Source organism: Apaloderma vittatum, unplaced genomic scaffold (assembly GCF_000703405.1).
Source record: "Apaloderma vittatum isolate BGI_N311 unplaced genomic scaffold, ASM70340v1 scaffold11525, whole genome shotgun sequence".
NCBI lineage: Eukaryota > Metazoa > Chordata > Aves > Trogoniformes > Trogonidae > Apaloderma > Apaloderma vittatum.
The window spans coordinates 47162-119250 of NW_009718858.1; the positions used below are offsets into that span (position 1 = coordinate 47162).

The 72089-nt window shown below is 42.8% G+C and overlaps 1 protein-coding gene across 1 annotated transcript; it reads right to left on the reverse strand.

Moving 5' to 3' along the window:
- Positions 1-14462: 14462 nt before the first annotated feature.
- On the reverse strand, positions 14463-49278 carry PGBD5 (piggyBac transposable element derived 5). The gene is made up of 6 exons (XM_009870411.1): positions 48856-49278; positions 40598-40732; positions 28328-28508; positions 22146-22343; positions 16466-16571; positions 14463-14967 (listed from the first exon to the last, which is right to left on the reverse strand). The coding sequence occupies exons 1-6, from the start codon at positions 49267-49269 to the stop codon at positions 14772-14774; spliced, it is 1230 nt and encodes a 409-aa protein (XP_009868713.1). The 5' UTR covers positions 49270-49278; the 3' UTR covers positions 14463-14771.
- Between the last annotated feature and the right edge of the window lie 22811 nt (positions 49279-72089).

Sequence of the window (72089 nt, forward strand, 5' to 3'; positions counted from 1 at the left end):
GGTTAAGCAACGCTGCATCACCAGGAAGGTGTGAGGCAGTGGTGCCAACTGACCACACCCCAAAGTAGCTACCAAACAGCTGATATTTAGTGTGTTAGGTGGAGTTATCCCATCTGTGGCTCTCATTTCAAATTACCTTTCTGTGCTGCAGCTTATTAACAAAGTGGTCTCTGTAACCTTTTACATAACACATGAAAAGGTTTTTGTTTGATTTTGATAATAAAGTGGCAAATGGCTACAGAAAGTTTTTAAATTTCAGGCTTTCACCTAGAAAGACGAAGTATGAAAAAAAATTAGCCTAGAAAATATCAAGAAATTAATTTTATATTTTATTTTGACTCGCAGAATCTCGTGCCTTCAGGGATCAAATTCCACATGACATTTTAAGAATTTCCTTCCTCTCCAGAAGTGTTACAGTTATAAACCCATAAGAATCAACATTCTCAATAGCCTCTTAGGTAGAAGATGGCATCTTTGATGTTCTGGTGTCTCTTTATTGCACAATTCTTAAGGACGTTCTCTGAGAGCTTCTGAAGAAAATGAGTTTTTACAGGCTTCTGAAAACATGCCATGGGATTTTCCATTACCCTGGATGTATTGATCTTTGTGCTGCATCTGAATTTAGACATCTGTTAGCAGTGATTGGACAAAGGCTTGTATGAGCTTCTGAATAGCCTCACCTGGGACAAAGGGGATCCTGGTTCAAGGTGAGGCGTCCTTGCTAGATGATGACAAAAAGGGGAAGTGGCTTCTGCAACCAGGGAACTCCTGCACTATGGGATTGGTGGGAACCAGCCCCACCTGAGCCTGGCAGGAGGGAGCATCGCCCGCAGAGCAGGGGCCATGTAGTGGCTTTCTGGAAGAATTAAAAAAAAGGGGGGGGCAGGGGGTGGGAAGAAAAGCATTTACTTTAACATTGGGAGGAAGAGGAATATCTTATTTAGACCTGGCCAAATAAAAAGTTATTTGATGGGGGACACAAAAGGTGGGCCCAAATCTATGCAGGTTAAATGCAACCTTTTAGCCTACTTGCTTCAGTCTGGCTTTGCCTGAATATTTTTGCTGGAGATTACATTTCCGTCAGCCTCGCTCCCTGCGTCTGTAAAGGCTGGAGCAAGAGTAGCATGAGGCATTTTGCTGAGCTTAGGCTGTGATGTGTGAAGAGCTCTGCTGGTGAGCTGATGCTTTCCTTTTTGCCAGGGGCTGCCTTTCAGTGCAGGGGAATTTACCTCCCTTTCCTCTCCCAGGAAAGATCTGGATGGATTGTATGTTTGAAAGAGGCTGTCTGAGCATAAGGCAATCACAAAGAAAATGCTCGTCTGCTGTTCTGTACAGTGCAGTTATTTCTCTGTGTGTTCACCCATACGTACCAGCCCACTGCGTTTTTATCTATGCGAAGTGGCCTTCCCTTTCCTGGCAGATAAGCTCCTGCTTGCCTGGCTTCCCTTGTGGGGAGGGCTCAAGCCGTATGTCCTGCTGGCAGCTGTTTTCTTTGACTGGGTGCCCTGGAGCACAAGTTTCCTTAGGAAAGCCGGAGATGGCAGCAAGACAAGTTTCCTGCAGGTTTCCTTGTTCCACTTTCCTCCTTTTGGCAGTGCAGAATTTTTTGTTTTTTTTTTCTCCTCGCGATTATGGGCTGCGAAGAACAGCTCTTAAATTTAGCCCTGAGGAGGTGGAAAGGTAGAGAAAGCTCGCTGCGGGGAGTTTGGTCTGACGCATATAGTAAGCACAAGCTCTGCCTTACTCGACTGATGAACACTGTCATATGCACAGCCTTCTCCTTACTTTGTTTTTGTTGTTTTAATTAACTTTTGGCAGCCACACCAAACACAAGTCCTGTGTATTTTTCCAGCCGCTGCCGCAAAGTTACAGCGAAGCTCTTTGGCCATAGCTTGACTCGGGAAGTTGGGGTCCATCCAGGAAACATCCCGTGAAACTCAAGGCCTGTGTGAAGGCACCAAAGGTCCAAAACATCCCATGATAGTGACCCTTCATCGCCCCTTCTTAAAACACTCCTGCTCCATCTTCTCCCTAGTGCTTTGAGCAGCTCAGAGACCTACACATCTGCTGGTTTTGACCCCTTCTCCTTGATGCTTGTGTGCTGTCTGGCCAGAGCTGATCTCGCTGGATGTGTGTTCACGCAGAGCAGAGCGCTGCTGGAGGGGCTGGGAAGGGCAGACTTGGACCCTTCAGCTGCGCTGTGCGGACGTGCACCCACATGGATCAGGGCCTGGCACGGGTTATGCTGGCTCCGTTACCAGTGCCTCTGAAGGCTGTCCTCTGTGGAGGGCTTGTGTTGCTCGAAACTGAGTTGTCCCTGCTGGGAGGGAAATCACACTGAAGCACTGAACTGATGGGAAGGGAGGGCAGCACACCAATCCCTTCAGCGTTGATGGGTGAAACAGGATTTAGGTCACCCACTTAGGGAGCGGCATGCTCTCTGCTGAATGCCTCAGTCGCACAGCCCTGAGGGGCTGACAGAAGGGAAAGGCAACTTTTGAACAAGGCTGTATTTCCCCTGGACTCCGGATAAGATGCTATGCCTTGGTTTCAATGAGGGAAGATGACTTTGCAACCACCCATTTTTAAGTAAATCAGTCTTAGAGCTGCTTGTACGTTCCTGGATGCTTCAGCGTTTTTGTAGTGTCATGAAGAACAGTAGCAACAGCAAATCTCATCTACTGCTGATTTGCATTAACCACATGAGAAATTGGGTTAAGCTACCTCAGGCAATAAAACCCTGCAGGCAGTTGTGAGGTTGTCATTGCTAGAGAAGCTCTGTCAGCTGAGAAAGGGCACTGCTGTCTCGCAACAACGAACATAACCATGTTATAAATAACTTCTCGTTGTTCAAAAAGAAACAGTAAGAGGAAATTTTTCCTGTTCTGGTTTTCTCCCTTTTGGATAACGTCAAAGATGTTTGGTGGTTTGCAGCAAGGAAACAGAGCCCATCGGGACCAGCAGCTTTAAAACCAAGACAACAGGTAGGGTGAGCACCTGGAGTGAAGAGCAAGGTCTGGCTGGTCTGGTATAGCTGGTGGGTAAACCTGATGCCCAGGCATGAGGTTGAGTCCCCACCTACAGAGCTGCAGGATGGGGTTTCCAGCACTGCTGAGGTTCAGGCTGGAGCAGGGAAGCTTCTCCAAAACCCAGTTCTGTCAGGTGCCTGGTTATCAGTCCTGGAGGCTGCTCCATTGGCAAGTACTCAGAGGAACTTTCATCCCAATGCCTTGCAAAGCTGTTCACGGTACATGATTTACACCCAGTCTGATGCCCCTATAGATGTTTCCATTGAAGTTCAGTGGCAGTGTTATTGGACAAATCCCGAGAAACAGATTGTTTGTGGTGGCCTATTGGACGAAAGTTTAGGAGTTGCTTTTGCATCCTGCATGAGCAATAGAAAGCTGTGCTGGCACCCTCTGAATCCACTCAAGCATCTGCGCTTGGTGTCTGTGTACTTGCCCCAGGCCAAAGGGAAGGCAGGAATATTTTATGCAATATAAAAGCAACTTCTCAAATCACTAGAGCACAATTCCTTGAAATTAGCTGCTGTCACCCCAGGTAAGAGAGTGCTGCTGAATATGGACGACTTGTTTAAACTATCTAATGTCTGTATTGTATTGGGCAAAACTCTGTAAGGAATGTGGATGTTTAGCAGCTGGTCTGATTCCTACCGAAGTACCTTTCAGATACATCAGAGCTTCTCTAGTCCAGGGCCACATGCACCAAGCTCCTGGCTGCAGTAACACATTTCCTTCATTAAAAGTGGTAGTATCTCTCCTATTTTAATAACTTTATCAAACCTGACATGCAGTATTTAATAACACTGATTGCTCAGCCTGGCTGTGGACTGTGGGTCATCGTGTGTGTTTGGTTTAGTGAATGATTAACATTATTTGGTGTCTGAGAAGACAGAAGCTGAAACTCTGCTGTGGCACTTCTGAAATTGCTTTTCTTTTACTTTTTCAGAGTAGTGCTCTGCCTCCTCTGTAATAATTATGCTATAGGAACAAAAAAAGGTGATTATTTGAAAACAGAAATGGTGTGCTAAGCTAGTTGTTAGGATGCCTCTCTTCTATCCAGTCTCAGAATCAGCTCTGCACCAGGACAGTGGTGGAGAGGAATGAAAAAAGATGAATCACAGAGACAAGAAGAGAACCAGCCTGTGCAGACTGGAGGAAAGCTGACAGGTACAGAATTACAATTTTTTTTCCCAAGTGTTGGATGGGGACTTCCTTCTGTGGCTGGGTAGAGATAGTTTCTTATGTTTCAATGTTGCAAATATTCAAAGGAGACATATGTGCATTAATTTGTGCATTTTTCTTATCTACAGCAGTTTCAATATTTAAAAGTTTTGAGATGCAGATAGACTAGTAGGAAATGAACTTTTCCAGTTCCTAAGAGTGATTTGCAATTTATTCCGGTGTGTTTGTCTTTAGATGCTAATCTCACCTCTGCTCTTCCTCACAACTTTCCATTTTTGTAGGTTATTATTTGGCATCGTTGAACCTGACTGGTTTTAAATCTTGTGTTTCTCCAGAAGAGACTGAAGCGGTTTGCTTTGCCATTTCCCAAAAGGGTACAAGACAATGCTGTGACCTCAAATCCTGCCTTGTTGGTTTTGGGGAATTTGGATCTAGCAGAAGGAGTATCTAATCCTTCTTTTGAGGTTGCAATCAGCTATGATAAAGAGCATATTTTGGCTTGTCGCACCTCAGCGTGTTGATGTCACAGTTGGTGCCAGCTGCCTACAGGCCAGTGCAGTGCGAGGGCTGCCCTGCAGTAGGTGAGCCTGTCTGCTCAGGGAAGGTTATTGGATAAAGAAATGCTCATGGCCCTGAGAACCTGCTTTGCTGCTGCTCTTGCTTCTTGGATGAAGAAAGCATTGCAGGTAAAATGCCTGAATCTCGTGCTGGTATCTCTGGTGTGGGTATTCCTGTCCAAGCCCTCACCTGGGAAAATGGGAGTAGCAGAAGAGGGAAAGAAGTCCCTGATTCCTCAGTTCTCATCACATTTTACCTTTTGTTTTCTTAAACTTTGCTTCCCAAAGATAAAACCGTGACTGGCTCTGAATCTGATCTGTGCAGTAATCTGATGAAACTGGAGCATGGAGGCAGTCTCTGAAGAGAGTTGAGATGGCTTTGCTTTGCAGGGGTCTGATGAGAAGCCATTTATTACCACGTGTAAAGTGCTTTTTCACGTCTCGGTTGACCGTGCTTTAAGAGTGCCTGTGCTCTGGCTCAGTGTGGCTGGGGGCATCCTCCTCTGCATGTCTGTGACTTGGCACTTTTTTCTCTCTGCTCCTCTCTGGGGATGGAGGGGCAAGTGGAACAGGATATTAGAAAACACTGCACAATGGAACATTGAATTTGGCTTAATTAAGAAAGACTACATTGCTGGAATTATTAACTGCAAATTCTCTTGAGAATAATTTCGTGGGAGATTGAGTTAGTGCAGGTCCTGGCCTGATCTGAATGGATGGTATTGTTGTAAGTGACAACACTGAGGTCGTGTATGTGCGTGTGTGTCTTGGTGTTAATCAGATCCTTGATTTCATAATCTCACAAATTCAATTCCTTGTTTTATTCAACTAGTGTGTTAAAGGTGATTCATGTTGCTTCTCGCATCTCTGATCAGGTAGCCTGACTACACATTGTGTTAGCTTTGGTCACAGCACACCCAGGGAGCAAAGCGATGTGCTGCTGGGAGTGGCTCCTCAACCACGACAGGGAACTTGGAGAAATTCTCATTTGATTTATGACACAGCAGAATGTCTTGACTGGTGTGTGGCTGGTCTCACTGCAGGGGCTTCTAATTACCTCCTCGGACCCCTCCTGCTTCTGTGTGCCTACAGCGCAGCGTACGGGGTCACCTGCGGGTGCTGTGCTGACCGTGGCTGCTCGCACCTCAGGGAGTCCTGACACCAGGGACTTGATGGTGGGAGTGTGTCCTTGTCAGCCCCTCGCCCTGGTGATCCACCAACACGTTTCCAGCCTCAAGGCTCATTTGGGATAAGCCAGCTTCCACTGTGTGCTGCAGGTAAACCCTGTGAGTTTTGATCACATTTTGATCTTGGATATGATGTCTCAGAGTAGAAATCTGTGGGTTCCCCCAAAAAATAGATGGGTAAGAGAAAAGGAACCCATTTCTTGGAGGAGCTGGATAGGTCCAGACTGCCTTTTAGATCACACTAAAATGTCTTTCAGATCGGCACATTAAGGGTCATCAGTTCAGATGCCTACATGTTGAAAAGAATTCTGAAGAGCTTGGCTGTGTTGAACACACCAGAATCTCCTGTCCTCCTCTCTTTTGATGGCAGCTGAGTGACTTAAACAGTCACCTCCTAGGAACTGGGTCCAAAGAGATATTATATATGTTAAGGGGCTTACTGCTGGTTGCTTCCCTTAGTGTTTTATTTTCCCTGAAAAATCTGTTTTTTTTAATTTGGACAGCTTAGACACAAACACTAGTTACCATGAAGAAATAACCCAAGCAAATAAGACATGGCAGGCACCTGAAAGATCTCAGCAAGAGGTCAGTGTTGGGCCACACTAGCACAAACCTGGAAGATGCTCTGCAGCCTGCTCCCTGACAGGTGGCTCTGTGACCACAGGGGAATGGGGGATGCAGGCCCAAGACCCTGGGGGGCATCTTTATTGAGGTTGTTGACAAAGACTCACCATAACTCCACTAGCACATTCTCTGGCAAGGTTTCTGCTCCCTTTGTGGATTAAGGTTTAAACCAGGTCGTAATAACTTGGAGCTGTGAAAAAATAAGTGGTCATCTGCAGATGACTTGTCTGGTTTTGCCTGTAAATGCCACATTTGGTGTGCAGGTCGTGGTTTCGGTGGGTACCGTTGGTGGTACAGACAAGTTTTTTTTAACCAAAATGCCTTTGTACTCAATGGCTGGATAAAGACATCAGGGTTTTGCCTCTAATGGTCTTAGTGTGAAAACCTGTAATTTATTTAGCAGTATTTTCTGTGTCTTTTCACCTGCACATGCAAAGGACTATCAAACACCTTCCCCACCTATTCCAGAAAAGAATGAGACAGAAAAGCAACCGGTAATATATCTGACTGTATTTCAAAGTTGTTGATTGTAAACAAACTTTGTTGAAGAAATAAATTCACATGACAAGATATCAGAGTGATACTATAAATCCATTTTGTTATTGTTGCCACACTTCACATTTTTGGAACTCAGAATTTAGCTCATGGTGTACAAAACTTGTAAAAATTTATTGCAAGCGTGCCTTTGTGTAGAACAAAACCAGTGTCACAAAAGTAGTTCCCTGTCCCACGCAGAAACGCAGTTGTGTATCTCTTGCCATGAAGAGGACACACACCTGCATTTCCTGAAAGACTTGGCTGTTACAAAATTGCTCTGAGAAGTTTTTCCAAAAAAAAAAAAGGAGGGGGGGAAGCAATTGCAGTGTACACTTTATCTCTGCAATTTACACTTTCAACAGAAATCTTCAGAATTATAAAGAACATGAAACTTTGCAACAGAACTGCAGTCACTGATGAGCACAGCCCAGTGGAGTCATTGCGAAAGCACTCGGCCAACTACGGGCCCGTCTTTGCGTTTGGAACCGTCACTGCATTTGATGGAACGTTAAGTTGCGCACATTGAAGATAAACGAAAATGAACGGTAGAGGGGAAAATTCCTTTTCCAAAATCCCCGTTGTTCCTGCTTCTGCTGTGGCGCCTCCTCAGACTGCCGCTTCCATGCTGTGCTGACATGGCAGCGCTGCTTTGACTCCAAGGCGGATGGCTGCTGCTGAACTTGTATAGTATACGGAAAGGAAAGGCATGGGGTGATGCTGGGGGGGCCTAAAGCAGGGTTTACATTGCTAAAGCAGCTGTGCAGGCTGGTTGTGGTAAACATCAGCCTTTTCTTTATAATTCAAAGGCAGCAGGGAAGCGCAGTACACATGCTGTGAAAGATGAGAGTAGGAAGGGCTCACCTGTCTCCTCTCCCTCTGCATGCCCAACCTCTGAACATTCCTTTGCCTCCTCAAACCCACTGTTCCCTTTAAACTCTTCCTTGTATCAGACTGTGCTGACCAATCCCACCTTTACAGGATAAGATTAATTGCTGGCATAAATCTGAGTTTTGCTATCTCTAACCTCAACTCAGATCACAGGGTCAAGTTATTTTTAATTTCTGTACTGAAATGCCCACCAAAAAGATTTGGCTTACAACTAGAAGAAAAATCCAGGTCACAAAAGTAAGTCCAAGAGACTTGCAATTTGGTTTCCATCAAATGAGTAACTCTGTTTCATAGAGAGGTAAATTGTTCAGCGGTCGTGTTTTGCATACACCTCAACACAGATTAACTGGAGAACAAGACCACAAAGTTACTTGGACACCGAGTGGGTCTGGGGTGCCGGACAGATGAACCTAATGTACTGGGCTTTGCTTTTCAGTTTCTAGGCTTTTTTTTTTTGGTAACTAGTGAAAAGAGGACCAAATGCTCCATTTGGAGACCAGAGCCCGCTGTAAATACCTGAAAAATAAAAGCACTTTCCAGTTTCTTTATTTTAGAAACAGTTGCCAGAGCTAGGAGTGAACTGTATGGGCCTGGCATCTTCCCTTCCCTCGTAAAACTTATGGCATTAGCTTGACTACAAAACCTGTTGGTTCAAGGGGCTTGGATCCCCAATTGCACTCATCTCTCCTCTCTTTGTTTATCTGATGAGGTCCCGCACATCGTGGCCCTACAGGACGGTGTTGCGGTCCTTTCCCACTAGGTTCTTCATCCATGTCCCCCACACATTTGAAGGTTGTTGCAGTTACATCAAACGAGCACTTTTGCAGAGTGATGTTTTCACGGGTAAGATTTTTGCACTACATATCGCGTGGACCACCCTGACACCTAGTACAAGCAATTATTACTTCAGAAGAGTGATACGAAAGGGATTTACCACTTAAGGCCTTTTTGTAATACCTAACAGCTGTTCACCAGATCCATCAGGGTGGAAGGTTTTTTAAAAAAAACCAACAAACAAAACACCAAAAAAACCCTCAGACCATGTCAAAGGGCCCCTCTTTGACATCAATGCAGAGCTGAGGAATGCTAGAGCCTTCCAGTGGGAGCCGTGGGTGTGGTGATGCTGATACCTGTTTTGGGTCCCTACAAACCTGAAGGGCAGCACTAATGGGGCAAAGCAGGCAACACCTCACAGTGATTGCAATTGGTATAGGCTTCAGAAACATACCCTGTTTCATCTGAGATTTGCAAAATAGCAGAAAGGATCAGCAAAGTAGTACTATAAAAGTAAACTGAAAGGCCAACTCTGTGTTTTGGCCTCTTCCAGACTGACCGAGAACCTGTGGGATGATTTGGAAGTGCTCTAAATCCATAGAATGAGGGAAGCAAAGGAAAGCATTCTCCAGCACTGGATTTCTGAAGACACAGAGCTGTCTCTCAAAAGAAGATGAGGAGGCCCTTTCTGTACAAAGCACAGATATTCTCAACTGTTTCCCGACAGTGAGATGATGATCATAAGGGGGCTTTTCCAGCTCCATAACGCCTCTGGACACAAAGGTAGGTTTGGGAAGAACTGTTACAAGAAGGATTTTATTTCAGGTGATAGGCTTGCATTTGAACAGATGATATGAGCTGTCTGCAAAAGATCCTAGATAATCACAGGCCAAATATACATGTTTTGAGCTTAGAGTTCCTGGCCTTTGTGAAAGGTTGCTAATAGTTGACACTTGAATCTTTTTCTCAACCAGATGGAGGTCAGCTCAAACAACCCATCTTACATCAGTCCTAGCAGCAGGAAGGTGCCATGGCAAACCCCATAACATGGATGGAAGACTTCATATTCCATCTAAGCCTCAGTGACTTTTCTCATGTCACTCTTAGAAATTGTCTGAATTTCACATTGGTTACCGGACTAGACCAGAGATTATCTCCTCTACACTTCTCTGGGCAGGCTGGGATGCTGTATTTTATTCAGTTTTCTCTTACCTTCAGTGCAACTTGGCTTTGACTCGTACCAGCATATATGGAGTAAGGAACCAGTGCTGACAAAATCCCACAGCCCTTGCTTCAGGGCGATGTTCAACATGCTTTCATTTCCAGATTGGAAAAGTGCATCTGAACAAGAACCAAGTCACTGAAAATGCAGAATATTGACTTCAAAAAAGTGTGAGCTCCTGCTTTACAGTTTCGTCACCCCCTTACCTGTGCCTCTGTGTCTGGTTAGGGAAGGGGAAGCTCCTATCTGAGGAGCTAATGATGTCTTGTGAGTGCCCAGCACATTGTTAAAGCATGTTGCAATCCTTGCATGGAAGGTAGCACAGAATTATCGGTGCAGCATAATCCCCACTCATCAGCTCTAGGACTAGGGGACTAACACTTGCAAGACTGAGACACTGGAGACTTCTTTCACTACTACCAGCTCAAGACAGACTGCTAAATAAATGTCAAAAGGGAAAAAAATCCCTTTTTGGCTGAAAAAAAAAAAGCCACAGAAGTGTAGCTGGAGGTAAAGAATGGTAATGCTGTTCTGAGTTGTCGTCCTTCATGTCAGTCTGGAAACATCTAAATTCATTTTTTCTCAAAGAATTGCCTGATGAAAACAAAGGTGTACCCGCTAGGGACACTGAGACTTTTATTAATTGAGATTCTCTGACTACCTTGTAGATCTAGAAGGGCTGGGGCTACAGAATAGAAATGGAAAACAGACAAACGGAGATGAGATTTCTTTAAATTATGTCCAAGTGTCAAGTGCACAAATAGGCTCAAGTAAAAAGTGGCAGAGTTTCTGCAAGCCCTTGAAGCATTTATCAGCTGAGACAACAGCAGTGGAAATGATTTCACAGTGGCTTCTAAGCTCTCTTGAGCATTATATTACACACTGGGAAAAGAAATGTTTTCCAAGAATGGATTGTGGCATGACCAGACATTTCTTGAAAGAAGTACTGTGCATAGAAGGTGGTCAGTATATCTTACTGGTCTGGGTTCTTTGAAACAAAGTTTGCATACCATAAATAATTTTCATTTTTCGCAAGTGTAAAAAAAAAAAAAGAATAAAAATTCAATTCAAATGAACCTTGCTGCTCCCTTGTCTATTTCAGCTTCAACCTTCCTCCCCTTGCTTTGAAAACATGTATCCTCTGTGACACAGTTTGCATTTCCCCTGCATTTGAGCTACTGCTGAGCTTTAAGTTCTCCTACCCGGATTGTCTCAAGGCTACAAAAAAACCCTAAAACCACACTAACCCAAACTTGCTATCACTTCACAAGCCATTGGATAATTAACACACACGTGCACACTAACTAGCATCCTCGCACTACTTTGAGACTAACTTCCTTTTTTTTTCCCCTTTAACTAGGGAGAAGCTTTAATGTTACAGTCAGGCAGGGAACTAAATCTGAGTAAGCCAGCTTGCAGTAAAGGAAATGCTACAGAAGCTGAGCTGCAGTTAACAAAAGTTTGCCTTTTAAAAATGATTCAATTTCTTTCTTAACTACTTTGCCTTGTTTGCAGTAACATAGAGAAAGTGCAAGATGCTTCTTCAACAAGGAGAAAGCTTAACTTTCACCAATCCTATCCACTCCCAGTCTATAAATGGAGAAGATGAGGTGGAATAGTCATCTGTGGATACAGACTATGCTTTGGTGGCTTCTGCTTGTTGGCTTTGAGAGCCAAAGTTCAGGCATTTTATACATATAAATATATATAAATATTTTTGCTTATTTATGGAATGTTTGTGCATGTTTAGGGCACCAGTTCAAAATGAGGGATGGTTAAGGCTAAGAAAATCAAACTCATTGCAAAGCTATAATTTTGTCGTCACTTCTCTCCTTTACAAAGGAGACTAAAGCATCTTCCCTGTAATAGTCAGCCACTGTGTAATCCCCTGTCAACACCAATTCTAGGGAAAACTACTCAGGACCCAGTCCCTGAGGCAAAAAGCTAGGACCTCATGATTTTAGCTCAAGTAATCCACATAATTAACAGCATACATCAGTGGGCCTACTGTCACATGAAAAAGAAAAGGCATTTTCTATACGAGATGGCCCAGATCCAAGCCTTTAAGCATCCAAAGTAAAGTAACAATTGGCCAAGGACTCCAGATTTATCTCGGGGTGCTATGACATAGCTGGAGAGTGCTGTGTTTGCTACTCATACATGCCAAGTGGCTCCGAGGAGGTCCTGCAAAACCTTCCCATCTCTGCTGGGGGCAAGGGCACCTTGCAAATGCTCCAGCATTGCAGGGGAGTGCAAGGAAGCTGGGCTCCCAGCAGCTACTGCTTGCTCAAGCTCTCCCATCAGCAAAGTTCCAGAGAGGCCTCTCCTTACTGCCCCAACTTTGACTACTGCATAAATTTACAGGACATAACCTGTAGCTACTTTTCCTGTTGCAACACAGGCTGGCGCTGTCTGAAGCAGAGAGCAAAAAGAACACCATTTCCCTTTGGGTACCTCTGTGGATCTCCCTAACAGAAAAGAAAAACAGGAACTGGGCTTACATTGCTGAACATTTTTCACACCTCACATAGCTCCTCTCCTGCTCTGAATACTTACAAGACTGACAAGAGCTGGCTACCACACACGTTCAGTCTGAAGAGGGGCGGTCTCAGTTCTCTGCAGGGCCAAGAAGTTTTGAACTCATCCTTGGGCTCCTGTGCAGCTTGGCATTGCTAAGGACTTACTGGTACAAACCCTCTCCTTCCTTTTGAGGCTCGGAGGCCTCGGTGCATGAGGGTTTTGTCCTTCCTCCCATGCTTCTTGAATGGAGACCTCGTGGACCGAGATGCAAAACGGGATGCTTAGGAAACCCACTGCTGCACATGGCGCAGCTGGCAGGCAGCGTGGGACAGGAGGGACAGACTCCAGGCTGTATTGCAGACAGAACCATCACGGAGGTGGCCATCCCTTTACTCTCACTGCAGTCAGGTGAGATCTGTCTCTAAGTCTACTCAAAAAAAAAAAAAAAGACTTTGGTGGAAATAGAAGGATGTCAGTGCAAGGATGCTCTTTGGGCTAGTCAGTAATTTACTAACCCTTGCTGGATTCTTCCTCTTATGATTTACATCTGCACTTGGACATCACATAACGATGAAATCCAGGGAGTTTACAAATTCATGTTGGTTACCCTCTATTGTCTCTTGCTAGACAGATACATATAACTTGGTGAGGTTTACACTGATCAATCAATCAATCACTCCATTACTCTTGAATCAACCCAAGTCATTCTTTGGTAAAACTTTTCATGCTTGAGGACCTAAAACCAGCTGGTCCTCTAAGCAACATATTTCTGTCCTGCAAGTTAATGCAATTCTGTTTGTGTCCATCATTGTTAACCTTTAGAAAACAGAGTTTTTTTGCTGATTGAGTTGTGGATGGAAATCAGTCATGTGTAGAAGGCAGGATGGTACTTCACCTTAGTATCAATTCTCCCGTTTCAGTCATACCTCTCTCTCCCTCTGTGTTGTTTTCCAAAGCTTTGGCAGCCTTCAGATTCTAGCAGCACCAAAATGTGGTGTTTCAGCCATGGGCACCAGCTCATGGTAATACGTGTCCTCTACAGCATTACTCAGAACAAGAGAACTCTTTGGGCTTGCTCTGTTTTACTGAGGTTTAAGGTCTGATTGCAACTGGAGTTCTTTCTTTTTGTAAAACACAATGCTACGTTATTTTGCTAAACATGTAACCTGCTTAATTACAACTACTGTGACAAGCGCCAAATTCTAACATGAAGAATTCCTATAGAACACTCCGCAGTGATAATGGGAAGCACACTGCTAATAGTGACTTATTTTTTTCCTGCCAACTGTTCTAAAATGGACCAAAAAAGTCTCAATAGTTACAAAAGGAAAAGAAAACCTGTTGTTCCTAAAAACTTAACAGTCCATTTACATTAGATTTTTAAGCAACATTTAAGATACAGTTGAAATCAAGAAAAAATATAATTGTTATACTCTGATTTCTCACCTGTACACTGGACCGTGGCAGTTAAGAAGTGAGGCAGTATGATTTACTGGTTTACTCACTGTTAATACTTACAGTATTACTCACTGTTTGTTTGTGTATAAAATGTTTCATCCTGGCTAAAAAAGAAAATCAATGTAATGTACTTCCATTTTAAATTCACTATTGTATTTGGTTTCTCCTAATTTTGCTGTGTTCTAACTGGGATCAGATTACCTCATATTACATTAATAAAAACAAAGAGGGGAAAAAAAATAAAAGCAGAAAGAAAAAGTCTTTAACTGGTCCTCAGTCCGTGGCTGCCTGCCTGTAAAGGTTTCATTTGTCAATAGGCTTGCTTCGTTTGTCTGGACGGCTTCGTTTGGCTCAAGCCCATGGCGCAAACTTACGTTGCTTCTCCCAGAATTTAGTAACTCCACGTAAGGTATAGAGTTTTCTGTAAGGCCCACCTGGGACTGCTGAGCTCTGCCAGCTTATGACAAGCTCTTAGTCCGAGAGGAACTTTACACGATGACCCTGTGCAACAAAGAGTATTGAGAGGACGACTAATCTAAGTCTGTTTCTGGTGTACAGATTCCCACGAGGCATTCCCGTATGCAATTTTGCGTCGGCTTTTCCAGTGGCACTTTCTGCAGGACATGTTCACATCCAGCTGCTACTAGGAACAAAGTTTCGACCTCTCTAGTGGCATCACTTGGCATTTTTGGGTAAGAACAGCACTGTGGTGTCACAAGTTCCTTCCTTTGCCGTTTCAGGTGTAGTATCTTCTTCCGCTTACCCTCCATCCACTGCCTACGTCAACAAGAGCAATGCATCAATGGGAGGGTGAGGTGTCTTCCAAGCCCAGAAGCTCCTTTACAAGTCTCTCACCAAACTGTGCGCGGCTGTACCTTGTCACGTGGTAGGCCTCTGACATTTTGTAGAGGATGTAGGCATTGTTTATAGCGATGCTGATGGCAAACCAGAACACCTGTTGCCAGGTCTTGTTTGGTTTGTGAGAAATGAAATACCTAGAAAGCCAAGAGAGAAGAGGAGGGAAAAGCGCTGTTCAGTCACCTCTCGCAGCTGGGATGCAAGCAAGAGCCCCACACAAAGATTCTGCAGTCCCAAAGGGGAAGCAGGCCCAGGACTCAATACTTAGTGCAAGTATCATCTTAAGAAATTTTCTACAATGTATTTACAGATAACTTGTACAATTCTGGAACTTTCTAGTACTATCTGAAAGAACAGATTTATCTGCTCTCTGAAGCAAAACCTTACAACACTCTCATCTCTGTACCACTCTACATAAGTAAGAGCACCAATACAGACTCCTCAAACTTACCCGTGACAAATATCCACATGATCTGAGCTGAGGGTCTGAATCCCTTCAATTTGTGACTAAAAAAAAAAGCCTCAGGCACATTATGTTACAGTTTAGGGAAGATTGCTGATGCTTCTCTTCTAGTTTATCTCTATTGCAAGCAAAGAATGATTTTTGCTGCTGTCAACAGCAGGTGGGAGGATGTGGGGGTAGAGCCAGAGCGCACAGTGCTGGTATGTGGAGCACATCTCCATAAGGCAAAACCAGAAAGGACTGACATCCTCATATTTAGGTTCTGACTAATTCTAGGACTGCTAGAATATTCACTCTTTGGTCATAAGATTTACCACTTTCCTACTTCCACTTTTTTTTGGTAACCATTTAAATCTACTACCTTACCTCTTTTTCATATTGATTTCCTCAGATCAGATCCCAACACCGCTCTCCAGCAACCACCTCCTCTTTCATCTCTTCTACTGAATTCTTGTGTCTTGCCCAGAACTGGCTTGGAAAATCCCTGCCGATTTTTCTCTCTCCTTAATTTTTAGTTCTTGAAATCTCCTGCATCCCATTGCTATTCCCACAGCCAAACTTCACCACTGCTGCTCTTACTCCTGTCTGTTTCTCCCTGCTACATTAAGAGATATCACTGAAGACCCCCAACTGGAATTCAGGCGCTAAAAGATCTATGTTCTGCCCTCCCAAATCATCCAGCTCAGCTTTACATCCACAACTGCATATACTTTTCTTCTGGCTCCAGAGGACACAAATCTCACTGGGACAGACATCTGAACACCATCTGCTAATAGGGGTGGAAAGCTGAGTTAGCCCGAGAGGCCTGTGGAGCTGGTAGACCCTTGTTGAATTCTCTGTTTAGCCACCCAGTTGACACAGCCAAGAAGATCAGCCTGCTGGCTCATCTTCCCAGCATTTCTTAAGTCACTTAGAAGATGATAAGAACACAAATCTCAAATTATTTTTGACTGGTGGATGGGTAGACAGAGCAAAAACTTCACAAGCAGTGCAGCTCTTGCCCTTGTGCAGAGCCAGCTTGTGATCTTGACTGCAACAGGAGTTTTGTCAGAGATTAGTTCTGTGAATGCATGATTGAGCCCTCAGCTGCAGCTCAACATGGAGAACTTAAACATTGCAGCAACAGAGAAGGAATGAAAGAAACAAAGACACGAGCACATATTCTTACTTACTTGCTGTATTTGTCATCATATTTGCAGATATAGCTAAGGTGAGCGGCGAAGGCTTCAACCGCCAGTGGGCACGGAATTTCTCCGCTTTTTCTCTTAATTATAACTCCTGCATCAATTAGAAACACAGCAGTTTTAAATCCACATCATATGTCTAGCAATTAAAAGATAGTTTCTATATACAGTTTATTATAAAATAATAATTGAAAGGAGAAGAAGAAGAATCATTTTGCAGTTGGAAATGAAAATATGTTAGACACAAACACTTTTTCCATATGTTCAGAAAAAAACACACAGTGCTGTAGTCCCACAGTAGTCCCCTGCAGACAGTACTAATCTCTCTCCTCTGTTGGTTCACAGTGAGTTGTGGTCACCTCTAGAGCTGTGACTTGCTATTTTATGCGTTGAGTTCTGAAGGTCGCAAAATAAGTCCTTTGAAATTAAATCCTTTGTTTATCTCCACCCATGGGAGTGAAGAGTAACAGTACCTCCACTCTCCTGGGTGCTAATAGACAAAGAAAAGATAATACAGTAAGAAGCAGCCAACTGGCTAAAACCAGTCGAGACAGATATGATACTGGTGGGTGAGTTGAAGGAGCCACAACCAGAGTACCTTTGAAGTGAGAAGCAGCCTGATGAGCTACCGTGGGGAGCCAGAGCTCAGATGTGTGCTTAGGTTACTCAGTGGAGCTGAGCACACATTTCTCTGCCTACAAGTGATGTTTCCTGCCCTGCCTGGTCAGCTGGCTAGATAACTGAGCTCACCACGGAGGGGTGAGTATCCTGCCTACTGCAGAAATCTGTGGTAAGGCAAGTCCCCTGCAGTTACCTACCACCCACTCTCTGCTTAGACAAAGAGGTGGTGCCTAGAGCAGGTTACTCCACAAAAGAGCCCCCTTCCCTCACATTGTGCATCTTTGACCTGGCCTTCTCTAACACTACAGCAGTACTTATGAGTCCAGCACTCTCCAAAGAACCTCCAGTAGCTCTTCTCTGATTATTGCTCCTATCCTCTGTGTTTTCCCTATCCAGGGGAAGCTCTTTGTAGGAGGTAAGGATGAGTAAAACAAATGTACAGTATAGGAGTCTGTTCCGTAACTTTTGACTTTCCATCCCCACACGGTTTGATGGTCAGCTCTCTACAGTTTAGACCACCTCTCACCCCATGTCTATGGCACATTGTCTAGTGAGGATCCCTACGCTCTCCCAGGCACAACATTATTTTTCTCCAGGTCTAGCACAGGTTTGGCTGCATCCTCTCTCAGCATTGCTTCAGTACAGGCAAAATTTTGGGCTTTCTCATTTCTCAAGCCTTCAAACTCTCACTGCCTTCCTTCCACCAACTCTTTCACAATCGTTCCTAAAATGCTCCTCACGTTTTGATTACAGACTTCACCATTTCATTCCTTCAGCTGGAAGTCTCATGCCATCCATTATCTCTGTCAGGCCCCCTGTGCTGTCCGAGCTGGCAGGCTCTATTTTGAAGCAAGACTTATGACACAAACTAAATGTCATGTTACAGCTGAGCCATGCAGCAATTTATTTGGGGTCTTCAAAATCTGATTTTTCAAGAGTCCTAAATGATATCACATCTATATTGTTCAATATGCACTCCTTTCCCCACTGCCTTCTTAAGCTGGGTGTACATGTAGCCCAAGGTGACAGGAAAAACACTAATCAAATAAATAAATCCTTCTTTACATCCGCATTCTTATTATAGTGCTTTTTTTGATCCTTTTAATGAGTTTTACAAAAATCTGGCCAGCATGAAGTAAAAAAAGGATGATATATCACCAGCCTGCTGCATCAGTGCTGCAAAATCACTTTCCATCCCACCTGTGCAGATCAGGAAAGGGTAAGTATGTTCCTGGTGCCAGCAATTTACAAGAAAATCCCCTTCTTTCCCTTCTTGCTCTCCTCTTTTCTCTTTCTTTCCCCTTCCTTCCTTTGGAGGATTTATATTTCTTTTGCGATTAGCTTTGTATTCACAGTCCTTTAAAAAAAAAGCATCGCGGTGGCGGCTATGTGGGTACCACATCATCTTTCTCACTTTCCATTATATTCCACCCCACGTTCTTCTGTTTTGAGCATATAAATAGCTTTATAGACAGATTATTTTTATAACCTTTCCTACGCTTGTTTCATAGCCACAGGGCCACCTCTCTGGGGAAGACAACAGCGGGAGCTGGGTCATTGCTAGCGGCAAGTCTCTGTGGCAAGCGGTCCTGAGCCGGCTGACTCACCGGCACATCGGATGAGCTATTTCCCCTCCTGGTCCTCCCCCGGCATCACCGTGTTCCCATCCCTGGCAGCACTCCACCGACCACACCGCCTGCCTGCTGCAACGGCTGCAGCCTCCGTGCTGCCACCGTGGACAGGCACTGGCTTTTGGGTTTGGGATTTTTTTAACCTATTATTATTATTATTTTCTTTAAATAAAGTTTTTGAGCTGTATGCTCGTCAAGGAAAGCTTGGGGAAATGCCACCTCGAATGAAACAAACAGATAGATAAAGGCTTATATATATTTGTTGCCTCGAAACACTTATTCTAAGCCAATCTGTGATTTTAGGACCTAGACTCATGTTTTGCAGAAATGGAGACTCAGTAACAGTAGTATTTGCATCCATCTCGGCAAACACTGAGATCGCATAATGTAATAAAACAGAGGGGGCACTGCATGTTCCAAGCGCTATATGGCTTTTTATCAGGACTTATGTTGTGTTACAGTTCTTCATAGAACTGCAGACAGTTAGCATTGTTCAAGGTCTAATGTTCAAGATCATCCTATTAGAGTCCTTCAGCCCTATTCTCACCATACTTGGACACAATTCCCTTAATGTAGTCTTGCAAACAATACATGGAAATTTAAAGTCAAAACTCCTAAGCTTCCCTTTTTAATATTATGCTTCTTTCCCCAGATTTTCCAGTTCTGGGCCAATCTCAAAAGTCTATTTTTTTTTTTTCCTCAGAAAACTAAATTGTCACCAGACACTCCAGCTTCTCCTGGGCTAAGAAGGAACCACACAGGGACTTAACAACTGCTCCATACAATTGTGATGCCTCCACACCTCCATCTTCTCACAAGTCACCCGTGAGATACCAACATGCCATTTGCAGCTCTTTAGTCCTTGAAAATGTGGCCCAGGTTTTGCTAAAGATGTCGTTCCTGCTGTGCAGCAAGTGTGGTTGCTGCCTGCTCCATCCTGCTTTATATGAAGACTAGAAAAGATCTAGAGTGGAAAAACAAAAACGCAGCCTTGTCCCACAGACGGGGAGGTCTGGGTCAGCAGACACATTTCCTGCTTTAAAATACGGGTAACTTTTTATTCTATGGGGGTCCCAATCTCTTCTGGGTTCTCAGTTCTTCTTGTAGTGGAGGCACAAGGGAAAAATAAACTCAAAGCTTAACAGAAATCAAAAATGCCACTGAATTTTGTTCTAGGCTGAAACTTCACACTTGATAGCAGAGTTAGCAGGACATTTTTTGGAAGACTAAAAGAATGAGACTCATCCTTTAGCATCTGAGATGATGTATTACGACATGTTGGTTCAAAACATCCATAATAAATAACCTGCTGCATCTAAGAATAGTATTCATAGATCAGCTCTGACAAGTGTACTGCCCTTCTGGTGTCTCTGGCTTGGGTGGAGTTTGCACTCTGAGTACAGACAAGATTTACCTTCTCGCCTTTCCTTTGAATTGCAATAAATAGCTCATTATTAGCTACACCTGCCTTTTTTCTCATGTTAAGTTTTGCTTTGATCATCTCTCATTTTTAAGATTTTCTCTTCATGGCCTCCTCCACCCTGTCAACATTTATGCTCATCCAAGTGCAAACATGCATCACGCACCGCCAGGTGATCCCACTGGCACCAGACTCTGTCCAACTACCCTGCACGGTTTTTTTTCCCATTTGTCCTAATCTCCTCTCCTGTCTAACACATGCTCAGCAGGTCTCTACTATAGGCTTGCCTCAGGAAGCACAAACCACTCCTCTTCCTCCTCTATATTTACATGCCTTAGAGGAGACTTCGGTGGTCCAGCCTCAAGTTGGTTTAAACCAGCCTTGCTGCACTGACTTCAGAGATGCAAAATCAGAGGCAGGCAATCTGGTCTCCTGCCTTCCTGCCGAGTCTCCATCTGTTCCTGGCTCTCCACTAGAGACTCTCTTCCCCCTCAGCACCACTTTAAAAAGCCGGTCCTGTTTTCTGCTCTGATTCACTGTGAACTATGTCAACTGTCCCAGCCAGCATTTGGTGAGCAAAGTGTTGGGCAGATCTTGCCCGTCACACACACCAGTCCTAATCAGTTGACGTCCTCACATACACAACCTACAATCCCACCAAAACAGACCCAAGGTCAAGCACAAGCACAACAGCTCACACCTGTGTGTGCTGCTTGTAAAGGGTGCTGCCAGCGCAGTCTCTTTTGCTCCCTCTTTTAATGTAATATTTATGTAATATTTATGAATTATAATGAAATGGTCCATGCTAGCCTATAAAACCCAGGTGATGTATAGTGGTAACTCTTCTCAGTGCAGCTGAATAAGGTAAATCCAGCAAAGCGCACTAGGGAAACAGCACAAATCCTGACAGTGATTGCCCCCCCATGGGGAGCAACACTGCTCCAGGGACTGGCTTCAGTAGGGCCCCCAAAGTGTCGCACTTCCTTCACATTCATATTTTCAGCACTTGTGCTTAGACGCTACTCCATCTGAGTCTCCAAGTCCTCACTCTGCTGGAGTAGCTAGCAGAATTTGTTAGGGTAATTCTGGCAAGGCACTGGACAACAACCAACAATTTCTCAGCTCACCATACAGTGATTCAAGGCCTTAACTTTGCTTCTGTGGCCTGTACACATGTGGGAGTTACTCAGGATTCATCAAATGAATGGACAAGATGCCTTTGAATTGATGGCTTTACATAAAAAAGGCTTAGGTTATTCTTACTTGTCTCAGATCTGAATTAGATCTGAATAATAATAAAGAAAAGAAGCTGAAACCGCATTTTCACCAAAAGATGACTTTCAAACAGTTAGCTATTCATACCGCATCTTAGAGAAGTTTCCAAACCTTCTTAAAACCATCTGTACACTTTTGAAAGGGAAAATATTTTGGTATCAAGAAGATCTTTGCAATTATTTTAACTATCCACCTTATCTGTTTTGGTTTCTTTTCATCAACTGCTAAAATCAATTTAGCATACAACAGGAAGCCTTAATCATATTTACTTCTGGCAAAAAGACGTTTGTTTATGACTAAAGTTTTACTGGGTAAGATAAATTAATTGTAGGATCTGCTCAGAGTTCTAAGTACATCATGACGTTTATTAATTTTTCTGAAGCAGCAATCCTACAAGACGCTTTGCAAATGGGGTAGTACAGTATTATACAGTATTATACAGTATTATACCTTCCCTTCTCTGACCATCAGCAAAGATACAATCTTTTATACCTAAAAGGATACTTCATCCACCAGCTCAGGCAGAGGAGGCTGCATTAGCAGCAGGGTTTTAACCTTCATGTAGGAAAAAAGAATAGCTGGAGGAAAACACAAAAGGGATGTAATCACAGCTGTTACTGTTTAAGCTAGGATATTGTGATCAAGCTCTTTATTCAGGCTTATTACCAAACTCAGTGACTCATTTTGCCTTGTCACATAGAACAGCAGGCACCCCGCTTACCTTGTTGAACCGGTGAATAGGCGTTGGTCAGAAAACGAAAGTGCCCTTTATTATACCAGCAGATCAAGGACATGTTTCCCTTCATTCTTATTCTGTACTGTCCTCTGGACTGGGGAGTTTCAGGGTTGTTCAGCATGGATAGAGGTAGACCTGTGCAGTCACTCTTCCTGGTGCTCAGCAATCCACAGCAGTAAATCCCTGCACGCAAGCAAAACCATTCTCTATCAGCAAGTCATCGCATGGATCCAGAAAGAAAAAGCAGTGGAGCAAGTCTGAGTGACCCAGAAAGATACAGAAAGAGCATGTCCCACACCTTACTAACCTAATAGACATGCTAGCCAAGCTGCTTTCTCCTGTAACACCAAAGACTTGTGCCCTACATGAATGTCTCTGGAAACTGAGAGAGTGCAGAATGCCTGCCCTCTTGATGAAATGTATTGACAACTCCTGCACAGTCACGATGAAGTGACAGGGAGAAGAATTCAGCATAACTTCCCAACAATAACATCTGTGACCTGTGTAATAGTCTTCATAACATGTTTAAAATTGGACAGAAAAAAAAAACCACAAAAGCCCAAACCCAATGGTGACATGCATTATAGAACAAATAAGAATTTATGATCTAAGAGAGTCTTTGATGTTTAAGAGAATAAATTGTGGAAGGAGCAGGAAGATAGGGAAAGTTATAGCATATTAGATGTTAACAGAAATAAATTCTCCTGCATGACTCCCATGATGCTTTTAATCACAATATCCATAGCTGACAAACTCCGGTTTAATCTGCTGCTTCACTGTGCCACCCAGTTCTCGATTTCAGCTCACTACTCCTTATACCTGACCTGCATTATCTGGTTTAGTAAGGAAATGCTGCTTAAGCAATTAAGAACCACTGAAACCACTGGTTGATTTAAAAAAATGCCTGTGCCAGAAGGATGGAGAAGATGGAAATACAAGTTCAGTGAAAATGGATTTGAGGGAAAGCAGATAAACAAAACAGTGCCCTAGCTGAGTGAGCACTGATCTTGTCCTGCACAGACATCAGGAGTTCCACAGGTGACACATTCTGCTGCTCATAGATTGGCCTTTTCATATGTGAAAGAGACAATGAATAAAAATCTAACACCACAAAACACATCTCGATGCAGCCAGGTGGGCACAAACAAAATTTGGAAACAACATTAATAATGACAATGCTTTAATTTGTCATTAGGCTGTGAAATAACGACAGCCTGTTTGTTTCTGTTTGTCCAAGAGAAGCAGATCTTCTTGACAGAATTAATTGAACTCAAGGACATCTTAGATGGAAACCTCCCTGGTCTCTCTAGGTTTTGTGTTAAGCCACCTGAGTGGAAAAAAATTATGGGCCCGCAATCAGATGACATCTGTGCACATCCTTCATACGGCAGCAAAGGCTTGTGGTGGTTTAAAGCTCATCTCTCAGCTAAATCTACTTGGCCAACTTTTGCATACTGGATAACTGAATATCCTTACAGGGAAAACTCTAAGTCAGACTACAGTGTCTGGCTTCTCCTGAGCATGTTACTTCTGCTCCTGGGTTTCTATTTATGTAGCTCTTCTGCCTCTGTCTTTCTGGAATGACCTAAGCTCTCAAGTGCAGGTGCAGCCTTTGTCTTTGATTCATCTAGTGCCTGGCATGCTGAGCAATCCCTCAACAGCTCACAGATACTACAGGAATACTAATATAGTAATTGCTAATATTGATGAGTTGGTCCAGTTGCTGTGGGCAGCTCTACAAGGAGCTAAGGCTCTTTCATTGGAAATTTAAGACGCCGATGTCAGAAGAAGGTCAACCAACACAGCAATGGGGCAATTTCGTCCTGAAGGAGGGAATTTGCACTCCTTTGGTTATTTCTAATGAATGAAAATCCTTAAGTTCCTTCCACAAAAGGTAATGAGAAAAGCCTGACGGCAACAGGCTTACAATCAATATAGGAGGAACTGTACCTCCAGTGGAAGGATTTTCTTGTTCCTTTTTTTTATTTTTGATTCCTTTTCTTGCTAAGAGGGACACAAGCAATGTAAGTCATGTACCTGCAAACTTTAGCATTAACACAGCAAACTTTTAGAAAGCTTTCTTCAGCCAATATTAAGATCATCCTTCTCTGATAACAAGCAAGCCTGAGGAGAATTTCCTTAGCTGCCTGAAGTTAATTACACACTAAAGGGTGATACTCTCTCCAGGAGACTGCAGTGGTATAAAACCAAGCTAATAACTTCATTATTGCTCTAGAGCTTCAAAATAGCAACAGCCATCTCTCAGATCCCATAATAATTAATCGTAGCCTTTCCTTTAGCTCAGGCAATAAGCCTGCAGAAAGCCTCCAGCAGATGTTTTGCTCATACAGAACAACAGGAACCATCTCCTCTCTCAGAAACGCACTGTGTAACCGTCCTGCTCTATGGCCTAGAAAAGTGCAGCATTTCTGCAGATTTACTAGCGTCTGCCATCATGGACAACACCCTTAATCTGTAGAGGTGGTTTTTTTTAAAAAACCACCCTGTTACTATAGCAATGGAAGCAATAAAAACTATGCCCATCTGGCTCAATCAAGTTTTTGTGTGTAATTAAATCAGAATCACAACAGGTGTTTGCCGCATACACAGAAGTCAATGGAGACGCGTTATCCTCCTCTGGTCTTCTAAACTGTAATGGCAATATAAAGGCATACCTTAAGATAGCTTAGCAAAGATGGGGAAATGTGGAGTAGTCACCCAAGACTGATTCCCAGGGTCTCCAGGCCCTGGAGAGCTTTGTACTGAAGGTCATTTCACCACGTTTTCACTAGTACTATTTAAAAGGCAGCCAGGCTCGAGTTTGTTTTAGTCCACTTGCTGGAGTCGGAGGATGCTGCAAAGCTTGTGGGAGTGCCATGGTTGCTGAGGCTGGCAACTCCTGCACCTTTGCCAACCCCAGCCACCCTGCAGGAAGGAGCCAGGTGCTTCAGCTGGTTCAGAAAGTGCAAAAGGGAATTTTGCGGCTCAAATGTTTAAGGGAATCATGGGACATGTGGCTTTAAATTGGTGCTGTCCTCTGTAAGGGACAACACTAACGCTTAGAGGGGGAAAAAGGGACGTGAGCTATGAATGCATGTCACAGCAAGTAACAATGACAGCTGTCTACTCAGAGAACAGAGAAACTGGGGCATTTCAGAGCAGGTTTCCATTTCTATTCAGAGGCCAGAGAAAGAAATACTTTGTATGTCCCCTTGAAAATAAAAAAGAGGTCTATTCAGGTTTTTTATTTTGAAAAAGATCAAAGTGCCCTGTCTTATTTTTCTGAAGTTTTCTCAGCTCTCAGTATCTTTACAGGTCTTAGAATTATGTTCACCAACATTCCTTTATACTACTAGGCAGATATTCTCTACTTTAGTACAGTGAAGGTGCTACACAGCAGCCTTTCAATAAAAAACACTGGGTTTTGCAGTAATGCTTGGGTGGTTTAGGGTTAGGAAAAGTAAACAATAGTTAAGGTCCCACAAAAGCCTTTATAGGACCACAGGATCCTATGAATTAAAGGACTATTCAGGTTGGAAAGCAACACGGGAGGTCTCTAGTCCCACCCTCTGCTCAGAGGTTAGACAGCGCTGTTCAGGGCTTATCTTGTCTGGGCTTGAGAACCTCCAGGGACAGAGACTGCACAACTTGTCTGGGCATTCTGCTCCACTGCTCTCAGGAAAAACCTGAAAAATTAAATTTGCTCAAACAATAAAAGTAAATTTATCAGTTTAAGAGTGGATCTTGAACTGTCACGGGCACGTGAGCATAGGTGCTTTTCAACAGGTTCTCATTACACTTCCTGGTCATGGTGCAGCCCTCCTCAGATTTAGTTGGCTAAGCCACATACCAAAAAAATGAATTAAATTCATTGCTGAGGTTGACTGTGTGATACCTAAGGAAAGATCTCTCTGCTGAGCCCAGGCTTCTCTGCCTGCCTCTCTGTAAACATTCTGCCAACGTAGCAGGACCCCAGCAGGTGCCAGCAATACATTAGCTGCTCTGCAGTGGAGTAAGTAAACACCCCCTCCTCCAGGGCTCTTACTGACTTCACCATTGCTTGATGTCTCTAGCATCTCATCTCTCCCAGTGTCTCAGAGTCCTTCCAGTCCAACAACGCCCTGCAAAACCTCCGAGCTATCGCCCAGTAACTCATGGCAAACGCAATCTCATGGCCTTATTAAACAGAAACACTTTTGCATTCTCTTCATGATCATCTTTATATGGGAGTGACACACTATTTTCCAAAGCCAGTAAACCTGCTATCTTACCGTCCACACCCTGCCTACCCCTATAGCTTCACCCCATCTGAAACGTAATTTTGGAAGCAGCTGTCAAATATAATAAAAATTCATATAACAAACCATGAACCAAACCGAAATATCAGTATACCATTACCAACCTTGTTCAGATAGTAAGTCAAAATTACATGCTTCAAAAAGACATTACATGAATTTACTAGCTGCTAGTAACTGTTAATTTGAATGATCTGTTCAGTGTAAAGACCATGAATAATTCACCCCTGTGAACAATCTGAATTATCTGTAAAGTAATAAACAGTCAGCTGGTGTAGTAGCCATGCATGTTTTTTACCAGAGTTACGGACCAAATGAGTGATGCTGTATTGTCTTTATCCTTTTCCTAGCTGAGGATAAAAGGTGCAACTCAGCAGTCAAATTTTTGACTGTCTTTACATTTAAAACTGATACATCTCAGGTACTAGGAGTACATGGGTTATCCTCTAGATTTTTTTTGAACCCATGTTTTGCATCATTGCTTTGGTAGTCCTACAGATGTAATGTGAAAACAGTTATTTACTAAAGAACAGTCTCTGCTCATCGGAAAAGCTCCAGTGCATTATAAATATGCTTGACTTCCTTCCCATTTGGCTCTTTGTAGCATTTGGGCAATCATGATTCTTTTGCAAAGATATGGTGGTATTCCACTGTACTCTGTGAGCTTCCAGCTTACTTAAAATAATGTCAAAGTTACATTCTGCACAGAGGTCAACAGAGACAGCCCTCGGTGCCAGCGCAGTCTGAAGTGCTCAGCTAGAGCACTGGTGCAGCCCACTGGCGTTCTCATTTTTACTGAGAATCAAGCTGTTGTCTCAATTCCCAGCCTTTCCCCATGCTTTTGGGCCACACTTCATTAATATAATGCTCTAAGTGAATGTAATTTTCTGCGATGTCAAAAAAAAACATGCCAAAAGCAAGACTCGGTTGTCAGTGGGTGCGGTGAAAAGGGAAAAGGCCCCTTAACTTCCTTGCACCTGATGCACTCTGGCAGCCTCCAGTCTTTCTGCTATGAAGGATCTATTCTACACAGCACACCGACTCCGAAAGGCCATGCTGGCTGAAAAACGAGCCAAGAGCTGCACTGGGATGACTTCTAACTGACTGCCAAGAGTGCTGTAATTTAAGGGGAGTCACAAGTCCTCAGCATTTCTGAAAGCAAAGTAACACAAGGCCTTTCCATGCCCAAGGTGGGGGGGCATTTGACAGAGATGATGACCTGGGATTACTCTCTGCAGTAGCAAGAAACTGGCTGGGAGAGCCCTCTCAACAGATATTCTGCTGGCAAGCATGCTTTTGCTAATGCAGAATTTATTGTGCTTTCAAAATTAAAAACTGTCCTACCGAGGCATGTTGATACCAGGAAAAAAAAAAAAAAGAAAAAGCAAACTTTGCTAGGGCTTTTGCAATGACATAGAATGTAATCTAGAGAAGTTACATCTTTAAGAGATATTAAACCAGCATGGGTTTCTAACACACACCTTTAAGGGTTCATCTCATCCCGAGCCTTTCACAACGAGAACAGAAAAATCACAAGCAGCTAGAAAATCCCTTGCCAAGTCCCCTGGGCCATATGGGAGATTAGACCTCACACTTCTAAGGCAAAGAACAAAAGCAAAGGCTTTAAATAAACTTACCTAAAATGCTTTTACATCCTCACTTTAAGAAGATTTAAAGAGGAAGATTTGAATGAAAATTAGGAAGTCCTCGTATAGTACCTTTCCATGAATGAGAACTTTTCTTAGAGGTGACCAACTTATCCATACAAGGAACTGAAAAATCAGTGAAGCCTTTTGGGAGCTTTTTTAATTCATTGGCAGGAGGTCCTTAGCTCTGTCATCATTAAAACCCAGTGAGCCACCCAATACACACCTTGCTTCTCAAATTCTTCAAAGAGATTCAGGCTGGTAATGCTTGGGCCAGTGAAGATGATGTAGTTCTTCCCAGAGGCATTCTGACAAAGGTTTTTGGCCACCATGCTGTGAAGCTGCGGTTTGTTCTTCAAAGCATCCAGCCCATCAGTACCACTCCCTTCTTTGAGATGGACATAAATCTTAAACGAGAAACAGTAAGAAAAGTCAAATGGTTATAAGGTATCCAGAGGGAGCAGATGCAATTGCTGACATACCTGCTCGGCTCAACCAGAACCAAGCTGAGAATCAAGGCAGCAGATACTTTTCATAAACTGCTAATTAATCTAAAGTCCCGTTCAAAGGCCTGTTGCTTTAAAACCACCTCAGGTTAGCCGGCACAGCTACCAATAAATACAGCATCCTTTGCCTCAGCCTAAGGGCCTCCTGAGGTTCTTGTCACTGTTGTGCAGTTTGAAGAGTGTTTACTCGGCAGAAAAAGACTCCAGTCGTAACCAAGATTGTGTTACAGTGAATCTGAATAGGGTTCAACGGTGCCAGCAAAAGGTGAGCATGGGAACTTCAGTTTCAAAAAAGGCCCCTACAAGATGACCAGATGGAAATGGCCCTTGAGCTTCACTGCCATAACATCAAGATTTATTTCTGTTGGCAGCAACCAACGCAAGCGCGTGTGCACACCCATAAAAGAGAGGAGCTAGCAACGTACAAACCCAATCAGCCACCACATCCTCACCAAACGCCCCAGGCACAGCACTAATTCTTAGATCCTTTACCTAGAGACAACCCACCAAACCAGACCGAACCAGGGAGCAGCAGGGCATGGCCCAATCTGCTGCCGTTAAGGGGAAATGCCTGGCTTGCCCAGAGCTGGCTGCGGTAGCTTTAGTATCCTGCTACTGTGCAGTCCACATTGCTTTGCATTTCAAGAGAGCTTCATCACCATCATCCGTAGGTGGGCCTAGATGTTTGTATTAGAGTGCGGGAACATTCATCCCTTTGTAATGTGACTGTAACTAGCCGAGCACAGGCCAACCATGTGAAAGAGGACTGAAGGAAAGCTACTGCTTCATCGCTATGGGTGATCCCTCTAGAAGATGAGTCTTCTGCATCGTCATGCAGAGGGAGGAAACACATAACTCTTGTATACAGGTCTTCGATTTTATTTTACTGACAGTATTTTACAAGTATAACTTTCACCAAAGTTGAACACCTCTTAAAATCAAGTAGCCAGCTGACCTTCATCTTGCTCTAGAAGTCAGCAGAAATAACCTGCTGGAAAGAGAGATCAGAAGAGGCAGACACTGTGCTCAGTCACTCCAACAGTGCTGTAACACCATGGAACTTGTAAAGATCTAAAAACACACAAAAATGCAAGTTTTATGAAAAATTTGCTCAGGCCTGCCTTCATGACTTTGGCTCTGAAATATTCAAATCTTTAAAAAATTTCAGAAAATTTTACCCATCAGAGAAAAAGCTGAAATTTGCTCAATACTCAGGGGCAGGGAAAAGGAATTTTGCGTTGTTTGTTAGAGTGATCCAGCAAACAGAGGATCTTTTGTTAAAGTTGCTTGAGATGGCAACCACCCAGACCACACAGCATTGCTTTCCTGTACATGCATCTGTTTCTCTTATGAACACATTCCCTCATAAAGGAAGGTTCATTATGACGCTCAGAGAATGTCTGCAGTAATGCTCTCAGTAATTTATATCTCAATGATCTTAGAAATAAACAAAATTCAACCACTTCTCCCTATTTTAGATGGTGCATCTTCCAGCACTAGTATTCTAGATATATTAATGTAATATTGCCTAGAAGTTAATGCATTGTGGAACAGACCCCAGAGAAGTGTGTTATGTATGAAATAGCTGAGAAATGAGACACAATTTGTATTTTGAACTAACTGACTTGCTAAATAACAAAGTTGGCAAGGATCAATGCACACTAATTCCAAAAAAGAAGTACAGCGTATATTAAAAGGAAGTCTTATGTATACATTATTTATCTTAAAAAAACCCCAAAACAAAACAAAAAACAAAACCCTTTTTAACAAACCCCTTCTTTTTTAATAGAAACAGTTTCTAAATGAGGACAAAGGCTTGATCATGCTCCACTCACTTCTGAAAGCCATCAAATTTTTGCTTTCCCCAGTGCTAAGGCTGACGACTAGCTAATGATGATAAGCCATTTAGGTTATTAATAAGGGCTCCAGAGAGCAGCTTAACAGTGGAATGCATACAAAAGGCAGATTGTTTCAAATTTACAGCAAAGGTATTTCATGATTATTGACATCGAAATTAAGATTGGGTTACTGGAATGTCAGCACAGAGACCACACATCAAGCCTTTGAAATCTGCAGACAAGGCAGTCAAGACAAAAGACGCAGACAAATTAGCTTTGACCTTGGATTAGAAGTTGAGCTGAAAACAAAGCAAGAACCTCTACATCTAGGAATGTGTCCTACACCTTCCCTCCCCTACTGCAGTAAGCCTTGGCCAACCAAGAGTCTCTCCTGCTCCATGCTTGCTTTGTGTTCCCTGAGTATCCCCCAAGAGATGAGATGGTCCCCTGGTGAGCCAGGTGGTCCCTCATTATGGTTTGGGTCTGCTGGTAGCTACTTTGAAGTTCATGCACACCATGCAACTGGCCATTGAGATATCACTATTTTCTTACTAGGATGCTACATGCTCCATAGGCTTTGTTAAGAGTTGCCTGTGCACTTGGCACCCTCCCTCTGTGCTCCCCTCTATTATCGAGAGTCCTTGTGACAATCACCTTGCTCTGTTCACCACTCCAGTGCCCTCCACCAAAACATCCATACCCACTACTGAGCGTTCCCTCCTCCTCCAATGTTAAATATATTCCCCTTTCTTCTCCTTGCACATTCTCTTGCCTATCCAAGCACGGCCTTTGTTCTTGGCACATTTTTTCTTGTTTTAGAAAAGCATGATTCAAAGCTTTATCATGCTCAGCTCTGTTGGGAAGATGGGTGATGGCAGCATAATGTTGGGAGGCATTAAGGCTGCTGTGAAACAGCGGCTGGGTAGAGATAACTGGTAAAGGCATAGCTTCAAATATCCTTGCAAGTGACTAGGATCCCATATGGCTTTTATTTTCCCTTTCCCTGTCCTCTCATTCAGCTGATTTAATTTTACCACAAATCATTAAGATCCTGCCTACTGAAGCCTACAGCATTCTCCCTCCCTGTTCTGTGATGCATTAGGAGTGGTATTTAACAGTTAACAGTCCACAGAAAAAGCAGACATGCCAGACATTGCCTGCAAGACCTTCACAGGCACAGTCAGAAGCTGCTCCCCAAAAATGTCTCATTCACCGGAGCTTCTGGCTTGTCCTGTGACAGCATTAGAGCTTTGTGCCCCTCCCACGTGCTCGAACAGCAAAACGTTGTCAGAAGTACAGGCTCGACATCTGCTGCTGGACAACAGATGGAGATGTTGGCAGCCACATCTTCTGCTTCTGTGGATGACAGTCAAAGCAATGCTTCTCAAACATTTTTTCCAGTGGCTACTGATCCATTTGATCTACAGCAACAAATAGAGTAACTTCTACTGATGTAACATCATTTGTCTTAGGAGGCAACTACAGGCTCAACTTCTTTATTCTGCAATGCTCACACAGAGAAGGAGCTTTCTCCAGTCATCCCTCAATTCTCTCTTTCTCATCAGAACAGCTACATATTCAATTCTGCTGTCTTTCTATCTAGTGCAGCTCTACTGCACCAGATGCTTTTAATCCAACATGTTTTATTCCAGTGTGCACAGTATCAGCTCTCTCTTCTCACACTGTTTAACTCACCTCTCAAATCCTCCTCTTTTCTGCCTCCAATCTTCTAATGGTCTCTTGCCCTTAAAAGCCTGGCACAGAGAAAAGACCTTCACAGTCTCTGGCACATTCTTCTTTCCACCTACAACTGCTTCTGCCTCCTCCAATCACAAAAGCAAAAATAGGCATCAATCAATACCTGAATGCCAGAGCGAGAGGGTATGGGCGAAGACTGTGCTGAGCTCTTCCAGATCAAGAGAAAGAGTGCAAACTGTTCTGGAAAGACCATTTGCCTACACAGAGGCAATCAAAAAGACATCACATTTCTAAGCAGGAGACTTCACATGTTGACAGATGAGAGGCAAGGCAATAATCCGTTACTCAGAAACTCAAAATCAGGTATGCTTGGCTACAGAGGCAGACTGCTGGAAAGATTCTAACTAGAGGAAGGAAGGTCTCAGAGTAAACACCTGTACCACAAGCCAACAGGCATTTTCTTGCTCTGTGCTAGAAATTTACTTTATGGAAAATTAATGTGGAAGGTTCGTAAGGTCTTGCTACAAACAAGGTAAAAAACCCCAACCACTTCAGAACAAAAGCTGCATCTCAACTACACATTTAAGAATGCCCTAGAAACTAAAATATTGGTGATTTTGCTCATATTCAAAGCTTGGATGGCAAATTGAAAGCACTTGTGAATAGCTCATCCCAAATACTCCATATTCATACATAATTGAAACACTCCAGAGTACAATTCTCAAATGTAATAGATGACATTTGGAAGAAAAAAAAAAAGGCGGGGGTAGTAATAAACAGGAAGAAGATTTTGAAGGCTACATTGTGCAAAATACCTCACAAAGGGTAGATTCTAAATGATCACAACACAGAAGCCAAGTTTTTAGGTGACACAGTTATAAAACAAAACAACAAAGAACAGTACTACCATACTTTTTGGATCCCGAACAGGTATCGAAAAAATAACTTCATTTTTCTACAGACTTCACAGCCAAGTACTTAACTGCTCATTCCTAGCACGACTCTCTGGATCTTGCCCGACTCTTGTCTTCGCCCCCCCATCCTAAATCCCATCTCTAGCCGCTGCTGTTACCATTGCTGTTGGGACACCCTTCCCTCTAGACCTATCCCAGACCTTCAGCAGCCCCTTCTTTAATGCCCTCTTCTCAGCCAGCTGTCCTGGTTTCAGCTAGGATAGAGTTAATTTTCTTCCTATTAGCTGCTTCAGAGCTGTGTTTTGGATTTCGTGTGAGAATGATGTCGATGACACACTGATGTTTTAGTTGTTGCTAAGTAGAGCTTATTCTAAGTTAAGGATTTTTCAGTTTCCCATACTCTGCCAATGAGCAGGTGCACAAGAAGCTGGGAGGGAGCATGGCCAGGACAGTATCTCAGCTCTTAGGTCTAGTTCTGCCTCAGCAGCTGTTGGCACCACTGATGGTGCTCCTATCAAGACCGGCTCTTTTAATTTGTCTGAGCTGCTCTTCATTCTCTTCCTACTCCTCTAAAGACTATTTTGAAAATAGCATGCAAGGGACACGCAGCTTTCCCAATCTGTTCCCAGGGGTTTCCTACAAAACTCTTTCCTTCGTCTCCTTCTCCCTCATATTTGGAATTATTTATTTCAATCTGCATTAACACACAGATCCAGCTAAGTTCTTTGTGCTAAGGACTGGCATATCCCTGTTTTGTGTGCATACGTTCTTCAAAGTTTTCAACAAGATCTTTGTGAGACTGGGAGAAAGATGCTGGTACAGTCGACAATGCAAGCCCAATATGGCTTAAATTAAAGCTCTTTGGTTTTATTCCTGTGGTATCCCTAATCCATGTGGTTTCTTTATAACTGAGGACACTACGACATCTTATCTGTATAGAAGACCAATAACCTGCAGATCACCAAATGCAGATTCTTCTCAGTAGATTCTCCGAGGCCATCTGTATCTACATCAGGCAGATTCATTATCTGTAACATCACCATGATAAAGCATTTCCTATTCTTCCAAATATCTACGAACAGCCTGGCTCTCCTTTCAATTACTGCAATCATCCTTCTTTCCTTTGGCCTTGGTTAAATGTTTCTTGACATCCAGACAGTGCTCTGTCCCAGAGACCACTTGCGTAACTCTTTGCTTTGATCACGCCAGCCTTCTGCCAGTTCCCTCCTCTTTGGAACATCAAATGTAAGCGGGGCTGCAAAATGGAGACAGGCCTTTGTGGTTTAGCTCTCCCTACAGAACTTTCCCATACTTTTTCATTATACTGATTCCTGCCTGCATTTGCCCTGTGAAGCCAGGCATCTAACCAGTAATGCCAAACAAGGCCACATTGGTTTCTTTCCATGCTGCTCTTTGCTTGCGTGGCTGGAAATCACAGTTAACCTCTACAAAGTTCCTTCCTTTTGTTCTTTAATGCCTTTCTTAGAAAGCATGCAACCCCCACAATGTAATTTTTAATCAATGCACTGGTGCTGCCGCTTCTTAATGCTGCTTCATTGGGCACTCTCTGTGTAACTGGCAGCCCAGCACAGGTTCAGGGTTGAGGCCTCACTCTGCAGCCACACAGTTGCATGATATTGGCTTGTTTTTTGCTAAGAAAACTACTGTTGAGATGTCAGAAGGTGTTTAAGTGAGGATATGTATGTGAGAAGGTATATAAGTGATACAGGAGAAGTAAAAACTATCAGAAGTTGTGTAATTGTTGAGGGGATAACACGCTCACAGAGGGAAATACTTATATAGAAAGGGCACACAATCTTAAGACAAAAACAGAAGATGACAATTCAGTAACATCAAGAACCCAGCTGATTTCCAAGGAGCACTAAGGCTATTGGCCTGTGCATGCTAACCAGGAACTGGGAGTGTACTGGTGCCTGGCAGCATGCTGGTCCCTGCTCTCTGCTGGGCGCGTGAGCCAGTGAAGGCTGCTGTGCACGCCCTGCCTGCAAAGTCTCCGGGCAGCCTAAAGGTACCTGAACTGAAGCAACTCCCTGTGGGAGGCTTATGTCTTCAGCATTTAGATGCTAAACTTTCTAGGTCAAGGACTGCGGTTTTGCTCTGCCCACAGCAACCAGCACAAAGGGATGGGATCCATGAGGGGCATTCCTATGGCTAAATTAAGCGAGGAAGAGAGGAGAGGCTCTGGTGCTTTCAGCTTCCTTCCTCAGGCAGAGTGGCACAGAGCGAGAACAGCTGCAGAAAGGAGACAACTACAGAAGTAGTTTTATCATCAGAAACTCCAAGTGCCACAGCTGAAAACTAAAAAATAACCTTAATTCGCACCTGAAAACAGACATTAGGACTGCTGGTAAACTCTGGGAATGATCTCTGCATTAGGTCATAAATGTTTAGTTTTGCCATTCATCTAGAACCATGGCAAGATTGTAAACTCCACAGAAATGAATGGTGCTGGCCCATGACACATCTGCAAAACTACCTCCCCACATAATACCAGTGAGCAAGAGGATAATTGACTTTTAATTGAGATCTGAGATTCTCAGATGTTGACAATACAGAACTGCATGCATCAAAAAAACAGACCACGGTGGAAGTCAGAGGAAGAAAGCAGGCAGGATTTTCCAGCTACTAGTGACTGATAAAGGCAATCAGACTCCCTGGGATCCCTTCCTAGTCAAAGCCTGACCTCGAGAACCTCCCCAAAGCTGCCGTTACATCCCTGCGTTCTAGATGCAACTGTTCCAGCAACAGAGAAACTACTAGGCTACTGTTTAAAGAAACCCAAGGGCTCAGACTAAGCTCTAAACAGAGCTTAAACAGGCTGAAACACCAACATTTATGAGCAGCCCTATTAAATACATGCACAGATGGCTAACTCTCCCACAACTCTGACCTTGAAAATAAAATTCACCCCAGGTTTACTTACCTCTCCCTTCCCCAGTGGCTGAATGCACTTACATCTGTGTTGTGTAATTATGAATTCTTTGGGGCACCAGCTTAATTTCCCTAAACTCTAGAAGTCCTTACTCTATAAAATTAACAGGGTTATGAGGTATTTGAGCTGACTCTACTACCCTGTTTGAAATCAGGAATGAACTACAGCATTTATTATAAAAGCATGATGCTTACAATGTCTGAGGTTTTTTTTGCTGAGCAACTCCACTCATCTGAGCTCCTTCACTGCATCTCAGCTGACCTGTGGAGTTATCTCAGACATCTGCCTTCGCTAAGACTCCTGCCCTTCAGGGAGAGAGACATTTCTTACCCTCTCATGCAGAGGGCACCCTGATCCAGGCTGCACTCTCTCAGTACCGCTATAGTGCAAGTTGCTGATCGTTACATGGGAAGACTCAGGCTGCAGAGTCAAGGTCCTTTTCCTTAATCTGACCCATCACTTCTTTAGGGTAAGCAGTGGAAGTTGGAAACTCAAATTCAGTCCCAGCACAAGAATCTAAAGGACTTCATAAATCAGAGCAACACGCTTCACAGCGATATTGGTGAAAATGAAATACATTATTGCAAGAACTTTCCACCAGAGAGTAACAGCAAGTGCAGAGCCCACAGAGTTGGGGGTGAGGAGGCGGGGGTGGAAAGGGAAGTGTGTCTGGAACAGCCTCAGAGAATATTTTTCATCACAAGGAAAAAAAAAGGATCACACATCCATAAAGTCATCTCTTCTCCACCATGATATCACAGGTTTTTTTAGCGAATAATTAGGTTGATGAGCTAATTCTATTACCTCCTATCACAGTGATTAATATTGCCTGACCATCCCTTTGGAGTGCTCTCCACCATTTACACACTGCCTTCCATTTTGCTGATCAATGGCTCTCTGGATCAGGGACTGTCTTTAGGGTTATGCTTGTGCCATGGGCCTGTTGTTCAGGACAAGGCACTATGGGAAGAGTTCATCCTGCTTGACTCCCCGTGTGGTTCAGTGCATGGCACCAGCTTCCTCTGCTTCCTTCTCTTTCTGCAAAATGATCGGAAAACTTTCTTGGGCAGGAGGAGCTATGCAAGGACTAGGCATCACTTAGTAACAGCAACTCATGACCATGTTCATTCCTTATGAGCTACATGAGAAAAGGAAAGAGAGAGCATGATGTGTCCAACCAGGACAAAATAACTAGCCTTGATCAGATATTGGGGCACTCTCAGCAGTTTTTTTATGAGCTCTATTGCTATAACTAAAATGGAAAATAATCCCACTGATCATTTTTATGAACATCTTTTACAAGTAAGTGTTCCAGGCTTTTTGAGAGAAAAAAAAATTAAAACTGACACAACTTGAGTTTTGATTTAAATAGAATGACTTACTCATCAAATACTCCATGAAAGAAACACTTCTAAGCTACTGTGATAATTTAAACTGCAATCAAGATATTAAAACGTTGGTTTGAAAAATGTCTTACTGGTAACAAATATGTAGGAAAATATATTGCAGGGAAATGAGGAAAGCGAAGAGAAGATGGAGGTCCCACAAGCTGAGTTTTCTGTTCTCACTGAATTAGAAGGAAAGAAGCAAGAAGGCCCAAGCATTCTCCTGCAGCAGTAGCTGCTGCCACCTTCATGTCCAACATCAAGGATGGGTGAAAAAGGCAATGGTATCAGGGCAGTTTTGCTGCCTACTTTGCCAGAGCCAGCTCTCCTGGAACTCTTCTAACCCTCTGAATGGTTTTGTTCATGTTCTTAGCTGCTGTAGATGTATATTTACTTTGTTTGAATGATGTGTCCTTCCTGCATGCTCCCACTTGGCCAGCTGACTGTGAAAAGAGACTCAGCAACACAGCTAATTCCCTGCAACAAGATGCTTTGCTTGAGAAATTCTGAAGCAGAGAGATGATCTGAAATTATGCATCCATCTTAAAACAGAGACTTAACTGTCAGGGCAGACTCAGGTTATCTGCATTACTGAAGACAGAAATGTAGTCTAATATATATACATCATTTATGTTATGCATATATAAGCCTATCACCTTCTTATATTCACAAGCAGTATTTTCTGTTTATGCCACCTCTGCTCCATGAATGGTCTACTGGGCTGGATTTTTAACCAAACATCATTTGCTTAAAAAAGCAGGAGTATTTGCTCACATCCTAGAATGTGATTCCAAGATTTGTTCATGGGAATAGGCCGAACAAGGAATCTGGGGGATCAAACAGCTAAAACTCCAAGCATAAACTGCCCTGTGAGCTGCCAGCCAGGTGCTGTTCACGGAATAGCTCAGCATGTGACTAGGAAAACAAACCAACCAACCCTTTTCAGCACAGGAAAAATAGATCCCTGGGAAAACTGGGATGTCCTCAAATGAAGATTTTTCTAACGTCAGGCTCATCATTCAGGTTTAGAGGACCTTGCTTTTGGCCAGAAGCACCACAGACCTCTTGAGGTTCCTTCCATTTCTAAGAGCCAGCCCTATATAGCTTGCTTCCCTCTTCTGCCTGGCTTGCCTCACATTTTCATGGATATATATTATCCAGACTTTTGAAACTGAATTAGCCTGATTCATTAAGTGCTTATAGTCATATTTTATTCTGAATAAAATGACCTCAATGTCATCATGTGGAAACAATGAGGGAAAGAATTCATCCAGACAGTATAAGAGAATCTATATATACTTCCAAGTAGGTGCCGTAAGGTTTTTCTGACAGCAGACAGGTGATAGACTGCTCAGTCCTTAAATATCAAGCAAAAAGTCTTTCCTTCATGATGGCAGTTTCACAAGAGATGGAGGGGAATGTGTGCACATAAAGGGGGAAAACAGTGGACTGTCTTCTTAGATCAACTGTTTCCATACATTAAGCACAGGAAAAAAACCCTCTGCTTTAATACAGTAAATAAACCAACCAACCACCGAGTGTGTGCTTTGGATTCTGCAAGATGCATGTGACGCATAACTGAATGTAGCATTTCAAGCACACCATAGCTGAAGATCCCCATCCTCCCCAGACTAGGTTTTTATATTTTAGCATGAATATTCATTTTCCTGTATATTCTTTTTTACCTAAGGTCTCCCAATCACTTTAGCATGATGATAATTACAGCCAAGTCACAGAATGAAAATACAAGGCAGCTAGTAAGATGATCCTAGACATCATCTGGATGCAAGTGAAGCATGAGCATCTAATTCATTAAGGGAGAAGGAGGATTAGGGTGGTGCTGAGTATCTATTCTGTTTAATTTGACATTCCATTAATTTACTCTCTCAGTGGACAGGATGGGAGATGCAACGTTATTATAGCTCAGAGTCTGAAACCTCTGGCATGCCTGAGGACTTATTAGTTTGGTGGCAGTTGGCTGGAGGGAGCATGGCAAGAGAGATCAGCAAATTTTGTTCTCACTGTACCCATTACGCTTCAGTAATAAGCTGCATGTGGGACTACTGAAGTTCACCTTGGAGATTAAGAACACTGCCTCTGTGTTGCAGATGACTTTCCAAAAGCCTTCACAGCAGAAACTTCCAAGGACACTTCACAAGGTGACTCTATTTTGTATTGGACAAAACAACTGCTTTAAAACCTGGATGGAAGATGTATGATCCTAATTTTCTTCTTAGAGTGAATAGCATTGCTGAAAATGGAAACCTCTCTTCCCAGCAAGCCTCTTTTCTTGCATAGCTACTCAGTTGTAGTGATTCACAGATCAAATTTTACTGTGAACAAACGTTCAGCTGCAGCAAATCCACAGGCTCTGCAGTTTTGACGCGCATTCAGCCTAAGCAGGCAGTGTGCACATCCTACCTGCACCTCTGAACGACTGCTCTGGAACATGCAGGACATCACGTTTTCACACAAGCTCTCAGGAAGAAGAAATAGCAAAAAACATCTGCCCTCTCACCTCTAGGTATCAAAATGAATAGCCAGATTTTTCAAGAGCTTTCAAAATACATCAGCAATTGAGGAATCTGGGAATTTGAAAAGTTGTCCCCAATGCTTTACAATGCTAACAGCAAACCCTTTAACATATCTCATGCTCAAGCTTGTATCTATCTCACCTTTAAGCTACATCAGATTTTATTTCTTTAGTAGAGAAGTAGAGGTGTGAAAAAAGATGTAATAGGAAACTCTGCTAATATGTTTCTCACAGAAAAATGGACATTTTGACACCATATTAATTTAGTCTAGTGACACCACTGGCTATCATAGACGTAGCACTGCACTTAAGAGAGAGAAGCTGACTCAAAAAAAAATGACAGAACTCACAGTACCTAGACATTCGGATAAACTTAGGATGTACAAACAGACCTTTTAACTCCATTTCAATTGAATCAGATTAGGGCTGGCAGCCAGATGAACGGTATTAGAGACAGGCACCCTCAGTTAAATCATACAGCAAACAGAGCATCAGGAACTTGTCATCACCGTCTGTTGGGTCAAGTATCTGTGGGAGTCAGAGGCCTGCTGCATTCAGACTGTACCCCCCAGGAAGGCAATGAAGAGAAGGAACTCTTACCTTTGGTCCTGCAATACACTTAAGGGTCTGCTGGAACGGAATCAAGACAGCTGAAGAGGTAAAACCCACCTGACAGATGAAACCAGTGGATGAGCACTGGCGAACCCAGAGACTGAATTTCCTCTTTTTCCTCTTGCGCAGCTCCCTCTCTGTGCACGTGGCAATGAAAACAGGATCCTCGTCAATCAGGGGCTCATGTAGTACCTGAAATTGGCAAGAAAAGGGGCAAGAAACAGAAGAGTACATGATGGCTGGAAAAAAATGGTGCCTTAAATTCCTCCAAGGGAGTACAATCCTTGCATTGTGCTTGTGCACACCACCTCATATAAAAGAGAAAAAGTGCTTTTGTTAAGGGCTACCTTCCAACTACCTTCCAACAAAACCAAAGCCTGACCAAGCACACTCCATTGTGAATGGCTGCTCTCCACATGGTGTGCAAACACTGCAAGGCTTGGCTCTCACTTCTCGCTGTCGGCTACAGTTCAACATCCCTGCAAAATGTGGCCTCCACCTCTCACTATCAGCTACAGCTCAACACCCCTCCAAAATGAGACAGGGAATGGGTCAGGGTTGGGGATTGCCAGCAGCATCTTTCTTGGAGCTTCAGCAGCAGCTTCATCTTGCTTGGCAGAATGTCTTCCACCCAAACATGCCCTATAATATGTTGTAAGGCACACTCCTTGGTTACAGCAAATGGAAACACAGCAAAGAGGGGAAAGAAGTTAAGGGAGAAAAATGTATTTTCTGCTGCCACTTAAGGAGGTGGTGAAGAGACAAAAAGCATTTTGCCTGGTGGCAGCAGGTTCAGGGAAGACTCTCCTGCCTAAGGAGGTGACAGAATTTGACAAAAGAAGACAGAATGCTAAAGGACCAGAGGTAGGAACAGGAAAAGGCAAGTCAGACTGGAGTAAGTAACGAAAATCTGTTAGTGAAGTAATTTCTGCATGCTGCATCCAGATGATATAAGTCCTCCTCCAATCCTTACAGCTGTTTTGCTACACTTCACTCCATTAATCCTGTAGCAAAGTCATTAGGTTTTACACTACAGAACCCACCTAGGGAACAGCACTACTACCTCCTTGCAGTGTGCAGGTAGCAGTGTGTGACATATATGTCCCTGACCACAGAGTGTATGAGTTGTCTGGCAAGTCACTTGTGAGAGAGTACAAATGTTTGGAAACTGTTGAAAGGTGTCAGCTAATGAATGCCAACCAAATTCAGACACCTATATCCAAATCAGAGCAAGTCACTGCAGGCTCCCCTCCTAGTACACGAGGGGAAAGCAATCCCAGCAGGCCGTAACTCACACCCTTTTAAAGATATGTGTAAAATAAGTCAGATGGGTTATGGGGTTATGATCTAAAGGAGCTGCTCTTTTCTAGTGACCACCGGGAGACAGGTTCAGATACAGGTACCCGCAATGCAGAGGCTCTCATCCTCAGACCAAGCCTTTCCACATCTGCTTGTGTGCTACTTTTGCGCACATCTGCACACAGTCAGTGGCAGAAACAAGAACAAAACTGCATTAAACATGGGAGTGATGCTCCTAGGAGAAATGTGGTAGGTAAGCAGTTAAGCACCAGTGACAAGCAGCTGCTGGCCTCCTGAACACAAGACGTTTGTTGAACATCATTCTGTCAGCCCAAAATAGGTACCCGTGCCCTCCCCCACTCAGTGACGGCTGCACGCTTTCATTTATACACACTCCACTTCTTAACGGCTCATGAAACATTCACAGGACCATCTGAAAGCACTCTTGTGAAATGTTCAAATTATAAACCAAAACGCAGATGCGAGCAAGGAGAGTTGCACACAAAGCTATTTGTTCTTAAAGCTGCAGCTGTCCCGTTTTCCCACCGGAGCCAAATCCTCTTCCTCTCCCAAGGTCCACACAAAACACTGCTCTTTATTCCCAAAGGCCACCTGGGGCATTTCACACTTCCACCTCAGGGAATTCTGTTTGTGTTCTGCAAATGCTAAACGTGCCCTCATTCACTTTTGCCTTTTTGCCTCTTCTGTGCAGAGGAGAAGACCACATCCATTGGGATGGGCTTGGATACACCATTAAGCATTCCTCAGTTGTCCCTCTCTCCTGCCAGATCCCACTGAGTGGTGTGGTTCAACTGTTATAATCTCTCTCTCTGTAGGACGGAGAGCAGCAGAGATGAACAGTTGTATAAGCATCACTCGAGGACATTTTTTACCCTCTGTCATTAGCTCAGCTCCCTCCTCTGCACCACAGCATCAGCTCTCCTCACAGCAGCTCTACTGCATTCTGCTTACCCTTCACACTCTTCCTGCTTCCTAAGACACAGATAAGGCCTGTCAGCTTTAAATTTAGAAAGCAAATCTGAATTTTGAAAATCTCTCCCCATCTTCCTCTTCTCCCTGCCCATGCTCAGCCTTGCTTTCCCCTAGCACCCAGAGCTTCCCCTCCTTTTCCCTGTCCCAAATGTTTAAGATATTCCCATTTCTACAAAAGAAGACTAATACTCCAAAGTCCCTACTGGACTGTTGGGAAGAGGGAACAAAAATGGACAAGATTTGCTGTTGCTGCAAAGAGGCGAATGTGGACACGTAGGGAAACTGAAATGAAAAGCCTGGAACTTGCTCTCCCTGCTTTCTCCAGAGAGGGTGGGGTGACAAGTGTTGTCACCTCTCCATATGCAACCACTGCTTCAACCTCTGTAAGGGACCTTGCAAGCAAGGCACTGTAGCTGATTCCCATCTCGGTTTCAAAGGGAGCAATTTGTTGCTTCTGGCACTGACATGGATTTCTTATGATAAAAGTTAGCCCTGTTGCCACTGGCCAGTCCTGTTAGTTTGTTCAGCCTCCTCCATTCTCAGTCTCCTTGTTCCTCCTGTGATGTCAGATCCATTTCTTTGCCCGTGCAAACCGGTATTTGCTCCTTCCCCATTCTTGCTGTGGCTGCAAAATCTGCTTTGCCAGGAGTGAGCTTACTGGCTCCATGGAATGTTCTCTCCTGCTTCTCCTCTTCCTACATAAAAACCTACTTTCAGGCTTAACTGACTCATACACATAATCCTGGCTGCCTCTTCATCACCTTTGACTCACTCCCCAAGTCCTCTCCTCTTCCTATTCTGACTTCCTTTGGTGCATGCTATCTTGTGGATTTCCTCACAGAAGCCATCCTTGTTTTCTTTTCTCAAATCTCCAGTTTTGTTTTGCTCCTCCACAGACTTTCTTTTTCTCTTTTCTTTCCATCTTCTTTATAACCATCCTCATCCCCACTAGATCTTCTTGCTAAGCTTTCATTCTTTGTTTTCCCTTCAATATGTACATGCACTCCAAGTGTTGGAGTCCCATCTCGGAATGTTGTCTCTTCCAAAATTGCACCATCTCACAACATCTTTTTCACTGAACACAAGTCAGGCACTGTCATGAGTGCCTGCCTTTCTTCTTCATTTTAGATCATCTCTGAAGCTCCTAACCCTCCCAAGTTCCACCCATCCTGCGCTCACCACAGACCAAATAGGCTTGTTGGCAAAGCCCAGAGCCGCTAACTCTTTTGTACTCAGACTTTCTGGACCCCATTGTCTTAGATAATAAGCCAACATGTCCCTGAGATAGCTCATCTTCTCTTAGCTCCATGGCCAGCCTCAACACAGGCTGTCTCTTCAGTCAGTCTCCTGGAGAAACTGCCTCAGCTTGCCTTGTCTCTGGTTTTTGGTGGGTACTGTCCAGTTGTAAACAGAGTCTCCTGGGTGACTGCACTTGTACACACAGATTCAGCCATTGCTTCTGCAACAGTAGCTTGTGCTTCTGCTTCTTTGCTGTAAAGCTCCTCCTCTCTCAAATGAATTCTCTGCTAGTATCTGACACCTCTGCTTGCGTATCTAGCTGCCAGTTCTGATTTTACTATGGTGCATTTGAGAGCATCTCCCTCTCCTTAAGACAACCCCTTACTATCTCCTTTTTTGGTGATTGCAGACATCCTTCTCCACATGCTGCAGATCTCCTGGCCAGTGAATCTGAATGTCAGTGTTTACCTCCAAGGTCTTCTGAGCCAGGCAGTGCCTGCGTTTTCCATGCCTCCTGAGTTACAGCTCTAAAATGTTACTCACTTTAGAGTAACAACCCACTCAGTCAGCCAAATTTGCATCCAGGCCCACAGCCATCAAGCAACAGCTTTCCTTTTGGCCTCAACGTAAGACAATCATGCCTTACAGACTGCTGCTGTAAAGCCATTCTCCTAGTCAACTGTACTGACCTCATTACTTTATTTCTCTCTCATAGGTCTTCTTCACCAGTATATCAGACAGACTCTTTCTCTTCAAAGTCCTGTTTGGCCTATCCACGTTTTACTGAGCCTCTTTGCCATTATTCAAAGGTTACCTCCCACCTCCAACAGAGCCATGATTTCACACTTCTCTGCCCATTCAATCTTCAATTAAGCACAGAATAGAATCATAGAATGGTTTGGGTTGGAAGGGACTTTAAAGATAATCTAGTTCCAATCCTCCCACCATGGGCAGGGAAACCTTCCACTAGATCAGGTTTGCTCAAATTGGCTTACTTGAAAAAAGATATATAAAAACATTTCATTTCTTACAGCACTCCATTACCATTAGGTAATTTAAAAATAGCCATAAATGTTTATCACTTTCTGCTATCAAACTCTTCCTAAAATCTGGCTTCACCAGAGGATCAGGTGCCCTAGAGCTACAGGACATCAGAAATTTACCTTGCTATCCAATATTCTTATTGCTCATCTATCTGTCTTTCTCTTGCTCCATGACTTAGACTTGGCTGACATCCTTTAATTACTTATGTCTTTGTGTTACACTCACAGAAGTCCTAAGACAAAACAGTCCTTGTTTGGGACCAGCACCCTCACAAAGAATTCATTTTGAAAACTGGAAAACAGATACAGAGGTGTGACTTGAGCAATATCTTATAATTTGGAAATGCTTAATACCAAATCAACATTTAATCATGAGGACACAAAAGAGGTACAAGTTGATCAGCCTGGTTTTGACCCTCTACATTTTCAGTGAAGCTGTTGTCTAACGCTGTGAGCTGGTTTGGAAGAACTAGGCTGAAACTGCTTAAAACCATATGATACCACCAAGAGCGAAACACAAACAAGCCTCCTAGTAACGGGCCAAATTTTACCACCATGCCCTTGGACCAAGAGGTTGGAGTTACATCTCTCTTTTTGCCAAGGAGTTCACTCCTACCTGAGACAAGAGCTTAAAGCCAACTGTTCCCAGCTGATGTTTCACTGGACAGATGCAGAACTGCTTGGTTCCAAAATGCCAAAGAGAAGGTCCTTTGGAGGGAGAGGGCCCAGACATGTTCTCCTGACCTCTCTCACACCAGTCAGGGACAGCCAGAGCCAGCAATCCTGTCTAGTCGCATCCTGCTGACAACCATATAAATACTCAGCAGGTGCAGGAGGATATTGGAGCAGTGACGTTATTTTCCTGAGCTCCTCTGGTTTTTGGAATTCAATATATATCCTTGGCAGGTGAGTACCTTTGAATTTGTTGCAGTATTCCTCCTGAGCTCAGGCAGGGCATCCTCCCTCTCTTTAGGCTTCAACTGGTAAACAGTAGCAGAGCTACAAAGCTAAGCAACATAGAGATGACACTGTTTTCAGGAACAGACCCAAAACTCCACCTCTTGTTGCTCAGGTAGAGGTAGCAGTTATTTATGTAGAAGATGGTGGGGAGGGATAGGATGCAGAGAATATTCTAGTCATTCCTATCCAATCTAGGTCAGAACACCTTTTTTTTTTTTTACTTCAGAAATTGAAGCTAGCGCTGCTGATACACAATTATAATGTTCTGGACTTTCAATACATTAATAAGATGGAGAGTAATTAGATCCTTTTGTTTGCTCAGTATATTTAGCAAAATAATTATAATTCACTAGATTGCTTTCTTTGTTTTGGTATATTGGCATAGTCCTCTCTCTCCCTCTGTTTCCTTTCATAGAAACTATGGCGTCATTTTTGCATGCACATTGCAGGGGGAGGGATTTATGCATGAGTTAAAAAAAAACACCTAAATCTTTTCTGACAGAAATTCTACTTGAAGAATCTCTTCTATGTCTCCAAAAAGAAAAGAGCAAGTCTATAGCAGAAATAACTATGAAGACAGATGTTGCACTGGTGGCTGGATGCAGATTTTCTGCTCTGTCCACAGGGGTGAGTTAAACACGGCATTTTCCTAACCCATGTCCTGTGAACCCACACTGACAGAGTGAGAAAGGCAGTAACAAGTCCACCTGCAAGCCCAGACAGCCTTGCTGTGTTCAACAGCGAGGAGCTGAAGTCATTCCTTTGCCTGATGGTGCTTACAAGTCTAAAGCTTGAACACAGGCCGCAGCTCAGGCACAAGACACCCAGATACTGTAAATCTGACGTCTAAGATACAGATGGACCTTAAGCAACAAATCCATTTTGAGCTTGGGATTCTGTGTATCACCGATGACAGAAACCTGGGCCCCTCTTCTCTGAACGTTTTCAGAGGCAGCACATCCAAAAGCCCATCTGAATGCATCTCTCCCCTTGTCTTTTCCCTTTGTTTTGGCGTAACTGGGTTACTATTTTTAATTATTGCTATTATTCGTCACTGGCCCTGACATTCTGGGTTTTATGTTTGCTGCAGTCTGCTCCTCAGTGCTCAAGACAATTTCCAGGGAGAAGTCTTTACCACTGCTTTGAACAGATGGGGTCCACGTCTCCTGAGACAAGTAGTATGCAGCCCTGCCTGATGGCACCCAGGAGGACGTTAGGCACAAGGATCCTTGTGGGACAAGGCCTGGAACATCCCCCAGTAGGCTACCGGTGCTACACCAGGGCATTTTTAACAACAGATTCAAGGAGATTTTATTTCTCACAGACTTATTTTTGAAGCTATTAGTGCTTTTTGTTCTGTTTATTATCACTGAAACACGCTGTGTAGAAATCACTGATGTAAACAGTGACGAGGGAGCAGAAGGGGAGGGAGGAGGAAGAGAATTGGGCTGTCACTACTTCCCTCCCCCCCCTCTTATTTTTTTAAAGTAGCATCTTCTTATCAAGCTCAGCATGAGCATGCATTTTGCTTGTGGACATTTAGACGTTTTGCCACTGCAAATAGGATGTTATAATTTTGTCAATTCAGTTCTCAAACCTTGCTCAGGAGGGGGCAAGGGAGAAGGGATATATATGCAAATCAAATTTTATCCTTTAATGGATTTGCACTCACAGCATGTCCCACAGCACAACATGATAAGCATTTACATTAGACACAGTGATCACATTTCTGAAGCCTTTATCTTCTGCCCATTGAAGTCAGCAGCCATAAGGATTAGATTTCATATCTTAATGAGAGCTCGGTCCCAACAATATCATGTGCCTCACTGCCTATTTTGTCTTGACGGAAATGCACCTTGCTGGCATGGCTTAGTAAGAATACTCCTCCCTCCTCCATTCTGTACCGTAACAGCCTTTTAGACAGCTGTGTTGTCCTGAATTATACAGGTATGATTTTTATTGTCCATAAAATAGAAAAAAAACTGCAATCACTCCCAATCTATTTTAGGGACATTTCAGTGGATATGATACATGTATGTCTTCATTAATTCTGTGCAGTGGGCAAAAATGTGGTGCTTCAAAGGGAAAATGGGAAGAACAAGAGGATGATGGACACAAAACTTTTTCCAAATATCTAGGTGAAATCTTTACATTCTGAAAACATGGCTGATTGGGAAATTATTTCAAGCAGCAGCATATTTCATGCTTATTCCTTTTTCTTTCCAGACTTCTGAATGTGACCAGTAGCAAGAGTTTCAAAAGGGGATAATTTAAATGTGGAACAAAGTTTAAAGAGTGTATGATGAATATTAAGAAAAGATTTCTTCACACTCTGAAAAAAACCAAAAAACTGTTCAACTGTGTAGCTGTAGTCAGATAACCACCACCAACATAAGTATTTAGTTCCTTACATAGTCTGCCCAGTCTACAGCACAGTCTCCCTAGAGAATGGCATTCTGCTGTACCCCTAATTGTATTTGGAAATGAAAATTCATTGGAGTCCTGTTTACTTTTATTCCTGGCAGTCTAGAAATATTTCCAGTTCACTGGCACTCCGGTTACAAATCCACACATCAATAAGTTTTTCCATAAGAGTGTCACCCACCATTAAAAACCAGGACTGACACAAGGCAGAGGCAGTGCTGCTGAGGGCAGCTGACAAGCACAGTGAGCAAAAGCATCTGCCCCCCTGCTTATTTTCCCCTTTGCCCAGTCTTGGGGAGTCAGCTATGCTGCTGGACACATAGGTTGGAAGTTCCCTGCCAACAGGTTAACTCTTACCTGGGCTTGTGAAGGTCTAAAAGCAGAGTCAAAGCCATTCTGAAGAGAGTCCAGAAAAGGCTGGATTTTGTAGAGGCCATGCGTTGTCTGGCTCGAGCGGAAGGCCACAATGTGGAAGTACTTCAGGATCTTCTCAAACCGTGACTGTGTCATGATAAGTGCAATGCTCTTGTTGCTGTAGAAGCCGCTGCTCCAGATGCTAAGAACAGACTCACAGTGGTGGATGCTGGTTGATATCATGTAGCCTAGGAAGGCCTTCATTTCCGTCAAGGTGACGTCAATCCAGGCATCGTCACTACCGAACCTCTCCTGGTACTTCTTGGCATACATGTTGGTTTGGACCACCATATTCTTTAGTACATTGTCAGGAACAAAGAGCTGAAAAAAGTCCATGGCACTGGCAGTCAGTGGCATTTTTCGTGTTGGACCTAGGACAAAAGCAGAAAGGGAAGATAAGCTCACTCCTGATTACCACAAGGCATGTCCAACACCAGCAGTTTAAAGCAGGATCAGCTTTCCAAAAGCAGGAAAACAAGGCTGAAGTGATAGTACGTCAGCTAATTCCTTTGAAAGTGTACCCACCATCTTGACAGATCTCATCAGGAAACTTTCTCCCTATATTCTCTGCCTTCCTCCTATATGGTACAAATACAACGCTGAATAGTTTTTTCCCCTGCTCTGCACACTCATTAATTTGTAGCACACAGGTCTGTGAGGCAGCATGCATTTAATTTTTCCACTTACGCTATCTCCACCTTTTATGTTCAGCAGCTGTTTTTGCCTTCTTCCGGAAGCAGTGCCTTCCTCAGAATAGCTCAGAAGAAAGGTGTCCAAGCCCTCCAGAGAGGAGTGCTGCCCCCATCCCCACTGACATGACTCCTGGGCACTAGAACATGATCACACTTTTCCTTTTGCACCTCCAATTCCTGCCCAGTTCATTGCTATTAATCCTTTGATTTTCAAATCTGCTTCTGCTCCACACACAGAGCCACGCAGATCACGTCTGTGCACTCTGGAGTTCTGTGTCTGCCACCACGTTGGACCCTTATCCTGCTCTTTGACATCCCCAAGTGAGCCCATTACCAGAACAACTCAAAGACATCACGTGGCTAGTGTTGCTGTCCCATGTCACAGGGAGTATTTTTAGCATTACAACACATATGCTGGTCCTCTTCCTCCCATAATGTAATAAGCCTTGCAGTCCCATCCCATCGTTACCTTTTCACTGATCTTGCACCTTCTCTGCCAGTTTCAGCTATGCCATAAGAAAGGGGGGGGGGGGGGGGGGAGAAAAAAAAGAGCTCTAAGGGTTGGCAGCACTCTATCAGTGTAACAAGGTTAGCCAGTCAGACACCAGATTACATTAAATCGAATTAGGAACATCGAGCCTGCAATATCAGGGATGCAGACATCAGGCCTCACAGCCCTCTCTCCCTCTCTCCTTTAATCCCTTCCAAAAGCTAATTAAGCTGCACTTTAAAAGTAGCATTTCTCATGCTCCCACCCCATGGCAGTGCTTTAGTCACCAGGTAGGGGCTACAGAGACAGCGACATCCTCTATTCTCCTACAGAAGCAGTGAAAATCAATATTTTAACAGCCTTTGGCCTTGGGACTACCTGAAAACCACTCTTCCTGATCAGGAGCAGGAGACACATAGTTTCTCCCCATGTGTTGCCTGATCTAGTAGAGAGGTGGCGTCCCTGGCGGCAGAGAGGCTGGATTAGAATGATCTCTAAGGTCCCTTCCAGCTTAGGCCATTCTATGATTCTCATTTGAAGTTCTGCCTAACAAAAGTGAATCTTCCTCACACTACATGGCTGCTTAGATCTCAGCATCAGCTCTCCCAGCTGAATCAGAGCATGAGATTTGCCATCCTACAATCTAGCTTTGCAAAGATTCACTATTCTGTTGGTCAGGTCTCATTCTCCAGTGTGCCTCTATCTCAGTTACAGCAACAACTATAGCTTGCATAATTTTTGCATGAAACAATACTATGAGGAACTACATAAATACTGTGGCTGGATTTTCTCTTAAGCTTTAATGTTTGGGTGCACTCTGGTGCACTCAAGCTTCTAATAGCTTGACAGCAAAAACAGCACTAAAACATTGAAACTGTGAACCTTCAGACTGCAAAGAATGGCAAAAAAAGCAAACAAAAGTGGATCTTTTTATTCCCCAGAGGGAAAGAATTATATTTAAAAGATTACTTTCCACTTTTAATTTGTGAGATTGAAAATCTGGAAGTGAAACAGTTCAGTTGAAAGAACATTCCTCTAGCAAGACCAGAGCAAAGAGCCACACACAAACCATATTCTAGTAAGGACAGAGCAGAAAAATTCAGCTTAAATGATAAAAGGTCTTCATTACAAAGTGAAAACTATGGGGCTACGATAGATATAATTAAACCTTAACTGTTATTCTTTTGATCAGGAGATTTATATACTGCTAGCACCTGCTCGACTGCTATAGCTGGCATAAAATGCTCTGCAAATGATTCTGTATAAAGACTTATAGTACATCACTTCCTCCTTCCCCATAACTTAATCAAGCTTTGATATTCCACAATAGAAAGGGCTTTCTGATAGCAACACACTGCACAAAGTGTATTCCTAGTTACACATGGAGTCTTGAGCAGCTATTGGACTCAACTCCAGTGCCCAGACAACTTTCCAGATAGAGGTAGATTTTAAATTCTTGTCTTCAGAACCAGAAGTTGGGAGTCAAGGTAACCGTATAAATCCTGCATTCAGCAAACAAGAAGCATTATAAAGAATTAAATCTTACTAAGTGAAATATGTTGGTCTTGAGACAGGTGGATATGGACAATAGGTATGTGCTGGACTCCAAGAGCAGTCTGAAGCACAAAAAGGTACTTTTGTATGTAATTAAGCTTTCGGTAGCTCCATAGGTTTACCTTGGAAATTGATTATGGAAAACTGCCAGGTAGACTGGATAGGACAATCCTTTCTTACCCAGTAGTCTTTCTCCAGCCACACAGAATCTCCTATCTGCTCTCCTTCTTGAAATAAATACACAAGATTTGTAACCCATTGGCCATGCAGAACCCGCACAGTTCTAAAAAAGTGAGCTGAATCATTTTCTGACTCAAACATCAACCTAATTGTTGACTAAAGATAATTCTGAAAGCCCCCGTATAATCTCATTGTCTTTAAAAATGGCCTTTATTGGAAAAGTGTGCACATCTGATTCATAATTTACTGATGTGCAATAAAACAAGAATGGCATTGAATTTCTGTAGGAAGAGCAGTGAATTTTTAACGAGTTGTATTTTGCATAGTTAATGACTAGCCTAAAATAAATTATTTAAGTATGACTTTCTATCTAAGTACACAAATATAACCCATATATAGAGTCAACTGCATAAAGAACTTTAAAAAGTACAAATTCACTATTTAAGTTTTTCATGTTGACTTAAATAGCACTTACCCAGAAAATACCAATATGAAAAAGTTCAGCATTCCATATATGCACCATTTACCTTTCAAAGTATTACTCAGTCAAATAAAATAGTGCCTTTGCCTAGACTTCTGTTCTCAGAATGAATGCAATTATGACTGTATGTAAAATTCAGATTTTTCTCTCTCCCCTTCCCTAAAAAGTGTGGGTGGAGAAAATATTTATTTACACAAGGGTTTTTGCTTTAAAAACAATCAGTACTTCCAAGTTATGGAGTCAGGGCACAAAAGCACTCTTGGAGCTCTAAAGCAGGCAGCTGGACCCAGTGTTCTGTGCATGCCCAGGATGGGGACAGAGGTCCACGGGGTAACCAAACCTCTGTCTGGGCAGCACTCGCACCAGCACGAGCACTTTGGGCTTGCTTTAAGTGACTCTGTAGAACATGGAAAATAACATAAACTTCCTCTGTTATGATACAATGTGCACACACAAACTCCCTCCTTCCTTGTCACCTTATCTACCAGCAATAACATGTATGTGCAACCAAAAGCAATCAACATGCAAGTCATTACTGCTATTTTGACCAGGTGCGTTCTGTTTTTTGTTTTGCGCCCCCACAGCCATAGCTATTTAAATTGTAAGAACAGACTTAAAATAAATGAAGAAGCTAAGTGAGGAAAGTCATTTGTGTTTCCACACTGGAGACACGATTGTGGAGGGGAGGCTGGCACCTTGCCTTCCCACTGCACGCATTGCAGAGCTCACTTTGGCTCAGCTCAGCTCAGGGCAAACTGCGGCAGCCTCGCCAGGTTCGATGCCTAGCAAGAGAGAAGGCTACACGCTCAGCTTCTCAGCAAATACGTTGCAGAAACACCAGAAAGATTTAAGAAAAAGTTCACATGAAACTTCTGTGTGATCAGGCAAGCCCTGCATGTCCTCTGACAGTCTCTGGTCTTCTCTCCCCAATGGGTCACATTCTCGCCTTCCTTACTGAGCAGCACATTAGGAAAAATCCAAGTGAATTAACTGCTTCATTCTTATAGAGCTGATGTGCAGGACTAAGTAAATTAAGCACATTTTTAATAGGTTCATTTAGCCTTTTCCATTTTTTCCTGTTCTGATCACCAACCTGCTTATTTAGTAGCTCAAGAGTTCACAGACTCAGAATTAAGGATGGAAAAGTTTGAAAACCTACTGTAATCTATTGGTGCTTACAACATAACATACAATTCTTAAGGAGGTCAAAAGCATTGTCATTTCGGACAGGATAAATCAGATGCATAAGAAAATGCAGTGGAAGAAAATTCTCCTTTTGCTCTGCTATGTGAAAGACTTAGTGTTCTCGTTCAAAGTATAACCAAAGTTCATGATAAAATATCCCCTTACACTGACAACCTCAGGTATTATCGTGCGCACGCCAATCCAAATTGTATGGTTTGGAAACAAAACTTGAATAGAGCTAATCCAGGGCTGACTTTGAAATTAATTTAACTTCATTAACAACTGGGCAGACCCCAATACTCCTGAATCAGGTACAGAGGTGGTAGAAGCATCAGTTTAAAAATGTAGAAATAATTTTTTTGTCCTCTTTGAGCAAAAATCTAACAATTTATAGTCATGCATAAGGATGGCACATTTAGGTGTATTACATACAGATATATACCTAAGAAAAATCTCTTCTGAACCTGTTATTTTTGGCAATTAGGAAGTATTTTCTCTTCTGACACAGGACTGCTTTCAAAGACTAGGGTTGGAAAACCAACTAATTCCTTTTTCCTAAGTTCAGGCAATGAGAGACTTTTATATTCCTGAGAAATTACCTTTCAAAAAGTACACAACATGATTTTTGGGTCTTACGTAAGAGAATATCAAAAAATGCTGACAGAAATTTTGTCAGAAAATCCATATTCATCAAAAAAATCATGATGGAAAACCATAGAAAGTGTCAATTGATGAAATATGACAGACAGTTCAAACAATTTTTCATCTTTCTCAATGAGCAGAGACCAATAAAAAGAGATGAAAAAAATAGCAACAAAATAAAAACCAATGTTTTAATATTTCCCAAGTAAGATTTTTTAGAATTTTAGTTTCACACTAAGTTCCCTCACGTAAGCTTTGGAAGCATTGGAGCTTGTCTGGCTTGCCAGAAAATCAGTTTTCACATCAGCTCCATTTCTTAATGGCTTGGAAGAAATGTACATCAGACCATTTTCAAACCACAGCCAGTTTGATGGCTTTATGACAAGCCTGTCAAGACAGCTTGAAGTAAGTGCATATATCAGTTCTCTTCCTTGTTTTATTTCAGTTTATTTCAGATACTGCTCTCCTGTAGGAACTGGGCATCAAGTATCCAGGTCTTTACTATAGGATATTATGCTGCCTGTATTTCGTTAATCTTCGTTAAAAAAAGCAATCAAAGCTTCAGTGGCAAGTCTACTTTGTCAAGCCCAAGGAACCATCCTAACTTATACTAGCTGTGTTTGCGTTTGCTATTTTGGTAGATTAATCTTACCTTCCTTTAGGACTGCCTATCACGAGATTTTTTTTACAAATGATCAAAACACGATCCGTACTGTGGAGTTGCCTGGAGCTCAGAACCAGCCTACAAGGACACAATAAAAGCCCCCACAACTTCAAAATAGACACTACATTGGTTTTCTTACACATTTCTTTCCAGAAATGGTTCTCTTCTTAGACTGTAAGGGCTCTCTCAGCAGCCCATGTTTCTAGTTAAGTTTTTACTAGGTCACCTTCCCCCAGAAACTTACTTTGCACACTTGCCTGGACACTCAGTAGAACACAGTCATGCTCTGAATTTGGTTGCAGTTAAGTTTATTCCAAGCTATTTAGCAAAGTGTGATTTGCCTGCACTTTTCCAACCTCTATAAGTAAGCCTTTGACAATGCCACCACGTCTGCACATAATAGCCGTAGTCACAAAAATTGTTCCAAACAGCTTCCATGAAAGGACACTTTCTCTTCCCTCTCAAGCATTAAAAAGGATTGTTTTCCTCACAGTGTCAGCAATAAAGTGATCCACATGTTGCAGTCTGATTTCTATCCACAGAGAGAATTAGGAGCTGGGTCTAAAAGCAAACCAAGGACAAATGAAAAAGGACTGAAAACCAACTGCTCCGTGGTGACTCTGGCCTCCACACCAGGCAGCACTGAATCATGACAAGTTAAATAAAGAACTTATTTAGTAAAACAGACAGTAATATTTAAACTAAATGGTAACATTTAGCAAAGCATTTAGTAAACTAAGGAATATCTTGCAATTCAGCTTGTTTCCCTGCTGTATACTGGATCCAGATTCTCATCTAACTTCCTTCAGCATCACAGCAAAACCCTTGAGAGTCAAGTCTAAGCACATCAGCGTGGCACGGGTGAGCAACAAGCAACATACCTGTTCCCAATCAACAAAAGCCAGCCTTCCCACTCAGTGTGATGGTGGCTTTCCAAAGTCCACTGTGCCCTGGCCATTCCTCCTGCCCCACGCTGCTGGGGGCTCGCTGCCAGTTCAGCATGGAAAAAGGGAAGAACTTCAGAACTTCCTGCTGCAGCAGCTCCCACAGCAACATTCCTTTGCACTTTCTTTTGCCAGTGCAATTTTCTATTAACATTTTACCCTACTTAGCCGTCAGAGCAGACTGGCTGTTCCTGGCAGTCCAGCTGACTCTGAGCATATCTAGCAGGTTAGTGATAACCAGCAACATGCCGACTTCACACATCATCCGTAATATATCTTTTGGTAGATCACGGAGCAGTTAAGACATCTGGCTGCAAGCACAGCTGTGCACATTTATGAAATCACTCTACAAAGCAGCATAGATAGTTTTATGTCAGCACAACTTCCATTGCCATCAGGGTGACCCTCAAACCCAAATCCCAGAAGGCTGCTTCAGGATGGTCCCATGGGGGGACCCTGCCCTGCACAAGCAGTTCTTGCAGATGCAATCCATCATCGTATCTTTCTCTCCCAGGTTCCTGGTCTGTTCTTGTGGACACTGTTAAAAAACATTCTTACCCGCATGCAACTTGCTACTTTCTAGCAATTTAAAATAAAAATCTAATTGTATAAGCATTGTCAGTATTTGATGTCAGGACCCTGCATCAAAAGGGAGAGATTTTTGTGTTTGAAAAAGGGAAAATAGCCTAGTATGTTTTTGAGGCAAATCATCAGGACACTTAATTTATCTTTTGTAAAAAAAAAAGTCAATAAGCAAGTGACCCAACTAATGAGATGCTGAAAGCCTTCACATCAACTGCTGCATTTACATGCAACACGCACATACGCCACTGGAAAATGAAACTCTTGGTTTTGAGCAAGTCTCATGAGGAAATGGTTTTCTGCTCTGTTCAAAAATTGATTACTTAAAAAAAAAATAAAAATAATATATCAACTGGAAATCCAGAGAAATCAGTAAAGCAGAGACAACCTCTTCATACAAGAACATTGATTTCAGTACAGAACATCCTAATGATTCATCTCCATCCCACGTAAGCTAAGGTAGCTACAGTACTGGTCTCTGCAATTGCTTCCCAGCAGCTACAGCCTCTTCCTGGAGAAGACAGCGAGTAGTTGTTAGTGTAAGCACACAGTCTCCAAAGCGTTCAGTGCTGCTTTCATGAACAGAACTAAGTACCTACTGCTGCACCCACTTGGGTGTGGGTCATGAGCAGGGTGTTCTGGCTGCAGCCCAGCTAGAAGAGCTCAAACCCCAGAATTTGCCCAAGGAGGTTGGTGGCAGGAGCTCTATGGGGGTGATATTCAGGCTCTTTTCCCAAACCTGCTTGTTTTGTGTTGTTACCAGCTTCCCTTGGATTTTATTGCTCTCTCTAGGAAAGCCTGCACATGCATTTCTAGGTGACACTCACAAACTGCCCAGTAAGACAAGGTTTCTCTGCTGTGATGTCCCAAGAATAGGAGGCAATGGAGCTCTCATCACATTATACACCTTAATAATAAAATTCATCAACACTTCAGTCACAGGCATCTTCATTTGAAGGCTGCATTATCTCTATCAGAGGAATTCATAACGCATCTGCATTTATACAGATGCTTTTAAAGTTCTAATTTCCTCACTTTATATTCTCCATGTTCCTCCCTAACACCCTCAAAAACCTTGGGACAAGCAGTTACAAGCCACATGTTATTTGCTGGTGCATTAGATTTAGGGGCAGATGAAAGTCTAAATATTTTCTCAGGACACTTAAGATGCAAGTGGAGGTCAAGTATTGGCAATTCTTGGTAGGGCCAAGGCTCCTTCACACACACACAGTATCACTTTGTGCACTTCCTGTTTTCTTTTTGTTTTTACTCCTGCCCCTGTTGTTAAGACTGCCTTTTTCTATCCTTGTTCTGTCTGCCCTTAGAAGTGACCAGTGCCACTGGCTGTCTGAATATCTGAACTCAAAATAGAAAAGCAACTGGAAAGTTCAATAAATTACTTCTATGTATCACACATACAACATCCCTAATCCTCTTACCACATGCAGGATACATGACGCACTTCACAGCACTTCCAACTACTGAGGCTTCCTAATAACCTGTATAAACCCACAACTTCTCAGCTTTAAGAAAATGAAACATTTCTTCAACAACAAAGTGTAAAAAAAAAAGAGAAAAAAAGCAGTCATCTATGCAAAAAGGTAGATTTATTACTTGTATTGCTGGTGCTAACTCCAAGGTGATCAGACATGTTTACAAACCCCTGTAGCCCCTGGGAAGGCTTTCAGGGATTTGTTCCTGCAGCACAATTGTGCCAGAAGCACAACTTGGAGCTAAACAGTGCATGAAGTCAGTGCAGAAATCACAGCAACAGCAGTCCCCCAGCAACACAGCACTGCTCCTGCAACCTCTGCCCAGCTACTGTTGTCCAGAGACGTGGTGGAGACTCCACCCCTGGAGGCATTCAAGGACAGGCTTGATGGGGCTCTGCACAACCTGGTCTAGTTAAAGATGTCCCTGCTCAGGGCAAGGAGGTTGGACTAGATGACCTTTCAAGGTCCCTTCCAGCCCAACACATTCTATGATTCTACTGCGTGCAGCCAGCACAACTGCTCAGCACCCAGCAGCTGGCTGCCCCCATGGCATGGAACTAGGTTTGCTAAGAGGAGATCACGTGTCTTTCCTCACAGCCTTTCAGGAGAGATGCCTTGATCCTTTGGGGCCAAAATTCATCTCCTCAGAGTCGTAATACGCTGTTCTCGGAGATCAGGCAGTGGAAAGATTTCGGGTAACCAGACAGGCACTGCTTACTGGTAGCCATCCATCACACCAGATCACAGCTACAGGTAGACGTCACCTTCTCCATGCTTCTTGGGGTCAGCTAACATATGAACCAATATAAGTTGAAGGACCTCACAGGATTTAATCACTATAAGAACACACCTCAGCTTCTTAAAGGAGGAAGCAATATTTCTCATTTTGGACCTAGTAGCAACAAAAAATTCATACATCAGAGATTTTCAAAGAACTTTATAGTGTGCTCACATAAAACAAAATAAAATAAAAATGGCTGTTGATAAAAGTCTAGGTTATATTAAGTGTGGGTGGGGAGAAGACAATAAATCTTTCTGCTATATAAAAGAAGTAGGCCTATCAGTTCCTTGAATCTGCAGGTATAGTTATATATGATGTACTTGCATGGTAAACTTAAATTAGCAACGTCGAAATAACCACTGCAAAGTGTGTCCGCCTGTCTGCAAAGCGTGTCCGCCTGTCTGCAAAGCGCCAAGCACTCACATTAAGGATTCCGACAGAGGCTTCTGGGCATTATCACAACAGCAATAATAGCTTCCCATTCCGTAACCACAGATTATGACATTTATAGCTCGACACCTCAGTGACTGGAGTTTCACATTTCCTGGCTATAGTCTTCATCTTACAGAAGCAGCATGAGGTCTTCACAGCAGGGTTCAGAATAGATCTTTGGATTACTACACCAGAGTTAAATCCTCCATGATTTGAAAAAATCTGTCTGGAACAAAAGCCCATGAGTGATTATAGACCAAAGGCAGAGTCAACAGTATGCTTAAAGTAATGTTTTAATAATATAGTAACAAGGAATTTTTCTGTGTATTTTTTTTGCCTTTTACACCTTGTCCTCATGTCCTGTCCTGCATGCTCTTATCTACTTATAGCTTGGATTTCTTAAAGGGGAAACAAAAAAACTGCTGTTTTCCTATCAGGCAGGCTTATGATTTCACAACATGATGGAGTGTACTTACCTGGTGACAAGTAACTGGAAACGTTCTCATTTAAATAAGGGTTGTGAATTGTGACTGCTGCTCAAAAACAAGAAGCGGTAGTTCCTTACCAAACTGCCTGCCCACCAAGCCGTGGCAAATATTTCCGGAGTTCGGGAACTGGGAGTCCGCCCCCTTGAATGCTTTACTCTGTCACTGCTATGCCTTGCTATCGCAGGCTAATCATTTCATCTGTGTTTCTGGCTTATCCAAGTTTCAGGCTGGCACTGGGATTTATGCCCTGTTTTCCTCCACTCCATTCTGCACCTTCCCAGCCCTCCTCAGCTCTTACCTGATCCTGACCTTCCTCAGGCTCCACTTCTCTGCTGCTTTCCCCAACCCTCCTCCCGCATTTTTGAGACGCTGCCATACCGCAAAGTTTCCCGTTCTCTCAGGATTTCACTTAAGTGAGATGAGGTTTATGTTAGCACGAATTTTTCAAGGCTACAACTTCTGTTTCTAAGGATACATGCTCTGAGACAAGGATTAGCCATCAGATGTAACAGGTGGTAAACTGGGTCAGTGCGTCCAACTCTGTGTTACTCAGTTGTTAAGCCACAGGTTAGAGATCTGTGCCTGACCAGCCTATAGCTGCTCAAGAACAAAAATTACATGTCCCAACCCCCTCTGGTTCCTGTTCCATTTCTCTCCTTTGCTTCCAAGTACCAGCCAGCCCATGTGAATTAACACAGTACTGACATCTACAGTCATACTTTCAAACATCATTTTTACACATTAAACCCTTTCTCACAAAGAATAACTAATTAGCAAGCAAGCACAGATTAAATGCTGTAACTACTAGTGAAGGAGGTCTTCCGCTGGTGACTTATTAATTTTGAAGACAGCGTAATGTTACATGGAAGTGTTGGAAGTTATATTCCCTGCCTTTTTCCTACAGTCCACAGGTATGAGCACCCCGCACCTACACCCTCTTCAATCATTCTCAACATAATAAGAAGCATTCAAAATTTTAAAGTGTGGATTCAAACTCTGTGGGCTTAAAAAGGAAACACCAGAAAAGTGACGTACATATTTCTGCAAGTGAGCAGAAACATACTCTTCTGTACAGCCTAGCCAGTGAGCCCACCAAAATCAATTTAATTTCCTAGCGGATGTGAAACAACTCACATAGAGCTGCTGTTGCAAGTCCCTTTCTTGCCTTGGCCAGTCCTTGCAGGCAAGGAAGTGCCCAACATCTGTGTGGGGCACATCAGTGTTTATCTAGCCTCATGACATTTTCTGTAAGGAAAACTCAATGCTCTAGATGCTTTACAGCCTCCACTTAAATAACAATTAATTGAGGGTTATTTAACCAGGTCACTGCTCTCATATGCCAAAATTCTTCCTTCCGTTGCTACTGACATCCAAGCATCTCTGCCTCTTTACCACTGCATCTTCTACAAAGCCAAGACCTCCGTTCACATCCTCACTGAGATGCTGCCTCAGTCAATGTTCACTTATTAGAAAACTCAGTGTCAACTTGCTCTCTGGGAGAGATCAGCCCATGCTGCTGCTCCAGCCAGGAAAACAGCATTGCAGCTCTGGCATCAAGAATGCTGATCTGTTTCCAAACCTTCCTTCATTTTCTAATTTGGTTTTTAAGCACTCTTTGAATATGGAATCCCCCAGGAAAAGAAGTATCTAAGAACCTCAAGTTTTGATTGCCAAGTCTCTCCTCACTCTGTGAACAGGAATAGCAAGGCAAATACAGAATAATGTGTACCTCCACAGAAAGCCTCCTGCTTCCTAAGCCTTCCGGGCTTCAGTGCTAAAGCTGGTTTTATATCATAGACAGATTTGCTCCTTGTCCTTTTGCTTCCTTGGCCAGTTGTTGCTATGTTCACAAAGATCTCTCATTTAAGCAATATTTCTCTCCATTCATTCTTATGTTGACTGCCTCTTAAATAAAATTAAGAGACTTGCTATGTCTCATTCAACTCCATCAGCTTCTTCCATCACCTCGGATGGAGCTTCTTTCCTCTGCCTCTTAAATAAAATTAAGAGACCTGCTATGTCTCATTCAACTCCATCAGCTTCTTCCATCACCTCGGATGGAGCTTCTTTCCTCTGCACTAACTGTGAATGGCCCTGAATAGGTAGAATTTTCCCTTCCACATGAAGAATTGATTACATTCCTCCCTTAGGGTCAGATTCTTCTAGGTCCTAAGTGCTATAACCCCCACTGATGTTTTAGGGGGTGGGGGGGAAGCCTTCAGTTCATTAGTGAGGCTGACCCTAGAGTTTTTATAACCTTGTGATCAGAACCTCGAGCCTGCTAGGCAAGCTAAAATGTTATTTATTTAGAGAGGAGAGAGAAGACAAAGAAAGCAAGTGAAGATACTACCCTTCCTCACAGCTAAATATTTGATCTGGGTCTGGTAGTAATCTTGGCAAAGAGCGCCAAAACACTTTACAGAAATGCTCTTTTCTGGGCCTGGACTGAAGCAGTCTGGCAGAGCTGGACACAAACGACCACAGTCTTTCCTGCCAGGCACTATCTGCTTGCCCATATATGAACTTTATATCGAGACCTTTTCATAGGCCCTAGCAGTGATTTTCATTGTGGGATGCCAGGGAGAGCACAAGACAGTCCACTGGGGTGTCAGAAGAAAATATTTTTGTACTGTTAACAAATATTAAAAAATTAAAAATAAGTATAGTGTTTATTTCACCTTTATCTCATAGTTTCTAATGTCTGGTTTTGTATATGTTTTATAATGCACGTAGCATATTGGTACAGTAGTGCACATATGTGATTTATAAATAAATAAATATACATAGATTGGGGATATCTGATCAAAAAACTTCTACTGATAGGGGTGCACTATCCAAAACATTTGGAGAACACCGCTCTAGAGTTCTTCAGTTAGTGCATTCAGGACTAAAGCCGTCTAACAGACACAGTTCATGCCCACTTTAGCAGGGAGTTCAGTGCATGTTTGAATCCTATAAGCTTCACCTGATCTACCTGTAGGTTTTATACCACTATAACTAGTTTGCTTTGAAAACGAATCATTTCCCTTTGTCACCCTAGAAAATTGTTCTTTTAATAACAGGGGAGTGGTAGTATCAGTCAGAGATACTTTTGCATTGGTGTAACAGCTTCTATGTCACTGCTTTTATCATGTTACTATACTACATCATTGAAGTAGTACCACATGTGCATTTATTTAAGCATGTGCTTATATGCTTCTCTGGGTTCAAATGATAATGTACTGTATTATCCTCCTGCAACTCTCACCTTAGAGTTTTAATTTGCATCATTCACAAAACAGAAGGATGTTTAACAGTCTTGCATTTTTCTCTAGCGGAAATAAGTTTCCAGAGAGCACACTCGCTGTGCAATCAGGCATGCAAATTATTAATCCTATAAGAAAGGCTGATGCTGCAATATGCATAGTGATAGGAAAGGAGGGAAATGTCTTTTTACTGTTAGAATGCTCTGTAGTCTCTCTTGCAGTCCCATTGTCCTCCTTTCAGGGCCTTATGACTACCACTCAGTAGATTTTGGTCACTCTTCTCAAACCTTGGCAACCTAATTGCAACTGACGTGTTCTTCAGGAAACATGTTTTTTTCCTTTTGATCATTCCCCTTCTAAATTACAGATAAAGGAACTTACAATGGCTATCTACAGCAGTGGTCACAGAAACTTAAAATGTATCTGTGTGGTTTCCTCTTCAGGAAGCATTCAAGCTCCACAAGTATGCAGAACAGTGAGTGGAGCTAGTCTTAGAGAGGAAAAGCAACTGCCACTCCAAGCCACACCAAAACTGCTTAAACAAACTTAACATTTTTTCTTTATAGAAAATATCACTCTGTTTTAGCCACATCCTTCTGTATCTAGAACCAATGTCTAGGCGATAAGGGACTCCAGGATACACTGTGCAAGCGAGGGAAGAACCAGACATAGACTCAATCCCCATCCCCACCAACAGAGGTGAGGGAGAAGGGAGAATGTTCCTTACATGCTTGCTGCAAACAATTGGGCCCATTACTTAGTGCCTTAGCCTCTAAACTTCCACTAGTCTCTTCCTCTAGGCAGCAGGAGCACAGATGCATTCACAGTCCCAGTAAAATGCTTACTCTCAAAACCCTAGGCAGGGGAAGCTGACACCCACAAAGTGCAACCTTGATCCAAACAGAAGGTTGATTAATCATGAGATAAGCACCAATCCTACTAGAACCAAAACTCAAATTTTGTTGAGCTGAACACCGCATTCCTTCCAGCTTTTTAATGCTAACTTTGATGTTGTAGGGGGTGTGACAGTTGTTCACATATTGCATCTCCCACACAAGCAGATCTGGAACATCAGCTGTAGTGGGTGTGGGTGAGCAGCATGGTCAGGGGCACCTGGCCATCACTTTGGTATGTTAGAAATACCAGCTGTCATCTTTATGTGACACTATTAACACACCAACAGGCAGAGTCTCATTTCACATGGCTTTCCCTCTCGACATCAGCTAGCTTTTTCATTGCAAGAGATGCTGTCAGAGCCTACAAGCTCTTCTCACTACAAATGTGCTGTCTAATAAGGATTGAACTCAAGCAAGCCATCTTTCAGCAAGGGCAATTCAAAAGACTCTCATCCCTGTCAGCTATTTCTGCATAAGTTAGGTGAGACCTCAGTACCTGAAAGACCTTTACGTTCTCCTCCTATAGGAATGGACCCGGGTACATGGCAGAGTGAAATTGCAAAAAGCCTGGCTTACTAAGCAGCAGAATTTGAACAATGAATCCCTGTCCTTGGCTACCTGCAATTTCAGGAGGAACAGTGGAGACATGGTGTCCAGCAGAGCACAGAAGAATTAAAAAAAGGAATTTCATAATGACTAAGAACATGGTGTTAAAATGTGAAGCATCGGTAGGATCTATATTAAGATGTAAGAGAAACGTTCATTTTTATGACAGCAAAGGGTTCTAGGAAGAGAAATACAATTAGAGAAACCAAATGTAGCAGTGGAGAGTAGGTTAGTAAAAGGTTACAGCTCAGATTAAAAGGATTCAGTAGAAACAGAAAACATCAAAGTAAAGTTTTGAACAGCTTTTGTTATACTTGTTTCTTGCTCCTTTTTTGATTTAAGTATTGTGCTGAAGCATTCTTCCTTTAGCTGCCCATTTCAGCTTAAAAAGAAAGAATCCCATCTTCATTTTATCCTAGGGAGAAACCTGACATAAGAACAATTGGCAGTGCGCTGGCGATGTCAAGCTGCTCCAGGTCTATCTTCAGACCCCTTTTGAGTCACCCATTCAGCAAAAGACCTGAAGAAAAGGCACCGTTTGTATATTACCATTTCACTCACTCAACTACAGTATCTGCCAAAAAAAATGCTATTAAATGTTTCTGCTTCAGTATACAATAAAAATTGGCTGGTTTTAGAAAGTAATGCTCGCTTAGTTTCTTTTCATTGGTTCATTGATAGCCAACAGTCAAAAAGAAAAAAGTTAAACATTCATACAATCTAAACAGCATTAACAGTGTCAAGTCCATTTGATATTCCTAGAGCATTTTCATATTCGGTATCGACTTTTGCAGCACCAATTCAAAAATATCCATAACTGAATATTTCACATCCACCATCTGTCCCAGAAAGCAAGTAGGTGCTTGTACTTAACAGAGCTCAACATGGTTTCTATTTGCTCCAGTCTACTGAGATTTTAGGATTAGGTACTTCTGACTATACTCCCACCCCTCTTGACCAGAAACAGCTGTGCCTTACACAGAAAGATCAAAAATACCCTTTAACCGAATAATATGGAGACGAAGGGAAAGTGAGGGCAGTGCAATTTTTAGGACACAGTAATTTCTGATAATCTGTCAGTGCAAGGATTTTGCCGTCTTTTTCAAGGCAACTAATGAGGTTCACAAGAGAGTAAGTTTCATGAGTCCAAGGACAGGAGACCAGAAGCTGCAATACCTGTGGCAGAAACCAAGATACAAAAAACTAAAATCCTGAAGTTTAGTATATTTTTTTTCTAATCATCAAATACTAGAAGCCACATAACAAGAACCCAAGTGATTCCAAGTTCAAGGTAACACATGAAGTTGAGAAAACAAAGACTTTCAAAAAGAAGACTCTTGGTGGCTTTGAACTTGTTACTGTGATCTCAGTACTCAAAGACTGAATAAATTTGGGAAGACAAGGACATCAAGATAAATGCAGAGCATCTGTATCATAGACAGGTTGCCTGAGAATCCTTTTCAGTGGGTAAGCTTTAAGATACTACTTAGAGGACAGTTAAACTTATTTGTTCTGTTTCTAGCTAGATACTTGTTAATTGGCAATAACGAGGATTAATAAGAGCATTAATGTCTCTTCTTTCCCAAGATCCTTGACTGAGAAAGGAGAGGTATATGTGAAGGTGGGTGACTTTGGGAAAGAGATTGATTCATTTTTTACTGGAACATGGAACTAGAACCAAGTGCACAATCAAAACACTAACAGGCAATGCTGGGCTGATCATTCTACTAGGTAGTTGCTCGATTTCTTGGTCAAAATAAATCTTACAGACTAATAATGAAAGTTTTTTTTCTCTAATTATCCACTCAAATCAAAGACAATCTCTTATCCTGCAGAAAAGTGATGCACAACTGACTTCTAAACCAGTGGTTTTCTAGGTAGCATCGGGCAGGTTTTTAGTTATCTTTAGTGGCGACAGAGAAATATTAGTACCTTTGAACAAAGAACTGCATAAGACCTTACTTAGAATGTTGCAGAATTTGCTGACAAAGAGTTGATGCTAAGTTGGGAAACACAGTGAACTACTACTAGAGGAAGTAGGGATGTATTCTTGCAAAGGAAGATTGTGAAGACACCTGTTACCTTCTCATTTTTGGCATAGGAGGAAAAAAATAGAAAAAAGAAAATTCTTAAATATATAAATACCAGGAAGAGAGAAGACCTAAGTGCCAGTAGTACTCTTTGCAAGATGAAACAATGGAGATGTGAAGAAACAATCTTCCGATACCCAGTCCATGAGCTGGAGAAATGGGGAGCAGACATTCTGTTGTCCTTTCTTGCTAAGACTTCTGTTACAAGGTCATCAGTCATTGCAGGTGTCTGGACTACGGCTTAGCTGGGCCTATTCCAGACCAGTGCTTCTCTTCCTTGACATATCCATCCTCATGGTCTACAGAGGTTTGTGTTGGGATTCAGCTGCAGGGAGGCTTTTCATACCTCAGAGTCATGGACAAAGGCAAAGTACAAACATAGGCACCACTGGATGATGCAGTAACTAAGCGCCTCCAAAGTGTAGCCCTGCTAATCTCACCACTATTCGGGTAGTGTTGCAGCAGGCATCCCTGACATAAGAGTAGTGTTTTTAACACACGGAAGCAGGCTCAAAATTAGTCACTAGAGTAATTCATAATTCATAGACACACAACTCGCTACCATGGAAGTGAGGGTGAAAACAACACCCTAAGTAACTGTCAGGTGTTTCTGGGCCACTTTACTGGGGCAAAGGGAAATAGTGTCCCCTTAGCAGATCAGGAGGCCTTTTGCAAGCACACTGCTCCTGCCCACAAGCAGCTATACAGCTTTGTCCCTGCTCCCAAACCCGAGGCAGGAGATGGGAGTAGCAAGTCTTCTGCACAGCACTCCAACATACAACTTGCCACTAAGCCACTTGCCTAGTGTTTGCATTTATCTTAACCAGTCTAAGACAGAGAAGAGCACTGGAAGGCACTTCAGCAAGACCTACAGTCCAGGCCTGTATCCCCCATTCAGCACACACACCAGCTGTCGGTCTATTATAACAGGTCAGCACCACTCATTCCTAGGTTTCCAGTGACACACCTCATGTCTTATGCAGCACTGCACTGTCTGTTCAAGAGTTTCTATCGTGTCTGATTTAATTATCCATCAATTTATAACTGTTGTTTCTTATATTCAGTTTTCAGAGTACATAAGGGAGATGTCCCTTTCATATAATAGCTCTTACATACATATGGCCACTTAGCTTAAAAACAGAATACTGAAAGGTGGTCCAGTTACTAGTCTTTCTGCTTCTCAGTCCTTTTCCTTCACATCTGACTATTTGTTTCCGATCTGAGTTGGCGACGAAGACTCTCTCTCCTCACAAGTCTTGTATGCTCTGTTTAAATATCTGGGGAGGATGTTTGCCTTTTCACAACAACATGACACTAAGTCACATTTGTCTGGTGCTCAGCTTTAACCTCTAGTTCCTTTTCCACCTAAACAGTTCTTCCCCTTCTCCTCCATTTTCCATTTCTGCTGTTAGTCACACTGCTTTCATACTAAGCATTTTTCTTGCACCATGCCTTTTCCCCACCCCCAGGCTATTTCAGGCTGTCAAGAACCTTGCAAATTCTCAGCCTGTCCTCTAGTATACATGGAGTTACTCCCAACTTTATGCTATCAAAAAGTTCAATAAACAAATTCACTAAGTTCACCTCCACTCAGGAGCACCCAGCCCACAAGGAGACCCCAAGACCCCATGAGGCTGCTGTAGAGGTTTGAGAAGCTGTTTTAGATCATCTCTGATGTCAGTTTAAGTGTGAGTCATTACCCAGTAGTATAGAGGCAGATGAAGAAAGGCTTTTTTTGAAAGGGTCATTCCTTATTTATCAAGTACAGCCTCATCAAGTGGAAAGAGCAGGCTGTCATTTACTCCAAAACCCATTACTCTTCCTCAGTGAGGGAAATTCATGATAGGCTTAAAGCCACCTCCTTTCCTTACCTTTAAGAAAGGACTGAGACTATCTGCAGCAATGTTAGCACCATGAAATAACTCAAAGGCATTCCAAGCCTTAGTGCTTAATTTCTTTTAAGCTCAATGTCAATGACAAGAGGGAATTACTGCAGATTTCATGAGTATAAATCTTCAGCTGTTGTACTTTACTTCATGTCAAACCAACCAATAACTACATAACAGGACACATTTATAAGTAAGGAATAACTATGATGGCCAACAAATGACAAAAAGTCTTCAGCTTAAGGAGGTCTTTTCATTTAGTGATTCCATTCAGGAATGCAATCCAGCAAGATAGAACACCTTTAAAAGCCTAAATAAGAATTTATTTCCACAGATGTGTTTATATCCATAATGCAACATACCCAGCATGACAGATGTAAGAGCATCTTACATTTTCAAGATCGTTTTGGGAACCTCCCCACCCCAAACCAAAGGCAATTCATCTTCCCTAGGCTGCTACAGAAAGCGAAGGTACACAAACCACCACCCTGCCCTCTGAGGGCCACCTCTTGCCTTGCAGTTCAGTTGAACTATATTCTCCCTATAAAGCATCCAGCAGCAGATAGCACCGTGGCATCAATGGGAATAGTGACACGCCCACAGCTACACGCTGACCCCAGACGGCACACTGACAAGAGCTACCCACTGGGAAGTTAGCCATCATTTACCTTTCAAAAACAGAAAAGAAAAAAAAAAAACAAACAGAGATGGCTATACACACTGGATAGTCAGACTTTCCACAACAGTGAATTACATAACTAAAGATATTCTCATTTTTTGTTCCAATATAATCTTTCATGCACACCCACCTCTCTGCCATATGTAATCAGAAATGAATCAGTTATAACAGCAGCTGCTTTAAGTCTTTTTTTCTGCTTTTTCTTCACTAGAAATAACACTTTCATTTTTGCTCACTGATGGGCTCACTGTATCTTTTATCTCAGTCCAGTAGCCAGCAGTGCGCTCATGCAGCCCAGAAGGCCAACCGCATCCTGGGATGTATCAAGAGAAGCGTGGTCAGCAGATCAAGAGAGGTGATTCTCCCCCTTTACTCTGCTCTTGTGAGAGACCACCTCGAATACTGCATCCAGTTCTAGTCCCCCCACCGTAAGAGGGATGTGGATCTGTTGGAGCGTGTTCAGAGGAGGGCCACAAGGATGATCCAGGGGCTGGAGCACCTCTGCTACGAGGACAGGCTGCAGGAGCTGGGATTGTTCAGTCTTGAAAAGAGAAGACTTCGAGGGGACCTAATAGCTGCCTTCCAATACCTGAAGGGATCCTGCAGGAAGGCTGGGGAGGGACTTTTCACAAGAGTGTCCACTGATAGGACAAGGGGAAATGGGTTTAAGTTGAAGGAGAAGATATTTAGACTGCATCTTAGGAAGAAGTTCTTCAGTACGAGGGTGGCAAGACTCTGGAATAAATTGCCCAGAGATGTTGTGGCTGCCCCCTCCCTGGAGGTGTTCAAGGCCAAGTTGGACGGAGCCTTGAGTAGCCTGATCTAGTTGAGAGGCGTCCCTGCCCATGACAGGGCGGTTGGACTAGATGATCTCTATGGTCCCTTCCAGTCTAGGCCATTCTATGATTCTATGATAAATGTCCTGTACAACACACACCTAAATCCCCCCATCCATACAGACATACATAGTATTTTTTGCTTCTGTGTCTCCTATGTATCCTTCTCTGACATGATTTTCGCATCCTTAGAGTGTGCTTCATCGACTACACTTCAGTTTGCTCGGTTTTCAACTGCACAGCTACAGCTCCGTATTGCTTGCTGAACAGGAGTTGCTTGGTTTTGTTCTTTGTTCTTCTTAGTGGCAAATATGGTTCGTCAATATGGGTCTTTTGAATTCCTCATGCTATCCAAGAAAGCAGAATCAAAAGAGTGTTTTCTATCATATACTATTAATACCAGTTGTCTTCACAGAAAATCAGGAGGTAATCCAGGAGTACTTACAGAGTCGAAACAATCTAAGGAACCTTCCAAGCCTATTTCCCTGCAGTCCCTCAGTCGAGGGGCTCTGGTTTTGTTTTCAGAAGACTCACTCACTTACATGTCTGTTCATTTTCAGATAGACACAGTGACTGATTAGCACCTTGTTTTTTAAGGGATATGAAGTGTGAGCTTGGATAGGCTCCTAGGAAGGATGTCTTGCCACAAGGAAGCAAGATGTCAAATGGTAGCATTTGCCTTAGCCATCCAGTCCTTTTGAGTCCATCTGTTCGATTTTCTAATAACACGCCAAGATTTTGGCAGTATTTGGAAGGATGAGATTTTTGGGATTGCATTCCACAATTGTATTCTACATAAGATGTGTAGCTGTATCTATTACTACCTTCCCTTTGGGAACCACCTTGTATTTCCAAACTTCTAAATCCCTCTACTCCAAAATTATGGAAGCTTGAGCACAGAGAGGGAAACAGCAGCACAAACCAGCACACCTAAGAGAAATGTCCAGCTTCATTTAAGTCCATGGCATCCAGGACAGCTTCCTGTGACCTAGCAATCTACACAGAATTAGCAAGTCAACTCCACTATTAGCATCCTCATTACTCTCACCAAAGAGGATACTTTTCACTCCAGGTTGACTTAAAGGTGTGCAGACAAGGAAATTGTTTGCTGTACTGTAGGAACTAATCTACTTTTAAATGACCCCATCAGCAGCTGCAAGGGGAAAAGACTCATTTTATGCAGTAACAGATCTTGGAGTAAATTTGCTTTTTTCTCTGTAAAAGTCTAGCAGTGTCGATGGAGAAGACTTTGATCTGCAATGCTTAGACGTTCATGTCTCAAGTCCTGACTAAAACTGGTTCTCTGTATAAAAGCAGAACGGGGTTTTTTCCCCATGAATTTTATCAACACTAAGTTATTCCCCAAATGCATGGTTAATAGCAGACATACGAGCAAAAGAAGGAAGGGAACACAGATAACTAAGTTGCATTAAATTTTGGAATCAATAATGCTGTCACATCGTGCCCTTGATTCCCTTCAGTGATGACGGAAGCAGGAAATGTGCTCTAAACCCAGTAAACCCACCTGAAAAGCATATTTAGATTCTGTAAGACATACGAGATACTAAGCCTCTACATAATTCACTTATTTAGCAAAACTTAAAACCTTTAAGTCATCCTATAAAGGCTCTGCAAAGTAGTAGTGTACACCTTTGTCATGTATTTATCATATCTTCCTAGACATGTTGTGATGCTGTCATTCTAACAAGTTTCTACTCCGAATGCAAGAGTAGATTAAATAGATGCATGATTTTTTCCAGTATTTTCCATGGTTATGCAAGTCAAAAGCAGCTAAAATCTCTGACGACACAAATAAGCAAGTCACATCAGCACCACTTTATCCACTTACAGTCAGAGAATTCAGCCCAGATATTTCTGAAGCAGAATCTGCCATGAGTGATTAAGTACTTCTCATAGCTTGTCTTCCAGCTCTGAAATCTTTAAGTATTGACCTCAGTCTAATAAGACTAAAGCCTTCAGATTCTATTCAGGACTTGAACCAAAATCACCACCACTGTCAGATAGTGGCATATACCCTCTTTTATGGCCCAGCTTGAACAAAGAGCTCTTCCTCCAGGCTCCCTGCTGCTGAAACAGCCTGTCCACACTCTTGGGAAGAATATGTCCATTCGATCTCCCCCTACAACCTGCAAATACTTTCCACAACTGTCCACTCAGTTACAATGATAGCCATTTGAATATCAGATAAAGGCCTTTCTCCCCTTACCTGTATCACTTTCCTTCGATTATTTAACCAAATTGTTTAACTCTGCTAAAAGCATTTACAACACACGTGAAATTAACAGCTTCATGCTGTTACAATATATATGG

Excerpts from the sequence above, each read along its gene's own strand:
- PGBD5 (XM_009870411.1), bottom strand. The coding sequence starts at position 49,269 with ATGCCACTGACTGCCAGTGCCATGGACTTTTTTCAGCTCTTTGTTCCT. Across the intron at positions 28,509-40,597 it reads CCACTGGTTTCATCTGTCAG|ATTTATGTCCATCTCAAAGA; the intron begins GTGGGTTTTACC and ends TTCTCGTTTAAG. Across the intron at positions 22,344-28,327 it reads TGAAGAATTTGAGAAGCAAG|GGATTTACTGCTGTGGATTG; the intron begins GTGTGTATTGGG and ends GCTTGCGTGCAG.